We start from the raw sequence: 71174 nt of genomic DNA, 5'->3' as shown, positions 1-71174 counted from the left end.
TAGTCTAGTCTAGTCTATAGTCTAGTCTAGTCTAGTCTATAGTCTAGTCTAGTCTAGTCTAGTCTAGTCTAGTCTAGTCTAGTCTAGTCTATAGTCTAGTCTAGTCTATAGTCTAGTCTAGTCTAGTCTATAGTCTAGTCTAGTCTATAGTCTATAGTCTAGTCTATAGTCTAGTCTATAGTCTAGTCTATAGTCTAGTCTAGTCTATAGTCTAGTCTAGTCTATAGTCTAGTCTAGTCTATAGTCTAGTCTATAGTCTAGTCTAGTCTAGTCTAGTCTAGTCTAGTCTAGTCTAGTCTAGTCTAGTCTAGTCTAGTCTAGTCTAGTCTATAGTCTAGTCTAGTCTATAGTCTAGTCTAGTCTATAGTCTATAGTCTAGTCTATAGTCTAGTCTATAGTCTAGTCTAGTCTAGTCTAGTCTATAGTCTAGTCTAGTCTATAGTCTAGTCTAGTCTAGTCTATAGTCTAGTCTAGTCTAGTCTAGTCTATAGTCTAGTCTAGTCTAGTCTAGTCTAGTCTAGTCTAGTCTAGTCTATAGTCTATAGTCTAGTCTAGTCTAGTCTAGTCTATAGTCTAGTCTATAGTGTAGTCTAGTCTAGTCTAGTCTAGTCTAGTCTAGTCTATAGTCTAGTCTATAGTCTAGTCTATAGTCTAGTCTATAGTCTAGTCTATAGTCTAGTCTATAGTCTAGTCTATAGTCTAGTCTATAGTCTAGTCTATAGTCTAGTCTATAGTCTAGTCTATAGTCTAGTCTATAGTCTAGTCTATAGTCTAGTCTATAGTCTAGTCTATAGTCTAGTCTATAGTCTAGTCTATAGTCTAGTCTATAGTCTAGTCTATAGTCTAGTCTATAGTCTAGTCTATAGTCTAGTCTATAGTCTAGTCTATAGTCTAGTCTATAGTCTAGTCTATAGTCTAGTCTATAGTCTAGTCTATAGTCTAGTCTATAGTCTAGTCTATAGTCTAGTCTATAGTCTAGTCTATAGTCTAGTATAGTCTAGTCTATAGTCTAGTCTATAGTCTAGTCTATAGTCTAGTCTATAGTCTAGTCTATAGTCTAGTCTATAGTCTAGTCTATAGTCTAGTCTATAGTCTAGTCTATAGTCTAGTCTATAGTCTAGTCTATAGTCTAGTCTATAGTCTAGTCTATAGTCTAGTCTATAGTCTAGTCTATAGTCTAGTCTATAGTCTAGTCTATAGTCTAGTCTATAGTCTAGTCTATAGTCTAGGCTATAGTCTAGTCTATAGTCTAGGTCTATAGTCTATCTATCGTCTGTCTATAGTCTAGTCTATAGTCCTAGTCTTATAGTTCTAAGTCTAGAGTCTAGTCTATAGTCTAGGCTATAGTCTAGTCTATAGTCTAGTCTATAGTCTAGTCTATAGTCCTAGTCTATAGTGCTAGTCCTATTAGTCCTAGTCTAGAGTCCTAGTCTAATAGTCGAGTCTATAGTCTATGTCTATAGTCTAGTCTATAGTCTAGTCTATAGTCTAGTCTGAATAGTCTAGTCTATAGTCTGATCTATAGTCTAGTCTATACGTCTCAGTCTATAGTCTAGTCTATAGTCTAGTCTATAGTCTAGTCTATAGTCTAGTCTATAGTCTAGTCGATAGTCTAGTCTATAGTCTAGTCTATAGTCTAGTCCTATAGTCTAGTCTATATCTAGTCTATAGTCTTAGTCTAGTCTATAGTCTAGTCGATAGTCGAGTCTATAGTCTAGTCTATAGTCTAGTCTAATGCTAGTCTAGTCTATAGTCTAGTCTATAGTCTAGTCTATAGTCTAGTCTATAGTATAGTCTATAGTCTAGTCTATAGTCTAGTCTATAGTCTAGTCTATAGTCTAGTCTATAGTCTAGTCTATAGTCTAGTCTATAGTCTAGTCTATAGTCTAGTCTATAGTCTAGTCTATAGTCTAGTCTATAGTCTAGTCTATAGTCTAGTCTATAGTCTAGTCTATAGTCTAGTCTATAGTCTAGTCTATAGTCTAGTCTATAGTCTAGTCTATAGTCTAGTCTATAGTCTAGTCTATAGTCTAGTCTATAGTCTAGTCTATAGTCTAGTCTATAGTCTAGTCTATAGTCTAGTCTATAGTCTAGTCTATAGTCTAGTCTATAGTCTAGTCTATAGTCTAGTCTATAGTCTAGTCTATAGTCTAGTCTATAGTCTAGTCTATAGTCTAGTCTATAGTCTAGTCTATAGTCTAGTCTATAGTCTAGTCTATAGTCTAGTCTATAGTCTAGTCTATAGTCTAGTCTATAGTCTAGTCTATAGTCTAGTCTATAGTCTAGTCTATAGTCTAGTCTATAGTCTAGTCTATAGTCTAGTCTATAGTCTAGTCTATAGTCTAGTCTATAGTCTAGTCTATAGTCTAGTCTATAGTCTAGTCTATAGTCTAGTCTATAGTCTAGTCTAGTCTAGTCTATAGTCTAGTCTATAGTCTAGTCTATAGTCTAGTCTATAGTCTAGTCTATAGTCTAGTCTATAGTCTAGTCTATAGTCTAGTCTATAGTCTAGTCTATAGTCTAGTCTATAGTCTAGTCTATAGTCTAGTCTATAGTCTAGTCTATAGTCTAGTCTATAGTCTAGTCTATAGTCTAGTCTATAGTCTAGTCTATAGTCTAGTCTATAGTCTAGTCTATAGTCTAGTCTATAGTCTAGTCTATAGTCTAGTCTATAGTCTAGTCTATAGTCTAGTCTATAGTCTAGTCTATAGTCTAGTCTATAGTCTAGTCTATAGTCTAGTCTAGTCTAGTCTATAGTCTAGTCTATAGTCTAGTCTATAGTCTAGTCTATAGTCTAGTCTATAGTCTAGTCTATAGTCTAGTCTATAGTCTAGTCTATAGTCTAGTCTATAGTCTAGTCTATAGTCTAGTCTATAGTCTAGTCTATAGTCTAGTCTATAGTCTAGTCTATAGTCTAGTCTATAGTCTAGTCTATAGTCTAGTCTATAGTCTAGTCTATAGTCTAGTCTATAGTCTAGTCTATAGTCTAGTCTATAGTTAGTCTATAGTCTAGTCTATATTCTAGTCTATAGTCTAGTCTATAGTCTAGTCTATAGTCTAGTCTATAGTCTAGTCTATAGTCTAGTCTATAGTCTAGTCTATAGTCTAGTCTATAGTCTAGTCTATAGTCTAGTATATAGTCTAGTCTATGTCTAGTCTATAGTCTAGTCTATAGTCTAGTTTATAGTCTAGTCTATAGTCTAGTCTATAGTCTAGTCTATAGTCTAGTCTATAGTCTAGTCTATAGTCTAGTCTATAGTCTAGTCTATAGTCTAGTCTATAGTCTAGTCTATAGTCTAGTCTATAGTCTAGTCTATAGTCTAGTCTATAGTCTAGTCTATAGTCTAGTCTATAGTCTAGTCTATAGTCTAGCCTATAGTCTAGTCTATAGTCTAGTCTATAGTCTAGTCTATAGTCTAGTCTATAGTCTAGTCTATAGTCTAGTCTATAATCTAGACTTGAAATTAATCCGTTTCAATATCATTTAAGAATAATACCGATTGGATTGTACTAAAAAAAAGATATTTCGGTTGCTCATATGTCGTTCCCATGACAATTGGATCTTCTCTTCAGCGCTACTCGAGTCACAGTCGATTGTGAACTCAGCGACAGCGGTACCAACTGTTATTTTTTTCCCCTTACCTGTTACTAAAGTCTTTACTAAACCATTCGAAATATGTAATCTGTGCTGTGAGAATATTGATTTTAATATGTTTGAATGTTCTAGATCCTTTTCCTTACAATTGCAATGCTCTTATTATCATTCTGCCAATGCTCACTTATCATTGCATTATTTGATTGTTTCTTAACGGTAAATATGTTTTTCAGCTACAAGTATACATGCTGCAGGATATTGCAAACAGAAAAGGAAAACACTCTTCCCATTCACACTACATGTTCATTAACACAAAAAAACGATGCAGCAGACATCTTGGCAAAAAACACACAAAAAAAGTAAATCAAAAATAAACCCCAAAATCCCAATTGCATTTGTTTTCTGCTTGTTTTTATTTTGCTAGATTTTACTTTCTCTCTCAATGCATGTTGTTGTGTTTAATATTCCCTAAAAGTACTTACATGTGTACACTTATCTTAAAAAACAAACGAACATATCCTCCTCTGGGGGTCACACCAGTGAAACACCTAAAATCTACATTCACCGAAACACGTAGCTGGTTTGGAGCATATTGTTCGATTGTATTCTTACAACATTAAATATGCGTTAATGCACTTACAACTTGTTATAGTATTTAGTACCATGAAAGATCAATTTAATACAAGTACACGGTTTATTATTGTCTATAGCTGCTACTCTTAGCTGATGTTTTGTTAAAGCTCTTAGAGAACTTTTTGTTTTTTGAGACAATTACTTTGAGTGAGGAAATTGAACTCTCTTAAGAACTGTTTTTAAGAAAAATAAACTCTATTTGAGTTGATTTTTTTTCACCAAACAAAGCGCAGGCTTAAGAATTATACTCTTTTTTATAGAATATTGCGAGTAATCTCTTATTCTCATTGCCCTATAATTAGAGTGAAAAATAATTTATTGTGTATAATTTCCCTACTCATTTCCTGTTTAATGCGTTTGTGTGTTATTTATTTGTTGCTACTTGCAAATATTGTTGCTGACAATATAATAATGATGATGATGCTACTACTACTGCTGCTGTTGATACTGATGAAGCCTTCCTTCTCCATAAACACTCATATCTTGTATATATATGTGTGTGTGTGTTTGTATTTGGAGAGTTATACATCCATAATTGAAAGCATCATTAATTTTCTTAATCAGTACCCTTATTTGTATTTAATATTATATTATGGAAATAATCTCATTTCAATATGGATGCATATATGCTTTCATGCTCACCTTCAAAAAACGATGAATAAGTATATTTATTTTGTTATTACGTTTGTAACATATGGAAATTTATGTGGCAAATACCAATTTTAAAGTTAATTCTATTGTAATAACTATATTATAGAATAATTTTCAAATTGATAAAATATGAAAAGTTGTTCAGAATCTCAGCAGTTTCTTCATACAAAAATTTTTCATAATCTGAACAGAGTCTGATCAATTTTTATGTAGAAAAATTACTCACAATCTGAACAACTTTTTATGTAGAAAAATTACTCAGAATCTGAACAACTTTTTCATAGAAAAATTGCTCAGAATCTGAACAACAATTTCATAGAAAAATTGCTTAAAATCTGAACAACTTTTTCATAGAAAAATTGCTCAGAATCTGAACAACTTTTTCATAGAAAAATTGCTCAGAGTCTGAACAACTTTTTCATAGAAAAATTGCTCACAGTCTGAACAACTTTTTTATAGAAAAATTGCTCAGAATCTGAACAACTTTTTCATAGAAAAATTGCTCAGAATCTGAACAACTTTTTCATAGAAAAATTGCTCAAAGTCTGAACAACTTTTTCATAGAAAAATTGCTCAAAGTCTGAACAACTTTTTCATAGAAAAATTGCTCAGAGTTTGAACAACTTTTTCTTAGAAAAATTGCTCAGAGTCTGAACAACTTTTTCATAGAAAAATTGCTCAGAGTCAGAACAACTTTTTCATAGAAAAATTGCTCAGAGTCTGAACAACTTTTTCATAGAAAAATTGCTCAGAGTCTGAACAACTTTTTCATAGAAAAATTGCTTAAAATCTGAACAACTTTTTCATAGAAAAATTGCTCAGAATCTGAAAAACTTTTTCATAGAAAAATTGCTCAGAGTCTGAACAACTTTTTCATAGAAAAATTGCTCAGAGTCTGAACAACTTTTTCATAGAAAAATTGCTCAGAGTCTGAACAACTTTTTCATAGAAAAATTGCTCAGAGTCTGAACAACTTTTTCATAGAAAAATTGCTCAGAGTCTGAACAACTTTTTCATAGAAAAATTGCTCAGAGTCTGAACAACTTTTTCATAGAAAAATTGCTCAGAGTCTGAACAACTTTTTCATAGAAAACTTGCTCAGTATCTGAACAACTTTTTCATAGAAAAATTGCTCAGAATCTGAACAACTTTTTCATAGAAAAATTGCTCAGAATCTGAACTACTTTTTCATAGAAAAATTGCTCAGAATCTGAACAACTTTTTCATAGAAAAATTGCTCAGAATCTGAACAACTTTTTCATAGAAAAATTGCTCAGAAACTGAACAACTTTTCATAGAAAAATTGCTCAGAATCTGAACAACTTTTTCATAGAAAAATTGCTCAGAATCTGAACAACTTTTTATAGAAAAATTGCTCAGAATCTGAACAACTTTTTCATAGAAAAATTGCCCGGAATCTGAACAACGTTTTCATAGAAAAATTGCGCAAAATCTAAACAGCTTTTTCATAGAAAAATTGCTCAGAATCTGAACAACTTTTTCATAGAAAAATTGCTCAGAGTCTGAACAACTTTTTCATAGAAAAATTGCTCAGAGTCTGATCAACTTTTTCATAGAAAAATTGCTCAGAGTCTGATCAACTTTTTCATAGAAAAATTGCTCAGAGTCTGATCAACTTTTTCATAGAAAAATTGCTCAGAGTCTGAAATTGCTCAGAGTCTGATCAACTTTTTCATAGAAAAATTGCTCAGAGTCTGAACAACTTTTTCATAGAAAAATTGCTCAGAGTCTGAACAACTTTTTCATAGAAAAATTGCTCAGAGTCTGAACAACTTTTTCATAGAAAAATTGCTCAGAGTCTGAACAACTTTTTCATAGAAAAATTGCTCAGAGTCTGAACAACTTTTTCATAGAAAAATTGCTCAGAGTCTGAACAACTTTTTCATAGAAAAATTGCTCAGAGTCTGAACAACTTTTTCATAGAAAAATTGCTCAGAGTCTGAACAACTTTCTCATAGAAAAATTGCTCAGAGTCTGAACAACTTTTCCATAGAAAAATTGCTCAGAGTCTGAACAACTTTTTCATAGAAAAATTGCTCAGAGTCTGAACAACTTTTTCATAGAAAAATTGCTCAGAGTCTGAACAACTTTTTCATAGAAAAATTGCTCAGAGTCTGAACAACTTTTTCATAGAAAAATTGCTCAGAGTCTGAACAACTTTTTCATAGAAAAATTGCTCAGAGTCTGAACAACTTTTTCATAGAAAAATTGCTCAGAGTCTGAACAACTTTTTCATAGAAAAATTGCTCAGAATCTGAAGAACTTTTTTATAGAAAAATTGCTCAGAATCTGAAGAACTTTTTTATAGAAACATTGCTCAAATTCTGAACAACTTTTTCATAGAAAATTGTTTGGTGATAAGTGTATAAATGTCGGCAAAGCCTTCCTTGTTTTTGTTGTTGTTTTTGTACATCTCTTTATGCTTGTTATTGCTGCTGCTATCATTCTACATGGAATAGTACTATTCTATCTGTTAAATACATGTTCAAACTCAGTGGAGGTGCGCAAAATATGAATATGAATGTTCGTCAAGATGATTTCATATAAATGAATTGCTTTTTAATGTAAAAATACATATCAAGTGGTAGTAGCATTAGATTGTAGTATGCTGAAGTTATGTTATTGCGGTAAGAGGGCAATTAATACAGTATGTATCCTTATAAGGATATTCAACACTTTGTTTTAGTGACTTGACTTTATTTACCATTTCTATTCTTTGTGCTGTTTCTACTTTATTCTGTAGAGATGTGTTTTTTATATAAAGATGTTATTTAGTTTAATATATTTAAAATTAGTAGAGAAATTAAAAGAATATGTCTTGGGAATCCTAATGGTGATGTTCAAATGATACCTGTCTTGATTTCATAATGTTTAATGCTGTTTGTTTTAGGTTATAATATTATTAAAATGTTAGAGGAATTATTTCACACTTTTTTAGGATTACAAATTATGGTAGAAGTTTTTATTTTAAGTAAAATCATACATATTTTTCTATTATAAATATAGTTTTATAGAGTTGTAGTAATAAAAAGTATATAGGAAAAATATTTTAGTTTCTTAGTTGAGCCACCCAATAAGATAATGAAATAGTTTTCAAAAAGGAAACTACATAGTCGCTAGAAACGTTTTGGAACTCACAACATTTTTAATGGACTTAAAGCAAAAAAAAAACAGTTTCAACTAACAGATAGGAAGCAACTTTTACATAAGAAAATGTATCAGAATCCGATCAACATTTTTACCGAAAAACTGATCAGAATCTAAACAACTTTTTCATAGAAAATTTGATCAGAATGTAAGGAACTTTTTCAAAGAAAAACTGTTCAGTTTCTGATCAGCGCATTCATAGAAAAACTGTTCAGAACGTGAACAGCTTTTTCATATATAATATTTTCAGAGTGTGAACAACAGTTCTGATTCTGATAAACTTTTTCAGAGAAAAACTGATCAGATTTTGATCAACGTTTTAATAGAAAAACTGATCAGATTCTGATTAAATTTTATTTAGAAAAAACTGATAAGACTCTGATTAATGTTTTTTTTTTTTAGAAAAACTGATCTGATTCTGATCAACTTTTTCTTAGAAAAACTGATCAGATTCTAAAATCTGAACAGATTCTAAACAACTGATTCTGATACTGATCAGATTCTGACTAACTTTTTCATAGAAAAAATTATCGGATTCTGATCAATTTTTTCATAGAAAAAATAATTAGATTCTGATCAGAATCTGATCAATTTTTTCATAGAAAAACTGATCAGATTCTGATCAACGTTTTGATAGAAAAATTGTTCAGATTCTGACCGACTTCGTCAAAAGTTGTTAAACTCTGAGCAATTTTTCTATGAAAAGTTGTTTAGATTCTGAGCAATTTTTCTATAAAAAAGTTGTTCAGACTCTGAGCAATTTTTCTATAAAAAAGTTGTTTAGATTCCGAGCAATTTTTCTATAAAAAAGTTGTTCAGACTCTGAGCAATTTTTCTAAAAAAAGTTGTTCAGACTCTGAGCAATTTTTCTAAGAAAAAGTTGTTGAAATTCTGAGCAATTTTTCTATGAAAAAGTTGTTGAAATTCTGAGCAATTTTTCTATGAAAAAGTTGTTCAGATTCTGGGGAATTTTTCTATGAAAAAGTTGTTCAGATTCTGAGCAATTTTTCTATGAAAAAGTTGTTTAGATTCTGAGCAATTTTTCTATGAAAAAGTTGTTCAGATTATGAGCAATTTTTCTATGAAAAAGTTGTTCAGATTCTGAGCAATTTTTCTATGACAAAGTTGTTCAGATTCTAAACAATTTTTCTATGAAAAAGTTGTTCAGATTCTGAGCAATTTTTCTATAAAAAGTTGTTCAGATTCTGAGCAATTTTTCTATGAAAAAGTTGTTCAGATTCTGAGCAATTTTTCTATGAAAAAGTTGTTCAGATTCTGAGCAATTTTTCTATTAAAAAGTTGTTTAGATTCTGAGCAATTTTTCTATGACAAAGTTGTTCAGATTCTGAGCAATATTTCTATAAAAAAGTTGTTCAGATTCTGAGCAATTTTTCTTTGAAAAAGTTGTTGCAATTTTTCTATGAAAAAGTTGTTCAGATTCTGAGCAATTTTTCTATGAAAAAGTTGTTCAGATTCTGAGCAATTTTTCTATGAAAAAGTTATTCAGATTCTGAGCTATTCTTCATAGAAAAATTGTTCAGATTCAGATCAACCTTTTCATTGAAAAACTGATCAGATTCACTTTTTCACATAAAAACTGATCAGATTTTTATTAACTTTTTTTATAGAAACTTTATCCGAATCTGAACAACTTTTTCATTGAAAAGTTTATGAGAATCGTATTAGTTTAATATACTATAATATCTTTTTTCAATATTCTTGGGCAATATTTCAAACATTTGACTTTTTTCTTTAATTTTTTTTTTTTATTTCTACTGGTAGGCTAAGAAAACGTCACAAAAAAATCATAAAAATATCTAAATGATTAATGAATGTAAATATAGTAAATGTATGTATGTAAAAACCAGCAAACAAATCGCTAATGTCTATGATACGAGTCTCTTTAAAACTATTAAATTCATATCTAAAAACGTTTATATGAATATGAATAGAGAAAAAATAGAAGATGTTTTCTTTAGACAAAAAGAGTCAAACAAATAAATATATGTATCCCAAAACCATCATCATCATGGGGTTGGATAAATGGTTAAATTTTCGGTTGATTGGTGATACGAGTAGGTATCTGTGTTTGTTTAAATTCTACGCATTTATGGATTTTTAATGATAGTTTGTAGTGTTTTTTTTTTTTTCATTTTTTGATTCAATTTATGAGGTTTGGTTTTTTGGGATTTTGCGTAAGATTGGCATGATTTTTTTCTTACAAAGATGGATTTTTTATATCAGCATATTTATAAGTAAGTTTAATATTATTTACTTATATGCTAAAATAAAAATATTTTTATATATAAAGAAAAATCCAACCCAGCAACCATTACTTTTTCAAGGAAAATGATCTGTGATTTTTTCATCCAAAATTTGCTCAGAGTCTGAACAACTTTTTCATAGAAAAATTGCTCAGATTCTGAACAACTCATTCATAGAAAAAATTGTTCAGAAACTGTCCGGAAAAAATTGCCGGAATCTGAGCAACTTTTTCATAGAAAAATTGCTCAGAGTTTGAACAACCTTTTGATAGCAAAATTTGTTCAGAAACTGAGCAACTCTTCCATGGAAAAATTTCTTCAGACTGTAAGCAATTTTTTAAGCAAAATTGCTCAAAGTCTGAACAACTTTTTCATAGAAAAATTGCTCAAAGTCTGAACAACTTTTTCACAGAAAAATTACTCAGAGTCTGAACAACTTTTTCATAGAAAAATTGCCCAGAGACTGAGCAACTCTTCCATAGAAAAATTTGTTTAGAACCTGAACAACTTTTTTATAGAAAAATTGCTTAGAATCTGAACAACTTTTTCATAGAAAAATTGCTCAGAGTCTGAATAACTTTTTCATAGAAAAATTGCTCAGAATCTGAACAACTTTTCCATAGAAAAATATCTCAGCCTCTGAACAACTTTTCCCTAGAAAAATTGCTCAGAATCTGAACAACTTTCCATAGAAAAATTGCTCATAATTCAAACAACTTTTTCATAGAAAAATTGCTCAGAATCCGAATAACTTTTTCATAGAAAAATCACTCAGAGTCTGAACAACTTTTCCCTAAAAAAATTGCTCAGAATCTAAACAATTTCTTTATAGAAAAATTGCTCAGAGTCTGAACAATTTCTTCATAGAAAAATTGCTCAGAGTCTGAACAACTTTTTCATAGTAAAATTGCTCAGAATCTGAACAAGTTTTTCATAGAAAAATTGTCCAGAGTCTGAACAACTTTTTCATAGAAAAATTGCCCAGAGTCTGAACAACTTTTTCATAGAAATATTGCCCAGAGTCTGAATAACTTTTTCATAGAAAAATTGCCCAGAGTCTGAATAACTTTTTCATAAAAAAATTGCCCAGAGTCTGAACAACTTTTTCATAGAAAAATTGCCCAGAGTCTAAACAACTTTTTCCTAAAGAAATTGCTCATAACCTGAACTACTTTCTTATAGAAAAATTGCTCAGAATATGAAGTATTTTCTTATACAAAAATTTGTTCAGAAACTGAGGAACTCTTTCATAGAAAAATTTGTTCAGAATCTGAGCAACTTTTTTATAGAAAAAGTTATTCAGAAACTCACCAACTCTTTCATGGAAACAACAATTGCTCAGAGTCCGAAAAACTCATCTGGATCTAACAACAACTTTTTCATAGATTTTTTTTTTTGCTGGTCTCTAATTTCAACACACTCGCTTACCACAGAGCCACAGACTAAACATTATATTTAGTACTTGTATGTTTGGTTTTTGTGGTCTTTGCATTATAAATTAAACATATTATGCATACAACCATTCATATATCTATTCATCCATCCATCCATTTATACATACATACATTCATCTTTAATAATACGTTGTTCTATCCAATAGATTAGACCACAATTCATTATGATTTATTTAATGAAAATTAATGATGTGTTGTTTAAATTTTGTATCTACAAAATGCTCTCTTGTCTTAAGGTGGTAGCAACATTTTAAGGTTTATTTGTTTCTTCATCTTCTGTCTTTGTCTCCTCGACTTTTTTTTCCTTCTTAATCATTTTTTGGTTTATGGTATGTCATGGACTACAAAGAAGTAATGGTAGAAGACTATTTTTGCAGAATATTTAATAGATTTAATTTAATTTAGCGAAATATTCGTTTGATAATGAAGAACGATTGTTTTTAGTTCATCGTTATGATGAGTGCATGTGTAATGCGTGGGAAAGAAAGAATATTGTAAGACTTTTTTATAAAAAAAAATTATCGGAATAATTGGTAAAGACACAAATCTGAGAATGTATTATTTTGAAATTTTTGGGGACAGAGCAATTTGGCTTCATTGGAGTTGCTTAAGCGAAAAAATCCAGCAAAAACCTAGTAATTAGTTAGTTAGTTAGTTAGTTAGTTAGTTAGTTAGTTAGTTAGTTAGTTAGTTAGTTAGTTAGTTAGTTAGTTAGTTAGTTAGTTAGTTAGTTAGTTAGTTAGTTAGTTAGTTAGTTAGTTAGTTAGTTAGTTAGTTAGTTAGTTAGTTAGTAGTTAGTTAGTTAGTTAGTTAGTTAGTTAGTTAGTTAGTTAGTTAGTAGTTAGTTAGTTAGTTAGTAGTTAGTTAGTTAGTTAGTTAGTTAGTTAGTTAGTTAGTTAGTTAGTTAGTTAGTTAGTTAGTTAGTTAGTTAGTTAGTTAGTTAGTTAGTAGTTAGTTAGTTAGTTAGTTAGTTAGTTAGTTAGTTAGTTAGTTAGTTAGTTAGTTAGTTAGTTAGTTAGTTAGTAGTTAGTTAGTTAGTTAGTTAGTTAGTTAGTTAGTTAGTTAGTTAGTTAGTTAGTTAGTTAGTTACTTAGTTAGTTAGTTACTTAGTTACTTAGTTAGTTAGTTAGTTAGTTAGTTAGTTAGTTAGTTAGTTAGTAGTTAGTTAGTTAGTTAGTTAGTTAGTTAGTTAGTAGTTAGTTAGTTAGTTAGTTAGTTAGTTAGTTAGTTAGTTAGTTAGTTAGTTAGTTAGTTAGTTAGTTAGTTAGTTAGTTAGTTAGTTAGTTAGTTAGTTAGTAGTTAGTTAGTTAGTAGTTAGTTAGTTAGTTAGTTAGTTAGTAGTTAGTTAGTTAGTTAGTTAGTTAGTTAGTAGTTAGTTAGTTAGTTAGTTAGTTAGTTAGTTAGTTAGTTAGTTAGTTAGTTAGTTAGTTAGTTAGTTAGTTAGTTAGTTAGTTAGTTAGTTAGTTAGTTAGTTAGTTAGTTAGTTAGTTAGTTAGTTAGTTAGTTAGTTAGTTAGTTAGTTAGTTAGTTAGTTAGTTAGTTAGTTAGTTAGTTAGTTAGTTAGTTAGTTAGTTAGTAGTTAGTTAGTTAGTTAGTAGTTAGTTAGTTAGTTAGTTAGTTAGTTAGTTAGTTAGTTAGTTAGTTAGTTAGTTAGTTAGTTAGTTAGTTAGTTAGTTAGTTAGTTAGTTAGTTAGTTAGTTAGTTAGTTAGTTAGTTAGTAGTTAGTTAGTTAGTTAGTTAGTTAGTTAGTTAGTTAGTTAGTTAGTTAGTTAGTTAGTTAGTTAGTTAGTTAGTTAGTTAGTTAGTTAGTTAGTTAGTTAGTTAGTTAGTTAGTTAGTTAGTTAGTTAGTTAGTTAGTTAGTTAGTAGTTAGTTAGTTAGTTAGTTAGTTAGTTAGTTAGTAGTTAGTTCGTTAGTTAGTTAGTTAGTTAGTTAGTTAGTTAGTTAGTTAGTTAGTTAGTTAGTTAGTAGTTAGTTAGTTAGTTAGTTAGTTAGTAGTTAGTTAGTTAGTTAGTTAGTTAGTTAGTTAGTTAGTTAGTTAGTTAGTTAGTTAGTTAGTTAGTTAGTTAGTTAGTTAGTTAGTTAGTTAGTTAGTTAGTTAGTTAGTTAGTTAGTTAGTTAGTTAGTTAGTTAGTTAGTTAGTTAGTTAGTTAGTTAGTTAGTTAGTTAGTTAGTTAGTTAGTTAGTTAGTTAGTTAGTTAGTTAGTTAGTTAGTTAGTTAGTTAGTTAGTTAGTTAGTTAGGTTAGTTAGTTAGTTAGTTAGTTAGTTAGTTAGTTAGTTAGTTAGTTAGTTAGTAGTTAGTTAGTTAGTTAGTTAGTTAGTTAGTTAGTTAGTTAGTTAGTTAGTTAGTTAGTTAGTTAGTTAGTTAGTTAGTTAGTTAGTTAGTTAGTAGTTAGTTAGTAGTTAGTTAGTTAGTAGTTAGTTAGTTAGTTAGTTAGTTAGTTAGTTAGTTAGTTAGTTAGTTAGTTAGTAGTTAGTTAGTTAGTTAGTTAGTTAGTTAGTTAGTTAGTTAGTTAGTTAGTTAGTTAGTTAGTTAGTTAGTTAGTTAGTTAGTTAGTTAGTTAGTTAGTAGTTAGTTAGTTAGTTAGTTAGTTAGTTAGTTAGTTAGTTAGTTAGTTAGTTAGTTAGTTAGTTAGTTAGTTAGTTAGTTAGTTAGTAGTTAGTTAGTTAGTAGTTAGTTAGTTAGTTAGTTAGTTAGTTAGTTAGTTAGTTAGTTAGTTAGTTAGTTAGTTAGTTAGTTAGTTAGTTAGTTAGTTAGTTAGTTAGTTAGTTAGTTAGTTAGTTAGTTAGTTAGTTAGTTAGTTAGTTAGTTAGTTAGTTAGTTAGTTAGTTAGTTAGTTAGTAGTTAGTTAGTTAGTAGTTAGTTAGTTAGTTAGTTAGTTAGTTAGTTAGTTAGTTAGTTAGTTAGTTAGTTAGTTAGTTAGTTAGTTAGTTAGTAGTTAGTTAGTTAGTTAGTTAGTTAGTTAGTTAGTTAGTAGTTAGTTAGTTAGTTAGTTAGTTAGTAGTTAGTTAGTTAGTAGTTAGTTAGTTAGTTAGTTAGTTAGTTAGTTAGTTAGTTAGTTAGTTAGTTAGTTAGTTAGTTAGTTAGTTAGTTAGTTAGTTAGTTAGTTAGTTAGTTAGTTAGTTAGTTAGTTAGTTAGTTAGTTAGTTAGTTAGTTAGTTAGTTAGTAGTAGTTAGTTAGTTAGTTAGTTAGTAGTTAGTTAGTTAGTTAGTTAGTTAGTAGTTAGTAGTTAGTTAGTTAGTTAGTTAGTTAGTTAGTAGTTAGTTAGTTAGTTAGTTAGTTAGTTAGTTAGTTAGTTAGTTAGTTAGTTAGTTAGTTAGTTAGTTAGTTAGTTAGTAGTTAGTTAGTTAGTTAGTTAGTTAGTTAGTTAGTTAGTTAGTAGTTAGTTAGTTAGTTAGTTAGTTAGTTAGTTAGTTAGTTAGTTAGTTAGTTAGTTAGTTAGTTAGTTAGTTAGTTAGTTAGTTAGTTAGTTAGTTAGTTAGTTAGTAGTTAGTTAGTTAGTTAGTAGTTAGTTAGTTAGTTAGTTAGTTAGTTAGTTAGTTAGTTAGTTAGTTAGTTAGTTAGTTAGTTAGTTAGTTAGTTAGTTAGTTAGTTAGTAGTTAGTTAGTTAGTTAGTTAGTTAGTAGTTAGTTAGTTAGTTAGTAGTTAGTTAGTTAGTTAGTTAGTTAGTTAGTAGTTAGTTAGTTAGTTAGTTAGTTAGTTAGTTAGTTAGTTATACTTAAATCGTTTTGACTTGGTAATAAAGCTTTTTCTGAGTTCATCTAGATTCAATTGGCAACTTCAACGCCTTGAAATTGAGCTCATTAAAGCCTGAATCAAATTTGGTCTCAAAATAACACCTCCCTTTTCAACACCCCTCTAAACAAAACATGTGTGTGTTCTTTTATCTAGTTATACATATGAATGTGAAAAATTCAAATAAGGATTAAAAGAAAAAAATCTTTAGATGGTATAATTACTCATGCATTGTGAATACTAACTAAATATATACAACAATGGCAGTATAAATTTGTTTCACTTAACATCACATGTTATTCACAATTAATGAAAACATATTTCAAACTGAAACTGAACACTAAACGGACCATTTATGTACAGTATATGTACGTTTCAAACTGATTTGTCAACTCGAATGCAAGCAACACTTTGGATGTTTGTCTGTCTGTCCGTCTTGGTCTGTATCAGTATTGAATGTAATTCATCATAAAATAGACACTGGTATAGTTTACTGGTTGCTGCTTTTATTGGCAACCATTAAGGTTGAAATAAAGAAAAAAAAAACACATTTCCAAACAAGATAAATTATATGGAATTTAACATTGGAAATGTACCACCAACATTTATACTCTGTCATAGTACTTGTTCATATAAAATTATTTTTTAAAATACAAAATTTACCGGAAATCTGTTAAGAAATGAAGCATAAACTTATAATAAAAAATCAGCAAATCAATCTGACACAAAAAAAAAACAATGAAAAGTGGGCAAGATTGAGTAAGATTAAATATGTTGATATAGAAGATAAATAACAATGATATGGTGTAATGATAATACCAAAATAAGATATAATAAATGTAGAAGATTAGTTAAGGAAATTATTAACACCTTTTTATATATGGACGGATTTAAAATTGTGAATTAAGTTAAGGTCTCTTTAAGGAAAAGAGAATTTAGATGTTAACATTTCGAATTATTGCAACGTAGTAGTTTATTACGTAGTTTGGCTATAAAGCAAACGAGTCTATATGATCATGGTCATTCTCTGCGGAATTTAAGGTTATATAATAACAGATTTAGATGTCGGGTTAATATCAATTTTAGGGTTCTGAATATGGACGATTAGATCATAAACTGTACGATTGCGGTGTGAAATTGGGCACACAAGAGTTTCTTCACATTCTCTTACGATTGTAGTGTCTTGCAAACGGAGATCCTAGCAGTGTGGAAAGCTATGGAACTAATATTTGATCATATCAGTCTGGGGTCTGTAGTGATTATTAATAAAAAGCTATCAGAACTCTGCAGTGTACAGAAAAATTAAGTATTAGTTGAACTTATAAGATAATGCTCGAACCTTGTCCTAAATACTGGGAAAAATCCGGGGCATCACTAACCAGTACTGTGATGGCCAAGACTTGCAGAGATAACCAGGATACTTATTAGTGTGGACCTAATTAAATACAGGTGTTAATAGATATGGCAAAACTAACATCTTTGGGATCATAAGGTATACGAACCCAGGTCCAGAAACCCTCTCCGTCTGAGGGTAACCGTCGAATTTCCTGCTAACTAATCAAGAAACGACCATATTCACTAGTTCGGACAATTTTAATAGAAATTATTGGAATGCAAGACAAGGCTCTAACCTTGACTTAAATAGAAAGGACAAGGGGATTAAGCCACCCATTTGTCTATTTAGGATAATCCGATATAGAATCCTATTGTAAAATATGAAAGGCCAAGACTTGTAAAGGGAACCAGAATTCTCTTTGAAGTTTTACCGTATATGTTCCATTATCTAAAACCATAATTGCATTATTCCTGACCATGAGTTTGGTTTCACAAGGAAGCTTAGTACTATTGAACAGGCACATCGGATTACTACTCATATCAGGAATATTTTTCATGAAGCAAGCAATATTGCTCTGGATTAGTTATTGGTATATCCCAAGCCTTCGATAATGAGATGAATGAATACTTTGGATCTATTCAGATAATCAATTAATAGACAACTTTGTTGGACATTGCAGCGGCAATAACAGAATCGCTTTCGGATTATATAGTCGAGAATTATAGTCGAGTACCTCTTCGTCAGAAGTTGAATTGTATCGATCTAAATCTCTTTTTACACTTAATCTTGACGTAGATGTGATTTATCTTGCTCATCAATCGGAAAATCATGGACAATATTGTTTTACATTAGTTATTGGTATATCCCAAGCCTTCGATAATGAGGTGAATGGAAACTTTGGATCTGTTCAGATAATCAATTTATAGACAACTTTGTGAAATGGCCATGGGTTCTAGACAATTATAGCCGAGTGACTCTTTGTCAGAAATTAGAATTGGATCGATCTAAGGATCTTTTTACACTTTATTCTTGACGTAAATGTGATTTATCTTGCTCATCAATAGGAAAATCATGGACAATATTGTTTTGCATTAGTTATTGGTATATCCCAAGACTTCGATATAGACAACTTTGTTGGACATTGCAGCGGCAATAACAGAATCCCTTTCGGTGAAATGACCATGATAAGACAATTATAGCCGAGTGTCTCTTTGCCAGAATTTAGAATTGGAATGATCTAAGGATCTTTTTACACTATATTCTTAACATGGATGTGATCTATCTTGCTCATCAATCGGAAAATCATGAACAATTATGATCGAAATTCTCTACAACAAAAATACACACTAAACCTGGATTTTTAATCGGCCAAGAGCATTCGGATTCAGACGAATGTACAGCATGTGTAGATATAACATCCCTCACGAACACTGATTGAAAAATTCTTAGGAATTATGTCCCAGGTAACTGAGTTTCTGAACATCGGATGATAATACATTCAGATAAGGTTAAGCCCCGATAGTGGCCTTGGTGTATTTCTCCTATCAACTTAACCAATGTGCAAAATTTAAATTTGTTTAAATAGTTTATGAAAGTGTTATTAATCACAATGGATCTAAAGGTCTCCGAGTAGAGTTCTTTCATTTTTATGGTGCATAACCCTTAATGAAAGTATTTCTGGTAATCCAAATCTTCCGAACTCTAAGTGAATGACTTAAAGTATTGCTGGAAGTCTAGAAGTCAAATGATCTAATGAAAACCAAGCTAAATTAACCCATTTTCCAACATCATAGCAGAAACTTCAGTAAAAAAGCTGTACCGACGGCAAAAGAAGTTTCTTTAATAACATTTCAAAACTTTTCCTTTTAAATTTCTTCATTTAAAGCTAAACACTGAAGCATTTTTTGTTCACTTGTAAAACTTATTTGAACATAAAAAAAATCATTAAACCACTGCTTTATTAAATGATTTGAGCAAAATATTGCAAAAAGCAAGCAGTTTATATATTTCAAGATTAAATTCTAGGAATTTATTTTAAATCTTAACAACAACAAAAAAAATAAAAAAACGAAAAGAACGACGAAATAATAAATAAAACAACTTCATAAAATTAAAGAGCAAATAATGATTCAGTCAGTAGTATGTCCGTCATGTACAAGAGAACACCCTCTGCCCCACTCTAATACAACATTTGGCTTTTACCCAAACTTCGACTCATCTTTCTTCTGTAGGTTAAAATCTAGAACAGTAATATTTAATGTTCAGTTTAGTTGTTGTTGCTGCGAATGATATCAACAACATCTATTCATTCAAACAGTTATTCATCCATCCATCTGTTTAAGCAGACAGCCAACCAACCATCCACACCTCCTCCTACTCCTTCTAAACAATCCCTGTATATTGAAATTGAAATTCTACTTGAGTTAAAACTGAGCATGTCACTCTCCCACATTTTTTCGTTTTATATATAATTTTTATATTTTTTGCAATGTTTTTTTTCCTTATTATTATTGTTTAGTTTTGGTATGTTGTTTTGAGTCTTTTAGCGCCATCTATATCAAAATGTTTTGAACTTTATTATAACGGCACACATAGTTCTTACATTACCAACTACCTCCCCCCCCCCCCCCCCCCCCCTCCAGCAGCAACAGTAAAATAGGCAAAAAAAAAAAACTATGAATGCCAAGCTATATATCTCGCTACTCGTATGTGTTATAGTATGTATCTCAATAGATACATACATACTACATATACGCACAAAAATTCCAAATATTTTAGAAATTTACCGGAAAAATGCGCTGAAGAATGTGCGGCGAATTTCAGTAACTCTTCTTCTTATCGTTGTTATTACCCCAACCTTTGTTAACAAATACAAACAAGACCTGTGAGTATTGGCTTCATTTCCATAAGTTAGTCCAGTCCAACTATATGTTTACTAAATATAAGCTAGAAAGAGTTAGCATGAAAACAATCTACTTGTTTATGTAGCTGAATTCAGCCATTGAAAAAGCAACAACTACAAGAACATTTGTAAAAAAAAAAAACAAACTTTTAAAAACATGTTAGCATCTCACTATCTGTGCGAGAGCGCATGTCGGATACCAGAAAGCGAATTCACTACTACACTGTTAGATATTTCTGGTTATATCGCGCTTGGATGTACATATACTAGTGTGTAGAGGTGGTGAAGTAGATTTTGTTGTCGTCTTGCTTTTCTTAAAGTTTTCCGTAGAGATGTGTTTGCTGATATTGTTATCTATTAAGTCAATGGATATGTTTGCACAGTGGGTTGGAAGTTGCGTTAAAATTAAGATTTTAGAACTAGGGTTTGTGTCAATGGTATATATATATATCTGTGTTTAAAATAGTAGCAGTGTCTAAATATATAAAAAATCGAAAGCGTTCTATATGACTATAGACTGGACTACAGTCCAGACTATAGACTAGACTGTTGTCAAGACTATAGACTATAGTCCTGACTATAGACTACACTATAGTACAGACTATATACTAGACTATAATCCAGACTATAGACTAGACTATAGTCCAGGTTATAAACTAGACTATAGCCCAGACTATAGACTAGACTATAGTTCAGACTATAGACTAGACTATAGTCCAGGTTATAAACTAGACTATAGCCCAGACTATAGACTAGACTATAATTCAGACTATAGACTAGACTATAGTCCAGATTATACACTAGGCTATAGTTCAGACTATAGACTACGCTATATAGACTAGACTATAGACCAGCCTATAGAATAGACTATAGTCCAGACTATAGACTAGACTATAGTACTGACTATTATGGTCAAGACTAGGGTCTAAACTATAGAAAAGACTATAGTCCAGACTATAGACTAGAATATTAACCAGACTATAGACTAGACTATAGTACTGACTATAGACTAGACTATAGTACTGACTATAGACTAGACTATAGTCCAGACTATAGTCCAGACTATAGATTAGACTATAGTCCAGACTATAGATTAGACTATAGTCCCGACTATAGATTAGACTATATATGTATTAGACTATAGTCCAGACCATAGACTAGAGTATAGTCCAGATTATAGACTAGACTGTAGTCCAAACTATAGACTAGACTATAGTATAGACTAGGAAAGACTAGAATAGACTAGACTATAGACTAGACTATAGACTGGACTATAGACTAGACTATAGACTAGACTATAGACTAGACTAGACTATAGACTAGACTATAGACTAGACTAGACTATAGACTAGACTATAGACTAAACTATAGACTAGACTATGGACTAGACTATAGACTAGACTATAGACTAGACTATAGACTAGACTATAGACTAGACTATTGACTAGACTATAGACTAGACCATAGACTAGACTATGGACTACACTATGGACTAGACTATAGACTAGACTATAGACTAGACTATAGACTAGACTATAGACTAGACTATTGACTAGACTATGGACTAGACTATAGACTATAGACTAGACTATAGACTAGACTATAGACTAAACTATAGACTAGACTATAGACTAGACTATAGACTAGACTATAAACTAGACTATAGACTAGACTATAGACTAGACTATAGACTAGACTATAGACTATGGACTAGACTATAGACTAGACTATAGACTAGACTATAGACTAGACTATAGACTAGACTATAGACTAGAATATAAACTAGACTATAGACTAGACTATAGACTAGACTATAGACTAGACTATAGACTAGACTATAAACTAGACGATAGACTAGACTATAGACTAGACTATAGACTAGACTATAGACTAGACTATAGACTAGACTATAGACTAGACTATAGACTAGACTATAGACTAGACTATAGACTAGACTATAAACTAGACGATAGACTAGACTAGACTAGACTATAGACTAAACTATAGACTAGACTATAGACTAGACTATAGACTAGACTATAGACTAGACTATAGACTAGACTATAGACTAGACTAGACTATAGACTAGACTATAGACTAGACTATTGACTAGACTATAAACTAGACTATAGACTAGACTATAGACTAGACTATAGACTAGACTATAGACTAGACTATAACTAGACTAGACTAGACTAGACTAGACTATAGACTAGACTATAGACTAGACTATGGACTAGACTATAGACTAGACTATAGACTAGACTATAGACTAGACTATAGACTAGAATATAAACTAGACTATAGACTAGACTATAGACTAGACTATAGACTAGACTATAGACTAGACTATAGACTAGACTATAGACTAGACTATGGACTAGACTATAGACTAGACTATAGACTAGACTATAGACTAGAATATAAACTAGACTATAGACTAGACTATAGACTAGACTATAGACTAGACTATAGACTAGACTATAAACTAGACTATAGACTAGACTATAGACTAGACTATAGACTAGTCTATAGACTAGACTATAGACTAGACTATAGACTAGACTATAGACTAGACTATAGACTAGACTATAGACTAGACTATAGACTAGACTATAGACTAGACTATAAACTAGACGATAGACTAGACTAGACTATAGACTAAACTATAGACTAGACTATAGACTAGACTAGACTATAGACTAGACTATAGACTAGACTATTGACTAGACTATAAACTAGACTATAGACTAGACTATAGACTAGACTATAGACTAGACTATAGACTAGACTATAGACTAGTTTATAGACTAGACTATAGACTAGACTATAGACTAGACTATAGACTAGACTATAGACTAGACTATAGACTAGACTATAGACTAGACTATAGACTAGACTATAGACTAGACTATAGACTAGACTATAGACTAGACTATAGACTAGACTATAGACTAGACTATAGACTAGACTATAGACTAGACTATAGACTAGACTATAGACTAGACTATAGACTAGACTATAGACTAGACTATAAACTTGACTATAGACTAGACGATAGACTAGACTATAGACTAGACTATAGACTAGACTATAGACTAGACTATAGACTAGACTATAGACTAGACTATAGACTAGACTATAGACTAGACTTTAGACTAGACTATAGACTAGACTATAGACTAGACTATAGACTAGACTATGACTAGACTATAGACTAGACTAGACTAGACTTTAGACTAGACTATAGACTAGACTATAGACTAGACTATAGACTAGACTATAGACTAGACTATAGACTAGACTATAGACTAGACTATAGACTAGACTATAGACTATAGTTTTAATTTAAATAAAAAAAATAAAAAATTATAAAATTCTTCACTTACCTTTAAATATTTAAGAAGTTCAAAATAAACAATTGTGTAAAATTTTTTTCCAAGCTAACTCTCGAACCACTGTAAAATTCACTAACACTAAAACAAAGCACACTGTAGACAAGTTCTGTTTTTCTTTGATTTGCTTTCCTTGTTTCGCATACACAACAAAACAACAAAAAGTCACAGAAAGAGAAGACAATAGTAATTCAAATAAAAAAAACAAGACTTAATAAAATCATATGATTTTCTAAGGCGAATTCAACAACTGTTGCGAATTTTGTTTTTGTTTACCACGAGCAATCAAGCAAATAAACAAAAAAAAACCAAAACAAATGCACTGCTATACAATACTTTTAAATAATTTAGTTTTTTTCCAATGAATTCTCATTAAGAATTAATGTTTTATATCATTAGCAGTTGCACCTTATTTCCTCACTTCACTTTCTTATACAGTTTTTAGCTGCAATAATTAAACACTACAAAACATTCTTACATGCTTGAACATGTTTTTCTAACGTTTCTTAAAACAACAATTTATTTTTGCAGAATAAACAATGCACATAGTATACAACTCATTCGAAAACATTTGGAATTTCTACATTTTCTTTTTCTTAATTTTTTTGCCAATTATTTTTAAGTTGTTTGTTTATTTTCTGCTGCAAATGCTAAAATCCAAACAACAACAAGTCTAAATGTTATGTTGATGATGATGATGATGGTAAAAACAAAAACTAAATTCTTAAGCCGAACACAAAAATTCCAAAACGCAGTAGAAATATGCGCGCGCGTTACTAAATGCAACAGACCGAACTAATAAATAAAGAAAAAACGAGAAACACTAATACACGAACAAAAATATTCCAAAAGAAAAGTAGTAGTAAAGAAATAGCAAAAAAATTTAAAGAAAGCAATAGACAAACAGAAGAGAACTTGTAAATTGGAGATTTCATTGCTGAAATGTTACGTGAGGAAGGGAATGGGGATTTGTAACAGTGATGGCGGGTTTTGTGGGGGGAAAGCATAAAATATAAATGCTACCAGATGTTTGGTTTTAATGTTAGTAACAAGGAGGATATAGGAGAGATGGACCTCTAACAGTTAAAAAATACCCTTTACAATACGGTCTGAAACTAATCTGCAAAACATGACACACACTTGAACCCTCTTAAAGATTAAAAGATCTAATGAAATTTGTCAAAAGTATAGGTTGGTTCACACCTAAATTGGTGAATGAAACTCCTTAGGACATATCCATGGACATCCGCTCCAAATTTCGGAAAAATACATCGACCAATAACGTGATATATAGTGGATATAAGATTACTTATCTTCCTTAAATAGTAGCCATAATAAATCAGCTACTCTTCAATCCACTTTCCGTCGATGTTCCTAAGAATCCATAGATCGAATAAAAATTTCGTACCCTCTGAGATCAGACATTGATTAAGAAACTTTAGAATAATTCTCACGAAAAATAAGTTATCACTATTATAAAATGCGTTCAATTTCCCAATCAATTTACGTCGCCCGAACTAAAATAGTATGATCAGAACATCTGATTTGTTTGAATCGAGTAATACCCGAAAAAGGACAAAAACTATTTAGAAATAAGCAGTTGGGAAGTTTTGTTTCATCGGCCGTGTTGTCTAGATTTTTGTCCGCTTCAATTCAAAACAAGGTATCCGAGTGATCTTAGGATTTAACCATATTTAGATCTATTTCAACCACTGAATGGTCGATCACTCATTGATTCCACTTCCATTGGTAAATGTTGGTTCAAAGACTGATACATCCAAAGCCATATACAACATATCTCTGGATTCTCTCTCTCTGGTGCTGCTCCTATCCCAGATGCCAATGGTTCTTATGTTGGATACTTGTTGGGTATCTCTTACTCGGTATATGTTGGGGGATTATCAGGTTGACGCTTCATAGTTGCCTGTCATTCCGTAAATGATCTTTATGATCTGAGAATGGAACTAATCTAAACAGGTGAAATTTCGAGAAAGACTCCTGTCACGGCGGGAAACTCATACTGATTGAGTATGCCTTTTTAATTTGGGAAAGTTTTCGGTGATGTTGCCATCTCAATGGGATACACATTGTGACGTGCCTTGCGACTAATGGTTGAGGAGTACCAGTCTTCTTGAGTTTGTACATTCCTATATCCCTTGTCATACCACTTTGACATACAGACGGATTCTAATTTGTTGGTATCTACCACAGGTGCTGGTGTCTAATCAGCACTGTGATATGGTTGCGCGGGCTTTAAAAGGTTGAAGAAAGCTTGGAGGATGAGGGAGCTTCGGCATGGCTCTTGACAGCGGTTCAATCTCGGAGTGATGGCCGCGATTAAACAAGTGCGTATGCTGGGATTTGGGGGAACCCCTCTTTATTGATGCAACTGGCAATTGCCTCCTCCTTGGCGGGGTATGCATTGAAGTTGGACTCATGTTGCCTGTCATTTCGCAACTCGCAAGTTGCGAGTCGCAACTCTATAGCTCGAGTATTCCAACAAGGAGCTTGTCATGTACAAAACCTTGCACCTGAGTGTTCTTCATGGCAGTCAGAGAAGGGAAGTGAGAAAGAGAGAGAAGAATAAAGAGAATAGTAATGAGATATGTTATCACTAGTCAATACATAAGGGCAATCTAATTGGTGATGTTTCAGAACCTAAAACTAGATGGGTTTTATGTAACGCCTGATCAAAGTTTCTCAGCTGATAGGGGAATCGGATGTCCGCAGAGCTATGTACTTATTCCCTTTGAGAATCAAGAAAACTAAAGTTGTTCGAGCTTCAATCACACGACTAGTCAGAGTTTCCATCCATTGATGAGGCCTCTTCAAAGATCATCCAAGCTTCGGAAATGTATGTTATGTTGTATGGTAGTGGTAGTGGTAGAGTTTCCATCGATTTATAAAAACTCTCAAACATCACCATAGTTTCGTAAGGAGGATGTTGGTTAAAGGCGTCTTGTCTAGTAGTGGGCAGTTATTATGCTATAAAGCTACTCAAGACTGCTTCTGATCAGTACCAGGTAATGGGCCATTAATTGTCTCTTAAATGTTGCCGATCAGTCGCATATAGCCGATCATAGTGACAGGCAATATCAGCCCTTATGATCTAAGCCTAGACTTCAGATGGTTGTTACCTTCGAGATTCGGTTTGTTTAGCTTATAGAACTTTAAAATAAGATCCATGAACCTCTGACTCGATTTTATTTTCAAAATTTCCCAGCAACTTGACGATCCTCCAAAAAAAAATGGCTTAATCCTAGATATTGAAAGTTAAAGTGAAACGTTCTTTGAACATTAGAATAACCTTAAGGATACTTCCCACAAACAGGAAACACTTAAAAAAACCAACACTTGGCAACTCTACTAATCAAATAAAATAAATGGCGGCAAATGTAGCGAAGCGTTAAAGACTAAACTGTTTGTTCCACAAAATGAATGTTGATTTTATTTAATTTCACATGTCTTTGCAATGCAACTTTTTAATTCACAAGAAAAATAATGTACAAAAAAAAAAACTAAAAAAAATTAAAATAAAAAATACACCAAGGTTCTACAACAACTTTAAATGCCAATCAGCATGTTTTTCTTTCCCCACATGAATGTTGCACGATTGTTGTTGAAGTTGTTTTTATATTTTCTTCAGCAGCAGTAATGAAAAACTAGCAAACTGCAACAAACAGGCAAAACACTTTACTACTGGACAAAACATAAGATTTTAGTGCTACAACGGATGCGACTAAAACAACAACAACAAGAAGAAGAAGAAAAAATGCAACATACATATAGTAGAGTACAACTACAGACATACAACACAACAATTTGAAGAACGTTCACATAGTTGAAACAACAACGTCGGCATACATATGGTCTGCATACCAACATACGATATTTCTCAGATATCGAATGAAGAAAATCCACAACAACTCACAAACAATCAAAAAAAAAAAAAACAACAAACATTTTACCATTCCCCACTCTAAGCAAGTTTAGTATAACTATATCTGTAGCTTTGTGTAATGCCTGCTTAAGATAGTATCTGTTAACTGTGTATGTGAGTATGTGTGTGAGTCTATGTGAAATTGTATCTGTAGCTGTTCGCTTAATGCATTCTTAAAAAGCATATGTTTGACCAGTTTTGTTTTTTGTTTTTATATCGAATTCGCAACATAGAAATTCTTCTCAACAATCTTAAGAATGTTTTTTCTCGTTTCTCTTCTTTCCATGGACGGCATTTTTCTTCATTCTTGAGGCATTAAAGAATTTCTGGAATTACATTAAATTGCTGCCTTTACTACTTTGCTTTTACTGCACTGACGTCTTCTGCATCGGATTTTGCATTGCTTCTCAGTTCGTAGAACGTTTCGAAACGTAACACACAACCGCAGTGTCACAAACATATTGCTTCTTTTAATATTAAAGTAGCTTAATGGTTTTTTTGTTCTTGTTGTTCTTACCGTCGTCGTCTTGCTTTAATTTTCAGTTTTTTTTTTTTTTTTTTTTGGTTTAGGGAGCTTCCAGTTAATATGTAGTCGTTTATCATTTAACATGGATATGATTGATCATATGAATGGTTTCGTGTGAACCAGTTTTGATTTTATCCCAACCAACTGGTTGTCGTCTTGGTTTGGCTGTCGTCCACACAAATTGGATTATTATTATTAAGAACAAGTAGCTAAAACCCAGCTTAATCGTGAGTCGTTTTTCTAAATGTTAAGTTCTTGTAGAAAAAGTATTGAATATTAATGTATTGATGAAACTATAAAGGATTTACTAAGAATTGGCCTATTTTTTTCCTTTAATTAAAAGCAAATCTTTGAGAATCCCACGGAGTTTCGTATGGTTTTATGTCAAACGCCTTGTTGTATTGGATTGTCCCAAAAAGGTGGTATGATGTTGAAACGTGCTACTGATCCTAAAGATCCAATTATACATGAATCTATCGCATAAATCTGACTAAATATGTATGAGCCCTTGAATCAACGTATGTGCGTCAGATCCTTAAGATATAATTATGCTCGACACTATCGTATGACCTTGTGGCCTCCGGTAGGTTAGTGGTTAGTGTTCTAGTCTGGTAGACCGGAGGTGGTGGGTTCGATTATCACCTGAGGCACTGGTTAAGGAGCGCACAACAGGCCCGATAGAGGCCTAGGTGTATTTCTTCGGATTTGGTGTATATACATCCTCCTTTCAAACTAACTAACTAACTAAATCGTATGACCTTAAGATTTTGAATCATTGTCAGATCTCACGAACTTTTGTATGCTTATAAGTCAGAACGCTGTTTGTATTGGATTCCCCCAAAAAAGTAGCTACGATGTTGCACTGATCCTAAAGATCCGTCTCATAAATCCGTCAGAATTGTCAGCGATTGAATCATTGTCAGACCCCATGATTTTTTTACACTTTTAAGCCAATATCCTTTCTGTATTAGGTTCTCTCAAAAGACATTACTCTATCGCATAAATCGGACTGAATATGATCGATTGTATCATTTTCAGATCCACATGAACTTTTGTACGTTTTTAAGGCAGGTGCGATATTGAACTGTGCATCTGTTCCTAAAGATCCAATTATGCACAACTGTATTACATAAATCCGACTGATGTGTAGTAATTGAACTAACGTCAGATACCATGAACTTTTATAAACGTTTAAGTCAGAATCATTTTTGTATTGGGTTCTTCCAATAACCCCGATGTTGAAATTTGCGTTGGAATCATCGCCAGATCCCATGAACTTCTTATGCTTTTAAGTCAGAATCGCAATACGTCCCGATGTTGAAATGCGCTAAAGATCCAACTATCCATAACTCTATCGCACAAAATCGACTGAATTTGAGCAATTAAATCATTGTCACATTCAATAAACTTTTTACGCTTTTAAGTCATAATCGTTTTCCTATTGGGTTCTCCCGATAATCCCGATGTTAAACTGCACTACTAATATAAATATTCATGACTCTGTCAGATAAATTCTGCTGAATTTGAGCGATTGAATCATCATCAATCATATCCTACGAACTTTTAAATGTTTCGATCAGTATACATTGTGTATTCCTAAAAAGACAGGTTCGATATTTATCTGTGCATCTGTTCCTGAATATCCAGTTATCAATGAGTCTGTCCCATAAATCCTAATTAATTTGAGCGATCAAATCATAGTCAGATACCAGTAGCTATCCTGCAGACAATAGCTACTGTGACGATTTCTTGAAACTCTGCCAATGTTGAGAGACGTTGGATTAATCTAGACCAATGGTTATAATGTAATTGATCTGACCATAGATAGTAATTGATCAGAACCTAAAACACACAAATATTTCCTAGAATCTATAAAAGAATACTTCTGCACCAGGAGACGCTCGATACTCCAAGAATTCGCAAAAAAAAGTATTCGTACAATGGAAGACGCAAAAACAACAGCAACAAACCGAGTAAGATGTCGATTCTCCCAAGAGGAGTAGTCATGCGACATCCTTGAGTTCTACACTATGCATGATGTATGCACAGCTATTATCTTTGCTTCCTATTTTAGCCCTTTATAGTTTATTTTCTGCGATCGAAAGATGTTGTTTTGCGGACATTATGATATAAGGCGATCATGCTTCGTCACCCATAATCTGACATTTCAAGTGTAAAAAATAAGTTCATTAAGTGTATGAGGTGATGGAGCTCATAACGTTTCCTTATGATATGCTAAAAGAATGCATACCAACAATTCGACTAATGTATATATATATCGAGAGAAAAATACATAATCTGTACGATTTTTCGATACTTAAGGTCTTTGGAAGAATGCAGAGTCGGTCTGGAAATACGTACAGTTGAACTTTTTCCAAGTTTTGAAGTCAAGAAGAACAAAATTGTTGAATTAAAAGCAAACCATGATGTTGCTTTCATCACTGAGAGTACTAAAAGTAGCATCAAAAGTCTCTGAATGACTTGCTTTGCTTCAGATATGATTATTTTTAATCAATCCTGCCCCAAATCCAATATTGTCAACCATACATTTGATTTCATATAGAAATAAGCCGCAGATCATTCATATCATCAACACTGAACCCACCAGCAGGGTTTTAACGTTTGTATCTGACCGAGGGGACACAACCATGTGGTTGCTTTCATCACTGAGAGGACTAAAAGTACCACCAAAAGTCTCAGAATGACTTGATTTGCTTAAGATAAGAATCTTTTAAAACATTTTTACCAAAAAAGGCACATTCTAGCATAGCACTCCACCAACTGATCAATCCTGCCCCAAATCCAATATTGTAAACCATACATTTGATTTCATATAAAAATAGGCCGCTAACAGGTTTTTCGAATACCGAAACCTAATGAAATCACAACTCTAATTATCAGTTTTGAAGAGACAAGAACCTTGCCCAGAAAGACAATATCAATCCTAACCAAAGCACTGCAATGTCCCAGCAATCGTAAGCAATACCATGTCTCAATCAGTACATTTCTCGAATTCCGAAGTCTGACAACATCTCAAATCAAACACTTAAAAAGTGGCCAGTGTTATAGCGGACGTTCACTGCGCACATATGTATAGTCAAGTGGAGTCGAAAGGACTTTTGGAAATTAAAGAAGTGCAAGCAAGCAGACGAACGATCAATATTGACCACATCCTACAATCGTTAACTTCATCTTAAAGCGAACCACAGTTCAATAATAACACATAAACACTGTCAATCTCAGATATCGCAGTATCACTAGCCTAAATATCAATATTTTAACCGGACATTTAGGAACTCTGAAACTCTTTACCCGAGCTTTGCAAGAACAACATGCTCTGGGAAAAGAGCATCCAACTTGGTACAATTTCCTAAATGGGTTCCTCAAAATCTAGTGATATTATGCTGCATACCTATTCGAAATTAACTCTCTAACCATCTGGGCCCAAATTATGGCATAGGATATCGATCGAAATCTCCATTTAGATTCTATTGAGATTTCGATCGATATCGTATGCCGTATTTTGGGCCCTGAACTCTATTCTCTATATATTATATAGAAAGTAGGAACCTCAAAGATTCTATCGATCGTTTGTATAGAGAAAATTTGCATTGCGTTATGCATTGAATACCCCGAACAGAGGACAATGAAGTGAACACCTGATAAAACGAACCCTTTCACAATAGCCTGCTGGGATCAGCTTTCCAAAACCAATACCTCCAAAATCGCCCATCTCTAAATCATACATATAAACTTCAATGACGAGACTATAGCCTTATATAAATACTCCACCATAATCATCATTAACATCAAATTATGAACAGCTGATACAGCTTAAATCCCACTTATACATATTTAATTGCCTCCATATTCCTTAATATTACACATTTCCTTCTACAGCTGTACTCGCTCTCGCTGTGTGAGCCATACATTATTGTTTCTTACATCATTATTTTTTTTTTTTCCTTACTATAGATTTAATACCGAATAATTTTTCATTTTCCTTATATGAAGATGATTCTTCACGATCATCATTATTATCACCACCAACTTCTAACGATGCGTTGTGCGTCTTGCCCTTCTCTTTTCCAATTAAACTATTTGTGGCATCTATAAAATCTGCCTTCATGTTTGAGTTTGTTGTGGTTGTTTTTTGGTATCACCACGATCTACCAGCACTTATTAACTCTTATGGAGCATTAAACATACAAAAGAAAAAACAAATCTGTAGAGTATAAAAGAAGTTAGTACGTTCCCACTGAATGCTTGGTTGATCGTAGTGACCAAGAAACTACCAACAACTGAGCAACAGCTTGTTTAACTTGGAACCGATGATAACTTTGTTGTCATTTTATATTGCCGCCAGTCTCGTTTTCACATTTGTTTCTTGACTGGGGTTTTATTTGTTTTATTTTTATTCTTTTTTCTTAATTTGTTGTCGCTTGTTGTTATTGTTATTGGTCTGGTCATTGTCGCCTTGTCGCCTTTAATGTTGCAATGTTTTTTTTACGTTGTTGCTGTTGCTGTTGCTGTTTGTCGTTATTTAATTTAATCTTTTTTTGTTCCATTATTATCAACATCTTTTGCTTTGAAATTCTACTTGAGGTTTTTTTTTCTTCATTCATTTTTCGCAATTTTTGCTTTTTACAAAAAAATTCTTGAAGTTTTTTGGTTTCAGTATGTTACTTGTACGCTTTGCACAGAGCGACGTTTTGTTTCCAAAGCATAAATTCCAATCTGCTTTTATTTATAATTTGTTTAACTTGATACATATAGTTTTAAGGATGTTTTGGGTAATTATAAAATAATGTGTTCACATAATGCCGGGGAAAAAGTGTTGTGACAGAAGCTAACTAGCCACTCTGAGCAACTTTTTGTACAACCCCAAATGACATGGACATGGACCATAGTTCATAATTTAAATTTCTTAAAAAATCTTAAAAACAAAAAGTTTAGCTGCTTCGAATACCGAGTCCAAAAAGTAACTTAGTTAAATCATCTTTTGGAGCAATAAAGCGTTAAAAAAGTTTCCAAATTTAAAATTTTTAATACAAAATCGAAAATTTTCGTTATAAACCAGTGTCATTGTTTGACCCACGACATTTATGCAGAGAAAAATCAATGACAGAGGCTGTGCTTTATCCATTTTCTAAATTAAGTACTTGTACTTGTTTGTGAATGGTTTTAGGAAATCGATTTTTACCAGAATGTTTTTGCACCAAAATTCGCCGAGTATAGCTTTTCGTTATTAGAATACTAGTAAAAGGGCCTTATTTTTGTTGTAACACTATTGTACTCGCCATAACAATAAAATCTTCAAGAAATTCAAGGATCTTGAGTATGAAGGATGAACAATGTCCATAAAATTTTAAATTTCATGCGGCAACATAATTCCATTGACGGTTAGTTAGTTAGAGTTAGTTAGTTAGTTAGTTAGTTCGTTAGTTAGTTGTAGTTAGTTAGTTCGTAGTTAGTTAGTTAGTTAGTTAGTTAGTTAGTTCGTTAGTTAGTCTAGTTAGTTAGTTAGTTAGTTAGTTATTAGTTAGTTAGTTAGTTAGTTAGTTAGTTTAGTTAGTTAGTTAGTTAGTTAGTTAGTTAGTTAGTTAGTAGTTAGTTAGTTAGTAGTTAGTTAGTTCGTAGTTAGTTAGTTAGTTAGTAGTTAGTTAGTTAGTTAGTTAGTTAGTTAGTTAGTTTAGTTAGTTAGTTAGTTAGTTAGTTAGTTAGTAGTTAGTTAGTTAGTAGTTGTTAGTTAGTTAGTAGTTAGTTAGTTAGTAGTTAGTTAGTTAGTTAGTTCGTTAGTTAGTTAGTTAGTTAGTTGTTAGTTAGTTAGTTAGGTAGTTAGTTAGTTAGTAGTTAGTTAGTAGTTAGTAGTTAGTTAGTTAGTTAGTAGTTAGTTAGTTAGTTAGTTAGTTAGTTAGTTAGTTAGTTAGTTAGTTAGTTAGTTAGTAGTTAGTTAGTTAGTTAGTTAGTTAGTTAGTTAGTTAGTTAGTTAGTTAGTGTTAGTTAGTTAGTTAGTTAGTTAGTTAGTTAGTTAGTTAGTAGTTAGTTAGTTAGTGTTAGTTAGTTAGTTTAGTTAGTTAGTAGTTAGTTAGTTAGTAGTTAGTTAGTTAGTTAGTAGTTAGTTAGTTAGTTAGTTAGTAGTAGTTAGTTAGTTAGTTAGTTAGTAGTTAGTTAGTTAGTTAGTAGTTAGTTAGTTAGTTAGTTAGTTAGTTAGTTAGTAGTTAGTTAGTTAGTTAGTTAGTTAGTCGTTAGTTAGTTAGTTAGTAGTAGTTAGTTAGTTAGTTAGTGTAGTAGTTAGTTAGTTAGTTAGTTAGTTAGTTAGTTAGTTAGTTAGTTAGTTAGTTAGTTAGTTAGTTAGTTAGTTAGTTAGTTAGTAGTTAGTTAGTTAGTTAAGTTAGTTAGTTAGTTAGTTAGTTAGTTAGTTAGTTAGTTAGTTAGTAGAGTAGTTAGTTAGTTAGTTAGTTAGTTAGTTAGTTAGTAGTTAGTTAGTTAGTTAGTTAGTAGTTAGTAGTTAGTTAGTTAGTTAGTAGTTAGTTAGTTAGTTAGTTAGTTAGTTAGTTAGTTAGTTAGTTAGTTAGTTAGTTAGTTAGTTAGTTAGTTAGTAGTTAGTTAGTTAGTTAGTTAGTTAGTTAGTTAGTTAGTTAGTTAGTTAGTTGTTAGTTAGTTAGTTAGTAGTTAGTTAGTTAGTTAGTTAGTTGTTAGTTAGTTAGTTAGTTAGTTAGTAGTTAGTTAGTTAGTTAGTAGTAGTTAGTAGTTAGTTAGTTAGTTAGTTAGTTAGTTAGTTAGTAGTTAGTTAGTTAGTTAGTTAGTTAGTTAGTTAGTTAGTTAGTTAGTTAGTTAGTTAGTAGTTAGTTTTAGTTAGTTAGTTAGTTAGTTAGTTAGTTAGTTAGTTAGTTAGTAGTTAGTTAGTAGTTAGTTAGTTAGTTAGTTAGTTAGTAGTTAGTTAGTTAGTAGTTAGTTAGTTAGTTAGTTAGTTAGTTAGTAGTTAGTTAGTTAGTTAGTTAGTTAGTTAGTTAGTTAGTTAGTTAGTTAGTTAGTTAGTTAGTTAGTTAGTTAGTTAGTTAGTAGTTAGTTAGTTAGTTAGTTAGTTAGTTAGTTAGTTAGTTAGTTAGTTAGTAGTTAGTTAGTTAGTTAGTTAGTTAGTTAGTTAGTAGTTAGTTAGTAGTTAGGTAGAGTTAGTAGTTAGTTAGTTAGTTAGTTAGTTAGTTAGTAGTAGTTAGTTAGTTAGTTAGTTAGTTAGTAGTTAGTTAGTTAGTAGTTAGTTAGTTAGTTAGTTAGTTAGTTAGTAGTAGTTAGTTAGTTAGTTAGTTAGTAGTTAGTTAGTTAGTTATTTTTTTTTAGTTAGTTTTAGTTAGTTAGTTAGTTAGTTAGTTAGTTAGTTAGTTAGTTAGTAGTTAGTTAGTTAGTTAGTTAGTTAGTTAGTTAGTAGTTAGTTAGTTAGTTAGTTAGTTAGTTAGTAGTTAGTTAGTTAGTTAGTTAGTTAGTTAGTAGTTAGTTAGTTAGTTAGTTAGTTAGTTAGTTAGTTAGTTAGTTAGTTAGTTAGTTAGTTAGTTAGTTAGTTAGTTAGTTAGTTAGTAGTTAGTTAGTTAGTTAGTTAGTTAGTTAGTTAGTTAGTTAGTTAGTTAGTAGTTAGTTAGTTAGTTAGTTAGTAGTTAGTTAGTTAGTTAGTAGTTAGTTAGTTAGTTAGTTAGTTAGTTAGTTAGTTAGTTAGTTAGTTAGTAGTTAGTTAGTTAGTTAGTTAGTAGTTAGTTAGTTAGTTAGTTAGTTAGTTAGTTAGTTAGTTAGTTAGTTAGTTAGTTAGTTAGTTAGTTAGTTAGTTAGTTAGTTAGTTAGTTAGTTAGTTAGTTAGTTAGTTAGTTAGTTAGTTAGTTAGTTAGTAGTTAGTTAGTTAGTTAGTTAGTTAGTTAGTTAGTTAGTTAGTTAGTTAGTTAGTTAGTTAGTTAGTTAGTTAGTTAGTTAGTTAGTTAGTTAGTTAGTTAGTTAGTTAGTTAGTTAGTTAGTTAGTTAGTTAGTTAGTTAGTTAGTTAGTTAGTTAGTTAGTTAGTTAGTTAGTTAGTTAGTTAGTTAGTTAGTTAGTTAGTTAGTTAGTTAGTTAGTTAGTTAGTTAGTTAGTTAGTAGTTAGTTAGTTAGTTAGTTAGTTAGTTAGTTAGTTAGTTAGTTAGTTAGTTAGTTAGTTAGTTAGTTAGTTAGTTAGTAGTTGTAGTTAGTTAGTTAGTTAGTAGTTAGTTAGTTAGTTAGTTAGTTAGTTAGTAGTTAGTTAGTTAGTTAGTTAGTTAGTTAGTTAGTTAGTTAGTTAGTTAGTAGTAGTTAGTTAGTAGTTAGTTAGTTAGTTAGTTATATAAAAATGAAACAGTTTGTTTACATTTTGCTTTGTTATATATAATTTTTATTTAAAATCAAAGTTTTTCATCTTCATCTTCTTTTACAAACTTTTTTCGATTATCTTTGGTTGTGTTTTTTGTTTTCAATTCTTAAATGGAATTAAAAAAAAGTACTAAACAAAAACATTTAATTTAAACAACTACACAATTATAATAAAATAAACATTTTCAAATTGATCTCTTAAAAATTAAATTAAAAACTGGAACAGTGCGTTTCAACTATTGCAAAAAAATATTTTGTTTTAATAAAAATCATTTTCATAATTTTTTTAATTTCATTTAACTTAAACATTATAACAAATTTTGTGTTTTTTTGTTATTTTAATATTTCTGCTCATTTATTTTCATATTTATTATGTCTTTTTAACAAGTTTTCCTTTTCAAAATTATCAAGGATTTTCATATTTTGGAAAACAGAAACCTACTAAAAAACTAAATTTTCAAAAGTTTTTTTTTTAGTTTTGATGAATGAAATCTACGAATTTTTGGACTAAATTAAAAATACTTAAAGACTATTGTCGTTCTTTAGTTATTACATCTTTTTGACTGAAGTTTAAATGTCCGTTTTTATTAAACTTTTTTTTTTTTAATTAGATTTCGATATGTTAAGTCTAAATTTAAAAGAAAAATTTTTTAATACTAAGAGATTTTCAAAAAAAAAAATCATAAATTTGAGATCAAAATCATCTTTTTAGAGTGTAAATAATAGAAAAAAGCAAAGGCATTTTAAGTTGTATTGACATAGTTTTAGATTAGTTAACAAATTTATTAATTTTAAAGATTTTAAATAGAATTTTAAAGAAAATATCTTTAAATTTTATCAAAAACTTTTTAAAATGTTTAGTTTGTTAAGCTAGTTTTTTTATTTAAATTAAAAGTATTAATTTTTTCTTTAAATTCCCAATTATGTTTCAGCAATTTAAGTTTAAATCAGTACCCGTATACTTAGACTGGTCCAATTAGTCGAATCATTTTTAATAATTTTATTGTAATTAATTTAATTTAGAATATCTAAATAAAACCAATATTGCTTAATTACAAAAACAAAAGAAAATTTCAAAATATTATGTGGCTGGTTAAAAATTTTGTACTTGTTTTTGAATTGAGGGCCAAATGCTAAAACAAATGCAACTCTGCTTTATAGAATAAACAGCGGTGGTAAAAGTAGAGAGTAAGTTAGATATTTAATAAAAATCAATGTTAGATATTGTTAATAAAAATTATAAAAATTTACTATGATTTTCAATAGTTTTTATAAAAACTTATCTAAAAACTTATGTTTGCAAAATTTTTTTTAATATGAAATAAATAATTTGGAAAAAAGGCATATCTTTAAGCAGAATCAATATTATAAGAGCAAGTAAAGTAGATTTAAATATAGACTTAGGGCAGTGCTCAATTGTCCCGAACGAAAAAGAGAAATACAAACCCCAACTATTCTTTGATTTGGAATATTTCGTATTGATCCCATCTGGATCAAATGGAGTGAACAAAACCTTTGTGAAAGTGTTATTAAGGGCACGCGAAATATAGTTTAATGCGAACTTATGACTTTGATCGATAATTTGAGAGATACAACAGACAATAAGTTTATTAGACAATAAATCGTCTAATAACTATCTCTTTCTAATGAACAAGAGAACTAACAGTGTATGTAACTGAACCCATAAAACTACCAGGTACTAAGGTAAGATCTCTACAGATGACTTCGGTCATTTCAGAAAACCAAATTGATATTCAAAACCGATATCTAAGCCTATTGCATGGCTTCAGCTCTAAACGAGTAAGACAATATCCACACAACATCCATTCTGGTTCATATTAGATGTTAAAATATTTCAAATTGCGACTCTTCTGAAGGCCAGGGTTTAAGCTCTTCAACCGGATGTTCTAGTCGAGTTCTTTTAAAGAGGTTTTAAGGCTGATTTCTCGTGATCAAGTGGTATGAAAATTTATATTCAAGTCTACTCCCATAGTCAATCTTAACGCTATCAAGTGTCTTTATTAGACATCTTTATAAAACATTCCCGATATCTAAGCCTATTGTATGGCTTCAGCTCTAAACGAGTAAGACAATATCCACACAACATCCATTCTGGTTCATATTAGATGTTAAAATATTTCAGATTGCGACTCGTCGGAAGGCCAGGGTTTAAGCTCTTCAAGCGGATGTTCTAGTCGAGTTCTTTTAAAGAGGTTTTAAGGCTGATTTCTCGTGATCAAGTGGTATGAACATTTATATTCAAGTCTACTCCCATAGTCAATCTTAACGCTATCAAGTGTCTTTATTAGACATCTTTATAAAACATTCCAAAAGCCAAACAGATCTTTAGTCCATCAATGATGTTTGTACAACATTCAATCTGGAACTTGAATGTCGAATATTTCAAATGACAATACATTCCAAATCACAACTCTGATTGAAATCAAATCATAAACACATATCTAATCTATAGGATATGAAGGATCTTAAGTCTGGAATGTAGTATGGATACCTAAACTGAAGGCTATACAGTACTTAATTGTTGAGCAGCTCTAAACGATTTAGAAACTCTATTGGATAGAAGGTCATCAATACATAACCATGAACCTCTAAAAGATATCGAGACTAATTATACAACATCCAACGAGTTGGTGAAACGATGACACCAAAAAGAGTCAGTTAAAAGTGTTATAATGTTCATGGACACCATTTTAGTAAAGAAATGTATTGGAATACTTGATTACTCTTTTTCAAGATAAAATTGTTCCTAACTTTAGTGTGTGTTGAATTTTGGATTCCCTTAAAAATGACACTATGGTTTTAAATGGACTATTAGTAATACAAGGACTATGCTCATGAACTCTATTATGGACACGAAAAAAGGCCCCAAATTTGTTATTATTATCTTACCAAAGTACACTTCGCAGTCGAGAGCGAACAAAGTCGTCACTTTACTGCACCTTTGGCAAACGAAAGCGGGTACAGTCCTAGGTAAACGAAGGCGGTACTTTTGAATTCCGTCGTAGTCTAGAGCAAACAAAGTTGTCCCTTTACCGTAGCTTTGGTAAACGAAAGCGGAGACAGTCGTCTCCTAACTGTAGCCTAGGTAAACCAATTGGGTATTTTTGAATTCAGCCGGGGCATGTATTGCAATCCGAGAAAAGAGGTACTACCAGCACCTTTAGTCTGCTGGGACTTAAAAATCTTTCTTGAAATGATTTGACCTGACATCGAACCAGAGTGCCATATAATCTGGTACCACGGGATCAAGTTTCGAACTTTGTCTTGTGGCTTAAACCCAAACTAGTTTGAAGAGAATGTTGTTTAAAAGTCTGATATGTACACTGTAAAGTATAAGTATATATAATCGGTACTGTTGCCGAGACAACAGATACTCCGTAGAGGAGTGACTGTGAGACTAAGCGTGAAATGAGTTGGTGTCAAATGTATATCATAAGGAATTAATTAATGGGTTCTGAATTGAATGATGATGGATGAATACAAGTGATACCACTGAATTTTCCTGTTCAGATTTAATCCGTTCATACCAGACTTTTCACAGTGAGTTCTCTATGAGTAAGAACATGTCTTTGGCTTATTTGATGAATTCGTATTTCGGACTACCGATTACGTATCTAGATATTGTTGCCGAATCAACAGAGGCCATCCCATCTGCATATTTGTAAACAGATGGGAACTAAATCTCGGATGTTGCGCAACGGGCAGCAATGCTCAAGAGATTAGATAGCTCGAGTACTTGTGCATGAACCGACAGAACCATGTATTGCCAGAAGTGCAAAGGGGCAGCGGTGAGTCGTCTAACAAGTACATCCAGGGCTTGTAAAAGTATTATAGTGAAATAAGGCCAACACGGTAGGTTTGTAAAGCACTTCGACTTATGTCCATTTGTAGTCGACATATCATATGTTTAACGTTTCCAAAATATGTCAAGACTTTCTTCTAGAACATGTCCATGTTAAAATAACTAAAGATTCTAGTTATTACTAGTGAACGAGTGGCTAGTAGTGACCTTAACTGGTAGGTTTCTCCCGGAACTGCTGGGAAACAATATATTTTTATTAATATTGATTTACTAGTAGACTTACAGTATATTTTGATCAATTTAGTCTCTGCCATAGTTTTATTTTTTGATTCAATATAGTTTTAACCTATTTTGACAATATGATTCTGATAATTAATAAAAATCGTTAATTGCTTAAATATAAATTTGCATAAAAATAAATCTATTCGAAAAAAATAATAAACTTACAGGCAGCAAAACATAGATAGTTGGCCCACAACTTGCTTCAAATGCTATTTATCATTATTTTCTTTTAATTTAAAACTATGGATATTAAATATTTTTCGATTTTTCGGTAGTTAAGAATGTGCGTTATATATAAATAAAACTTAATTTTAAATAATTTAAACTTAAATTAAGCTTTAAAATTAGTAAATAAGTTGAGTATTAAGAGAATTTTGGAAGTTTAAGAAAGAAAGGGTGTTCACACACTCAGTTTAAATGTTAGTGAAGTTTAACTAAATGAGTTTTGAGATTTGGACCAGAGGGCGAAGTCGACCGGCTTCGAGTCGGCGCTTAGTCGCCGCCGAACAATCTTCAGTTGCTTGAGTCGCCGCCGAAACAGGCGGCTTAAGTCGACTAACATTTTTTAAAGTTTTTATATGGTTATGTGAGACCAATTACTTTCGGAATCATTACGAAATCGATATTCGTTCTCTGTAACAAAATTAATATTATTGGCCCAATTATATTTTGAAAACGTACACGATTTTTCACAAAGGATATATGTAACAAGCGATATTTTATAATTTTCAATACATTAGGGTGGCCCCGTTTGTATGGAGGAAAAATAAGGTGTCGATGTTCCCGACTAAAATTAAATTTTAATTGATTCTAAGATTCCGTTTCTCAAAATTTTTGTCCTGAGGTCAATATTTGGTGAGCTGAAAGGTCCTTGAGAGACGCTTACAATGGCATATCAGAAATTTTTGGGTAACAGTAAAAGTAATCGGAATTTTTAAATTTTTCGTAAAATTTTCAGATTTTTTGCATTTTAACACAGATGAGTTTAATATAATTCGTTGAAATTAATACATAATAATCCTCAATAAAATTTACCGAAACGGTTTTTTCCGTTTTTCCAAATTCAATCTAAATCGTACGCCACCAAAGACTATATTTGGATACCTTTTTTATAAATCAATTATTATTAATATTTTAAGCAAAGAGACTAGATTCTCTCAATCTTTTATTTTTGATATTTTTAGTTCTTTTTGAGCATACATTTAAGAATTTAAATTTTCTTAAAAACGTTCGGCTCTGAGCCGACTGCTAGCCGCCGCCGAATTTTTTTAGCTCAGCCGCCGCCGCCGACAATTTTAAGTCGACTTCGCCCTCTGATTTGGACTAGTAGTTCTTTATTCTTTCAACTCAATTACTAAGTTTAAAGTTTTAAATCTATTTATAAATAGTATTTAAAAAACTAAAATAATAAATAACAAAATAAATAAAATTTTCTCAATAAATAATTGTCTACATTTAACTATTAATACTGTAATTAAAATTATTTAATTTCTTAAGTGTTTGTTTATTTCTTGTTGTTTTTTTTTTTAAGTTTAAAAGGAACTTTTTACTTCATTAGGAGGACAATTTCAGGAAAAATTCAATTAGAAGAAATCAAAATATAGAAAAGCTAAAGTTAATTTCAAAAAATTTAAGTCGAAATCGAAAGCAAAACGCGTAAAAATTGGAAGCGCTTTTTTACTACAAAGAAGAGAGAGAGAAAAAAAAACAATTACAAAGTTCTAAAAGATTTTTACAAAATAATTTAGTAAAAAATATACATAATAGTTGTAAAAAGTGCGTATTTTTTCTCAAAAAGTTTTTTGTAGTTGCTATTTTTTTTTATGCGTAATAAACTTGTAACGTTTTTTTGTTTTTGGTATTTTTGCTGTTTTTATGATTTTTGTTTTTGTGTTTAATTTTTTTTTTTTTTTATATATAAATTTTCGAAGACTTTTCTTTTGTTTGTTAAATTAAATTGTTAAAATTGTTGCTAAAGCCCTTATTTTGATGTCAGCATTTTATTTAACAGAGTTTAGTCCAATTTCGCTAACGATTTGCGGAAAATTTCTTCTAGTTTTGCACGTGGTCCTTGCACGACCAGCATATATTGAAAGGGAAAATCCCAAATTATAGTGAAATGGAACAACATGTTGGCAATAGCAATTAAATACTCAAAGAATGCAAACCAACTGAAGGCTAAAATGGAAAATATTATAATTTTTATAAAGAATCTGACAATCTCATTTAACCTACTTACCTAAATCATGACAATAGAAACGATGTTTGGCAAAGAAAATCAACAGACCAATTGTGCTCAGAATTGACATGGCAAATAAGATTTTCTTCCATTTAATTGAATCTCTTTGCAATTGTGTTAGTTCAGTATGATCCTCATGTATGATATCATTCAATTTGATCGTAGCCAACATATGACACAATGAGCAGATCATAAAAGTAATAAAAATCTTTTCATGTATGGCTAAAAAGAAGAAACAGTAAGTAAAAAGAAGAAACAGTAAGTATATAGGATACTTACGATAATTTTCTCGATTTGAAATATAGGTAACACCACCCAACGAAGCAATTTCTATACAATTTAAGACCAATATCAAATACACCACATACATTGTATTGCCAACTTTTTCCGGACGTTCCTTTTGCAATTTGGCCAACATAATGCGATAGTAGTTTTTATATATGAATGCTATGGGTAAACGTGGACCCAAATGTAAGGCAATACTAAAACGCCAAAAATAACGTTGTGGACTAACGCCGGTAATTGCACTTATTGAGGGTACAATGTTATAAACCTTAAAGAGAAAAGAAATATTAAAGTGTTTTTTTTAACAAAAACAACAAACAGTGAAACTATATAAAACTGGACCTGATTATAGACTAGACTATAGTATCGACTAGACTATATTCTTGAATAAAGACTGGATTGTAGTATTGACTATAGACTGGACTACAGTCTTGACTCTAAAGTGGACTATAGACTGTACTATAGTCGATTTTTTCCGACTTTTCGATTTTTTTCGACTTTTTGGCTATTTTCGACTTTTTACGACTATTTTAGGGTTTTTGACTTTTTTCCACTTTTTTAAAATTTTCGACTATTTTTGACTTTTTCTACTATTTTCGAGTTTTCGACTTTTTCCGACTTTTTTCAGCATTTTCCGACTTTTTCCAACTTTTCGAATTTTTACGACTTTTCGATTATAGTCCAGTCTATGGACTATAATCTTGACTATAGAAAGGACTATAGTCTTGACTATAGAAGGAACTATATATAGTCTTGACTATAGACTGGACTATAATCTTGACTATAGACTGGACTATTGTCTTGACTATAGACTGTAATACAATCTGCACTATAGTCTTGACTGTAAACTGGAATATGCTCTGGACTTTAGTCTTGATTATAGACTGGACTATAGTCTTGACTATAGACTGGACTATAGTCTTGACTGTAGACTGGACTATAGTCTTGACTGTAGACTGGACTATAGTCTTGACTATAGACTGGACTACAGTCTTGACTATAGACTGAACTACAGCCTTGACTACAGACTCGACTATATTCTTGATTATAGACTGGACTATAGTATGTACTATAGGCTGGACTATAGTCTTGACTATAGGCTGGACTATAGATGACTATATACTCGAATATAGATGACTATAGACTGGACTATAGTCTTGACTATAGACGGGACTATAGTCTTGTCTATAGACTGGACTATAGTCTTGACTATAGACTGGACTATAGTCTTGACTATAGATTGGACTACAGTCTTGACTATAGACTGGACTATAGTCTTGACTATAGACTGGACTATAGTCTTGACTATAGACTGGACTATAGTCTTGACTATAGACTGGACTATAGTCTTGTCTATAGACTGGACTATAGTCTTGACTATAGACTGGACTATAGTCTTGACCATAGACTGGACTATAGTCTTGACCATAGACTGAACTAAAGTCTTGACTATAGACTGGACTATAGTCTTGACTGTAGACTGGACTGTAGTCTTGACTATAGACTGGACTATAGTCTTGACTATAGACTGGACTATAGTCTTGACTATAGACTGGACTATAGACTGGACTATAGTCTTGACTATAGACTGGACTATAGTCTTGACTATAGACTGGACTATAGTCTTGACTATACACTGGACTATAGTCTTGACTATAGACTGGAATATAGTCTTGACTATACACTGGACTATAGTCTTTACTATAGGCTGAACTATAGTCTTGACTATAGACTGAACTAAAGTCTTGACTATAGACTGACTATAATCTTGACTATAGACTGGACAATAGTCTTAACTATAGACTGGACTAAAGTCTTCACTATAGACTGACTATAGTCTTGACTATAGACTGGACAATAGTCTTAACTATAGACTGTACAATAGTCTTGATTATAGACTGGACTATAGTCTTGAATATAGGCTGGACTATAGATGACTATATACTCGAATATAGATGACTATAGACTGGACTATAGTCTTGACTATTGACTGTACTACAATTTGACTATAGACTGGACTATAGTCTTGACTAAAGACTGGACTACAGTTTTGACTAAAGACTGTAATACAATCTGGACTATAGTCTTGGCTATTGACTGGAATATAGTCTGGGCTATAGTCTTGACTATAGACTTGACTATAGACTGGATATAGTCTTGACTATAGACTGGACTATAGTCTTGACTATAGACTGGTCTATAGTCTTTACTATAGGCTGAACTATAGTCTTGACTATAGACTGAACTAAAGTCTTGACTATAGACTGACTATAATCTTGACTATAGACTGGACAATAGTCTTAACTATAGACTGGACTTAAGTCTTGACCATAGACTGACTATAGTCTTGACTATAGACTGGACAATAGTCTTAACTATAGACTGTACAATAGTCTTGATTATAGACTGGACTATAGTCTTGACTATAGGCTGGACTATAGATGACTATATACTCGAATATAGATGACTATATACTCGAATATAGATGACTATAGACTGGACTATAGTCTTGACTATAGACTATACTACAATCTGGACTATAGTCTTTACTGTAAACTGGAATACAGTCCTGACTATAAACAGTACTATATTCTTGACTATAGACTGGACTATAGTCTTGACTATAGACTGGACTATAGTCTTGACTAAAGACTGGACTACAGTTTTGACTAAAGACTGTAATACAATCTGGACTATAGTCTTGGCTATTGACTGAAATATAGTCTGGGCTATAGTCTTGACTATAGACTGGATATAGTCTTGACTATAGACTGGACTATAGTCTTGACTATAGACTGAACTGTAGACTGGACTATAGTCTTGACCATAGACTGGACTATAGTCTTGACTATAGACCTGACTATAGTCTTGACTATAGACTGAACTTCACTCTTGACTCGTATTATAGTCTGGTCTACATTGGATTAAAGACTGATCTATATTGTTATTAAATCTGTTCATCTTTTAAACTTACCCTACAATGTGTTTCATGTACTTCATCATATTGGAAGACATAAGCGGTTACAAAACATGTAAATAATGTTACCAGCGGCAATAGTGCGGTAAATACACAAATATGATGGAAATTGGCTAAAAAATGTAGAGCAAATGGAAAATCATTTGAAGTTTCCGTATACGTCTGAGGAGTGTGTTGCTAAAAAAGAAAGATATAAAATTTTATTTAAAATTATTTTTTAATAAATGTTTATACTGTAGGGAAACAGTTGTTAAGGGCGTATGAGTTATAAGTTCCAAAAAAAAAAATAACACTAATACGTAAAATGAATGAAAATGTAGCTTAAGAAAAGGTTGATTAATGGAATAACGTACATCAGTGTCGTCCAAAATCTCTATTCCCTAGCACGTGTAATAGGTTAAGAACATTCTGACACACCTACACTATAGGTGTTGGTGTGTAATTTCCTATAATGTCAACTTGAAAAACAAAATCAATTCAGTCGCTGACCATGATTTGTCAAAGCAAGATCTGCAGTTGTACGATCTTTTTAACAAGATAGTAGATCTTTTTCGACAAAAATGCGATCCTCTTCTAAACCTAAAATCAAGCTCAAGATTACATTCTTTCTAATAACTGCATGAAAAACAAACAAAAATTGTCTTAATAAACAGGTGTAATTAAAAATTGCATGGTTAATTATAAGAATTCTCTAAACATTTAATACTCGCACTTGCACTTAACCCTGACCCACTTTATAGCCAACCACATACAGACGATGACTCTAACATGCTAAAACACACACAAAAACTCCTTTTTACAAAAAATGGCCTACAATATAGACAAACACTGCGAAAAAAAAACACAAGATAGCAAAGCAAATAGACAAGACAGAAAAGGTAAATAAATAAATCTCCAAAGACTTAACAAGAATTTAACATGAAAAAAGACAAAAAAATCAATAAAATATGAATTTTAAATTAGCGTTTAAAAAAACGCAACACATGTCTTGAAAAGTGTAAGGAAAAACAACAGCAAAAAAATGGCGGTAAGCTGAAGTAGTAAGCAAAACAAAGAAGTTAAAGAAAAGATAAACAAACGGAAGTGGAACACAAGACAACAAAAAAAACAAAGTGAAAAAAAAATAAACAAACGGAAGTGGGACAAGAGAAAAAACAAAAAAGCAAACTTGAAAAAAAGTAATAAAACAATGGCAACAATGCCAAAGTAAAGTAAATAGAAAAAGAAATTAGAGAAAATGAGAAAAAGAAGAAGATTTTGCTGATGTTTATTTGTTGTGGAACAACTAAATACAAAAAATAAAAATAGACAAGAGAAGAGAAAAACATGAACAAAGGGTGGAAATGACAAAGAATATTTATTAATTGAATGAAAATGAAAAGAATGAATGAAACAAACAACGATACGATATAAAAATTGTATTTATTACAAAATTTATCACAGTAGGGGGGGGTTAGAAAATACGACACCACACACACACACACACACACAGCACAGGAAAAACTCATCAAAATAACAATTGAAAATAGCAGAAAAAACGCACGATTTCTTTGATTGAAAAAAAAAATGGGGTGGTAAATGAAAATAAACAGCCATATAAAATATTATTACCCAATATTATATAATGCCAGTAATCTTTTCCTTCCAACCTACCTGATTGACTGTTTTAGTGGTATCTAGAGTTTGTAGATTTTTTGTTTCTGGTGGTAAATCCAATAGATTCAAGTCCTTCGTTGTCCCTACTGTTGTATTACTACTACATCCTGTGGATGATGATGATGATGATTTAGCGTCACTTTTACTGCTGGCTGAGGAGGCACGTTTACCACTAACCCTAGTAGTAGAATCACTCATACTTGTACTTGGGTATTACTTTGATTTTCGTAAAATATTTAATAAATTATTTGTGTTTATTTTATAGGTATTTAGAGAATTTAGTTTTTAGCTAATTTTTGCTTTTTATTTATATTATTTTTAGATTTTATAAACACACCCACGTTTAGGACATTATTTTCTATATTTTTTCTAATTTTTTTTTTTTTTTTTTTTTTTTTTGGTTTTCTGCTTTAGCTTATAGATTATGTAAAATTTTAAATTTCTTTTTGTTTTTAAATGGAAAACATATCTTTTCTAAACTTTAAATTTTGTTTATTTTAATTTTTTTGTTTATTTATTGCAAAATATTTGTTTTATTTTTAGTTATTTCATTGATTTAAAATTTTATGTATATTTTTTTTTTTCTTGAGAAAATTTTCCCCGATTTATTATACACAACAAAAAGGTTCACCACTGTGTGCTGTTTTACACACTAAAAAAATTCAGCAAAAAAGTAATGAAACAGGACGAAAAAAAGTGACGTTTTCTAACGTATGATGTTTTTCCTTTCCTCTTTTGCTGTTTTTCTCTTGTTTTTGCTGTATTTTGCCACAAGGAATAACGGTAATACTAAAAAGCTGAAGATGAAAGTCAATTGTAGTGACAGTATTTTAAGAGTGATGCCAATAGTTTCAAACACAAAGGGGGGAGATTTTAATAGGGTGTCTGTTAAAGAAATTAAAATAAATGTGTAGAAAATGTTTTAACAATTTTGTTTTTAAAATGTTTTGTATGCGAAAATTATTTACAAGTTTTTTTTTTAAAGTGTTTGCTTGAAAATGTTTTCGACGAGATTTTTATATAATTTTTCGACAAGATTCTTAAATGTGTAGAAAATTTAATAATATTATTTAATAATATTATTTAGAGTGTATTTTAGATGAGTTTTTTATGCAAAATTTTTTTACAAGTTTTTTAAAAAAAAAAGTGTTTGCTTAAAAATTTTTTCGACGAGATTTTAATATAATTTTTCGACAAGATTTTTAAATGTGTAGAAAATGTAATAATATTCGACAAGATGTTTTTAGAGTGTATTTTAGATGAGTTTTTTATGCGAAATTTTTTTACAAGTTTTTTTAAAAAAAAGTGTTTGCTTGAAAATGTTTTCGACGAGATTTTAATATCATTTTTCGACAACATTTTTTCGGAAAAGTAAGAATTCATCAATCTTAGGAAAAGTAAGAAAGGCATTGATGAATATTGAATAGACAAATTTTCGAATCTTCATAGAAAAGTTTTAAAATGATTTTCAACGAATTTGAAAAGTTTTCGACGAATTCAGTGTTAGGAGAAATAACAAAGTTTGTTATTTCAACAAAAAAATGTTCGACGAGTTTTCATTGAAAAAATTTTCGACGAATTCCTAACTCATCGGAGAAGTAAGAAAGGTTTAAACTCTTTTTTATAGAAAAATAATATTTTTTCAATAAAAAATTTTCGACGAGTTTTTAATACTTTTGATGAGTTTTTATAGAAAGAGTTTTCAGTGAGCTTTTAGTTGAAAAGGCATGTGTTATACACATATATTGTTTTAATAAAAAAGTTTTTTAGATATTTTATAGACAGTTTTCTCATAAAATTAAAGTATTTCCAAAAGAAATTGCTTAGTAAGATTTTAAAAAAGTTTTCGATGAGTTGTTTTCGACAGTTTTTACTGAAAATTAAAGAAGGACGAATATAATTACAAAAAGTAAAATTTTCGACGAATTTTTAATAGAAACGTTTTCAGATTTTGACAGGCGCATTATAAAACAAGTTTTTGTCGAGTTTTTATAGGAAATTGTTAAGAAAATTTAAAAAAAATAAATTTCCACCAGCTTTTTTTAGTTTATAACTTTTCCTCTATTTTTAAAAGAACGCTTCTACCAATTTTTATAGATTAATTTTTAAAAATTTTGTATGAAAATTTTAAAAGACACTTTTAAAGAGTTTTTATGGAAAAGCTAAGTTTCTCGTGATTTATTACTGAAAATGAACTCAATAGAAAAACTATAGATCAACTTTATAGTTTTTTCTAGTATCACAAGTTTTTTATAAATAAGCATAACCTTCGCATTAAAATTATTGTTCTTTAGAAGAATTTTCATAATATTTCCAATAATTTACCTCAAATATCTAATTTGTTAAAAATCCCCCTACAATTTCTCTTCTTATTGGTAACCCTTGCTACGACTTACTTTAAAGTGCTGCCAAGTTTAGTACTTCGCTCACTGGCCCCCCACTGACATTTGACAATCAGCTGTTAAGTAATAATTCTTGTTCTTCCTTCGTTCACTGCTTTTTTTGGTTACGCAGTGCAAATTTTTAAATGAAATATTTAATTCAATAATTTTAACTTAAAGTGGTATTAAAAAACGTTAAACATGAATAATTTAACTAAACAGTTAACGCGTCTATCGGTGACTCAATTGAATTTGTTAAATGGCAACAAGTTAGTAAAGTTAGCAGCTCCACTAGTGGTGGCCGGTTTGCACACGACTTCTAGTGTGTCTGCTCGTTATAATAAACACAATACAGGACCACAGAAATGGTTGCAATACAATAAAATTGTTCACCCACCACAAAAACCAGAAGAGGAACCCCGTAAAGCGGTAAGTTGTTTGAAAGTTCTAAGTTCCAAAACATTGTTTTAAAGGAAATGCAAAATGCTGGGTTCAGCTCATACATATATTGGTCATAAGCCAGAGTAATTTTCATTGTTATACCCCACCACAATCACTTTTCCATTATTTGTCTTAAAATGATCACAAAACCTTTGTCAGAATTCATACATTCATTCCTCGGCTTAAGTTTCATCGAAAATCTCGTTTGACCCTATGTTACTACTCTTACAGTACGTTTGTCATATGCGCACCAACATCAAATACAGTCCCGATAAAATGTGGTACATTGCGTCCTTTGTCAGAGGCATGTCTGTCGATGAGGCCTTAAAACAGCTTAGTTTTGTTTTAAAAAAGGGAGCCGTAGATGTTAAGGAAGTCATACAAGAAGCTATTGAAATGGCCCAAAAAAGCCATAATGTTGAGTACAAAAGTAACTTATGGATTGGTGAGTTTCTGTAAAAATATTAACTGTAAAAGTACATATTAATATATACTTCTTTATATTTCTTTTCCAGCTGAATCTTTTGTAGGTAAAGGTCGCGTTTTTAAGGGCTTCAGACGTCATGGCCGTGGTCGTGTCGGTGTTGTTGAATATAAATATTGTCATTACTTTGTACGTCTAGAGGAGGGTAAACCACCAAAGAATTACTATTTGCCTAATCCTCAAACACCTTCGGAACAATTTGAGAATTGGTTGGAACAAATGCGCAAACGCAAGGTTATCAATTCCCTGTAAATTGTTCTTATTCGAAATTTTGTTAAAAAATAAAAAGTTTAATTTGATAAATTATGAAAAAATATATTTGGTATTGTAATATACGAGATGTAAATGGGATTTAATGATATCTTGTCTAAATCTCTTAGGTTTTCATTGACCCTGAAAGCCAAAAGTGTCCATTTTTCATGACCACCACATTTTCGATTGTATTTGATGTTTGTTAGCAATTCTTTTTCAATTTGAATAATTTTTTATAAAAAATATCAAACTGTTTGACCAATTCTCAATAGAATTCTTTTCCACTAGTTTTCTATAGAAAATCTTGATTAGTACGTATAGAAAGAATGTAAAATTAATTGACTGTTTATTATCGTTAAATATATTATAAGTTTTATTTTCAATCCAAAAAATATTCGACGAGTTTTTATAGAAAATTAATACCTTTTGGTTTTTAAACTTTTAAGTTAATGCGCAGAGTTGATTTCCCAAAAATGTTAATGTTTGCATTTTCTGTTGAATAAATTTATTGAGAACGAAAAGACATTGCTGGAGCTTTATATATATATTTTTATTGTATATTTAAGACAAACCAATATAGCTTTTCAATCACTTATTAAATTTTCTATATATCAATTTGATATAATATTTCACACTGCTTTACATAAAATGCTGGGAGTTATAGTGCAATTAGATTAGAATGGAAACATTTGTGAATGCCATTGTAATCGGAAAATTATTTTTCAAACAATTTACAAAATAACCCCCAACAAATTTGTTCAAATTTCTTCACAATTGAATTGATCCTAATTCTATCTGCGCATTTTTGTATAATATCCAAATCTAAAGATCTATTGTTGGTGCAATTTTATGCATTATTTGGTCTCCACTTTCACATGTCAAGTTTTCGCCCAGATTCTCATCTTCTTCAGTTAACGTTTCTGCCTTTTTATTTGCTGGTTTAAAAGCTGACTTCTTTAAAATCCCATTTTTAGTAACATCCTTAACACTATTCTGGTTTTCCATAACAATTTCCTTTACTATTTCTCCCTCCTCCTCCGATGTTGTATCCACATCCATTTCTTGTGACAATTGTTTGGTCACCTCTTCTAAAGCCTCTACATCCCTAGACTTTAATCTCTTATTCAAATCTTTGTCCACCGTTATGCCCGACAGTTGAGCTAAATGAGAAACTTTTGGCATGCCCGCATCTTTACGTTGTTTACGTTTGAGTGAGGTTTTGTTAGATGTGGTAGCTTGTTCCTTTTGCTTAGCCGCCGTTTCCGGGCAATGATCTCTTTTCAAATGCTTCTGTAAATTTTGCGAAGAACTAAATTCTTTATCACAATCCTCCTTGGAGCATTTAAATTTTTTTCCTTCATGTGTCGTGGCAATATGTTGGCGTAAATTTCTTTCATAAGCATAGGATTTGTGACAACCTTCATAGGAACATTTATAGGCTCCCGCAGAGTTGTTTTCATCCTCCAAATGTTTGGCTGCCACATGCTTTTGTAACTCTCCCGGCTTTACATAGGCTCGTTCACAGTACTCACATTTATAGTATTTACGTGAATGTTGAGTTTCTTTGCAATGTTTAAGGAACAACGTCCACTTATCAAACGTTTCGTCACAATTAGAGCAGGGATATACTTTACAGGTTTCCTCGTGTTTTTCCCATTGCCATTTTTGATAGAAGCCCCTCGAGCACTTGTCGCAATTGTAAGGATATACTCCCGTATGTTTACTTATTTCATGTCGGCGCATTTTTAATTTTTGTGTAAACTTCTCTTCACAAAATTGACATTGATAAACTTTGGGATTCTCATGCACCTCACGTATGTGGCGTTGCATATTACTGATACTGGCGAAGAGTTTATCACAAGTATCCACCTCGCAGGGTACATTTTTAATCACTTCCTCCGGTTGCCTTTCATGTGCGGAGCGTATGTGACGCTTTAAGTGGGTAACTATGGAGTAGGTTTTCGTACAGTTTTCATAATGGCAGGCATGTTTTTTCTGCAAAAATTATTAAAGAATTTAACAAATTATTTAATTGGTTAATAAATGCAACAACTTACTATTCCCGTATGTTTATATTCATGTCTGTCCAAATGATCCAAACGTTTAAAACTTTGACCGCAACCCTCTACACTACAATAGTATTTGGGTCCCACACTGTTTCTCCGAACTCTAGGAATTTCTATTTGTAGTGATAAAACACTTTCCATATCACTATCAGAGGTAACTGGACCACCAGGAGGCATTTCGTAGCAATTTTTCTTTATTTTTAAATTTACTAGATTTGTCAATTGTTTGCAAACCTCACGTTTTTATTTTTTTAGTTTAGAAAGAGTAGCAAAAAGAGAATGCAAAAAACAGTGCTGTCAATTGATGAAATGAAAAAAGCTGTTTGAAGATAAAACGGTTATTTATAATCTGGGCAATAGTCTAGTCTGTCATCTCGCCTATAGTTGTCCGACCTATTGCTTCTTCTATAGTATTGGTCATATTCTATATTAATATATAATAGCCTATGATAAAGCATTAGTCTACACAATGTTTGGATCATAGTTATCTAGACTATAGTCTAGTCTACAGTACAGTCTATAATCTATTCTATAGTCTAGTCTATAGTCTACTCTATAGTCTAGTCTAGTCTAGTCTATAGTCTAGTCTAGTCCATAGTCTAGTCTAGTCTATAGTCTAGTCTAGTCTATAGTCTAGTCTATAGTCTAGTCTATAGTCTAGTCTAGTCTATAGTCTAGTCTAGTCTATAGTCTAGTCTAGTCTAGTCTAGTCTATAGTCTAGTCTATAGTCTAGTCTATAGTCTAGTCTATAGTCTAGTCTATAGTCTAGTCTATAGTCTAGTCTATAGTCTAGTCTATAGTCTAGTCTATAGTCTAGTCTATAGTCTAGTCTAGTCTAGTCTATAGTCTAGTCTATAGTCTAGTCTATAGTCTAGTCTATAGTCTAGTCTATAGTCTAGTCTATAGTCTAGTCTATAGTCTAGTCTATAGTCTAGTCTATAGTCTAGTCTATAGTCTAGTCTATAGTCTAGTCTATAGTCTAGTCTATAGTCTAGTCTATAGTCTAGTCTATAGTCTAGTCTATAGTCTAGTCTATAGTCTAGTCTATAGTCTAGTCTATAGTCTAGTCTATAGTCTATAGTCTATTCTATAGTCTAGTCTATAGTCTAGTCTATAGTCTAGTCTAGTCTATAGTCTAGTCTATAGTCTAGTCTATAGTCTAGTCTATAGTCTAGTCTATAGTCTAGTCTATAGTCTAGTCTATAGTCTAGTCTATAGTCTAGTCTATAGTCTAGTCTATAGTCTAGTCTATAGTCTAGTCTATAGTCTAGTCTATAGTCTAGTCTATAGTCTAGTGTATAGTCTAGTTTATAGTCTAGTCTATAGTCTAGTCTATAGTCTAGTCTATAGTCTAGTCTATAGTCTAGTCTATAGTCTAGTCTATAGTCTAGTCTATAGTCTAGTCTATAGTCGAGTCTATAGTTTAGTCTATAGTCTAGTCTATAGTCTAGTCTATAGTCTAGTCTATAGTCTAGTCTATAGTCTAGTCTATAGTCTAGACTATAGTCTAGTCTATAGTCTAGTCTATAGTCTAGTCTATAGTCTAGTCTATAGTCTAGTCTATAGTCTAGTCTATAGTCTAGTCTATAGTCTAGTCTATAGTCTAGTCTATAGTCTAGTCTATAGTCTAGTCTATAGTCTAGTCTATAGTCTAGTCTATAGTCTAGTCTATAGTCTAGTCTATAGTCTAGTCTATAGTCTAGTCTATAGTCTAGTCAATAGTCTAGTCTATAGTCTAGTCTATAGTCTAGTCTATAGTTTAGTCTATAGTCTAGTCTATAGTCTAGTCTATAGTTTAGTCTATAGTCTAGTCTATAATCTAGTCTATGGTCTAGTCTATAGTCTAGTCTACAGTTTAGTCTATAATCATGTCTATAGTCTAGTATATAGTTCAGTATATAGTCCAGTATATAGTTCAGTCTATAGTCCAGTTTATAGTCCAGTCTATAGTCCAGTCTATAGTCCAGTCTATAGTCCAGTCTATAGTCTAGTCTATAGATTAGTCTACAGTTTAGTCTACAGTTTAGTATACAGTCTAGTCTACAGTCTGGTAGACAGTCTAGTCTATAGTCTAGTATATTGTCTAGTTTATAGTATAGTCTATAGTCCAGTCTATATAATATTTTATATTCAAGTCCATAGTCTAGTCTATAATCTAGTCTATAGTCTAGTCTATAGTTTAGTCTATAGTCTAGTCTATAGTCTGGACCCTAGTACAGTCTTTAATCTAATCTGTTGTCTAGTCTTAAGACAGGACTATAATTTGGTTTGAGACCTTGAGTGTATTATATATTATATAGTCCCCTCTATAGTGTAATTTATAGTTTGGACTATGTTGAACTATATATAGTGGAATTATAGTCTGGATGTTAGTCTAAGTAGTTATATATTGTGAAATTTTACACCATCTAAAATGTAATTGTTTAATTCATTTATTTTAATTAATACAAAAAAAATATATTTTATCCTTAAATATTCTGAAATCAAATAAATATAACATAATTTAATTATTTTTTGTTATATTTCAGCTCCTTATTATGCATAAACTATAATAGATGACAATCTAAGAAAATAACAGCAAAACTATTGAAAAGTTCTTCTATAATGATGTGGGGGAAGTCCAAGTGAAGCGAATCAAAAGGCATTGAAATTACTTTTAAACCTATAAATAAGTTAAAAACACATTTAATTTATATTAATTTATTGTAAAATTATGTTATTTATCATTTAATTATAAAAAAATACATAATAAACGAAAATTTTATTAAAAACCTTGAAAAAACACTTGTTTTTTATTTACAAATTATTTAAATTTAACGGATTTTTCATATTTACATCTGGCAATGCCGTACAAAGAAATGGGTATTTTTTGATGTTGGCAATGCTGTCTTTAGGGCTTACGATAGCGCCATCTATTGGTCGACCGAATTTTTTTCTGCACAAAGAAAATCATGTCGCTCAATAGATGGCGCTGATCGTTGCCCTGTCCAGGGCTGCCAACTTTCAGAAAACGTGAAAAACCCGGGATTGTTTAAAAACGCTATATCTCGACAACCACTGGTCCGAGTCGAATCATTTCTTTACCATCTTGTTAAGGAATAACAGTAGATTCGAAAAAATTATTTTACCAGGGTTGCCAGGCAACCATTTTTGGAAAAAATAGCGGGGAACTCTGTACTCTTTAGTTAACTATATAACGCGTTATATCTCGGTAATCAATGGACCTACGGAGAATTATTTTTTACTAACTTGTTAAGTAAGAGTCGTAGAATTAAATAAAACTTATTTCACCAGGGTTGCCAGGCTTACAAGGCGGAATTTACTCATTTTTAAGCGAGAGGTATAACACGTTATATCTTGGTATCTACAGGACCAAGTCGAAAAATTCTTTTACCTACTTGTGAAAGAATAATTGGAGAACCTAAAAAAATATTTTACCAGGGTTGCCAGGGTATCACTTTTTGAAAAATAGCAGGATAGTATAAACTCTTAAGTGAGTGATATAACACGTTATATTTTGGTAAGCACTGGACCTAGAGGAATTATTCTTTTACAAGTTTGTTAAGGAAGAGTTGTATAATTTAAAAAATTATTTCACCAGGGTTGCCAGGCTTAATTTAATTGGAAAATTGTATAAAACTTGTTGTTTTTTCAATATTTTATATATAGGTAGCATCTCAACCGATTGTAATCATTCTTTAACCAATTTATTAAAAAATAATTTTAGAAGTCTAAAAAAATATTTTACCAGGGTTGCCAAGTTTATAGGAATACTTACAAATTCTAAAAAAACATATCTTGATAAATGCTCAACTCACAAGAATAATTCGAGTATTAAGAAGTTAGGGGAATGTTATAAAATAAAAAAACTTATTCCACCAGGGTTGCCAGGCTATCTTTTTTTGGTGAAAACTCCGAGGAACTTACTATTTAATTTCAAACAACTTGAATTGTGATTCACCAATTTGTTAAGAATTTACAAAAATTAAACCATAATTTCTGTAACGGTTGAACCTGTTGGATGTGCAGATTATAGTCTAGCCTGTAACCAATCCTATACTCTGCTCTATGTTCTAGTCTAAGAATTAGAAGTTTATTAGTTTCGTTATTTTTTATTAAAATAAAAGCAAAGAAATATGTATATATAAAAAATTTATCCATTTTAAGATTCTAATAATGAACGTATACTAGGATCATTAGATACATCCACACACGTTTGACCTTCTGCATCTTGAGCCATTTTATTGGCACCAAAACGCAGCAACAATTGCACACACTCCAAATGATCACAGGAAGCAGCATAGTGTAAAGCTGACTGTTGTTCAGCATCACGAAAATCTACCGGACAGCCGGAACTCAAAAGAAATTCTAAAATTTCTAAATCATTAGCATCGGTGGCCCAGTGTATAAGTCCCATGCCATGTTCATCCAACAGCTCAAAATCAGAGGTTTTTACCGTTTGCTTTAAACGTTGCAGATTGTGATCTTTAACAAAATCAAAAACGTCCTTTTCATGTTCCTCTTTTGCATTAAGATCGTCTGGTGGCAGTTCTATAGAATGTACTACCCAACCTGTGCCTCCTGCCATGGATTTAACACCATTTTGTACATTTTCAAACCATTTGGGATCTAATTGTTTCATTTTTTCTATATACAACTCTTTGGCCTTATCACTGGGCATATCGGCCAAATCATGCCAGGCGCACCATTTGGCACGAGCCTGCATGCTAAACATACCCGGTTTAGAGGTATTACAGGGCCCCACTGTAGCTTGTTTATACAGACCATAGAGTTCCAGTAAATCATTAGGTAATAATTTGTCGTGTGTTCTTTGTACCTGCTGAGTAGCTTTAGTAAATAGTTCATCATTTTCATCGCCATCCTCAAACTCCCAATCGCTATCGTTATGATTGTCCTGATAATCCATGTTGTCCATGTTATTCTCTTGTATTCTCTGCTTTTATTTTATTTATATTATATTTTCTTTTAATTATTTTCACTTATCAAACTAAATGCTGGCAATGTTAAATATTGCTCTTTGTGTTTATGTTTTCTGTATATTCAAATAATTGCCTTCCAAGACGTGCTTTTGTTCGTTTTCAATTTTTTCTACGGCTTTCAAACTATTCACAGTAACAAATCCATAACCTCTTGACATACCGGTCTTTTTGTCAAAAATAACATTGGCGTTGATCACACGTCCAAAATCTTTGAAATACACTTTTAATTGTTGATGACTAACTGTCCAAGGTAAATTACCCACAAATAGTCTGTAGAAATTTTTACTCGCCTTGGTTGCTGTGGCCATTTGGTATGAACAGAGTTTTCTAAAGGTTAAAATATATTTATTTAACAATTTGTATTCAATTTTATTTCAAGTTTCGAAAATTTTACCTATTGCGTAAATTTGTCTGGATTTAGTAACCAGCAGAAGAGTTTTTCTTGTTTTATTCTAACAACAATGCATGTAGAAAATCTATTTTGTTGAAGAAAAAAAAAACTGAGGTTAGATTTTTTTCTCAGCTGTGTTTTTGACAGTTTTTAACCGTTTCAAAGGGACAGTGTTGGATAATGTTTTGTTTTAGTGTAGTGGTGAAAAACGGTGAAAAAAGCATCAAGACCTGCGATGTAATTTTGTAAAATAAGCGGATGCTGCAATTATTTGTTAAAGACATTTTTATATAGAAAATATGTTTCTAATTAAGACAACTTATTAGAGAAAAGTTGCCTCAAATTGAAATATATTTAATATAAAATATCCGCTTAAATTTAAAGTCAACTTTTTATATGAAACTGTAATCAAAATATTTTTGTTTCTTTTTCAAAACTTCAAATTCAGTTTTAATTCAAACATTTCAGAAATATATTTTTTTAAAACCAAACATTATTTAATTTCCTCCCTCAAACAAATCATTAAAATGGTTAGAAGAGGTTTCTGTTTACTTCTCAAAAAGAATCTAATAGTGGAACTAAGATCATATAAAAACACTTTAATAGAAATTCTGTTAATAATGGCCATATTTATAGCCGTAATACTTTTGCAAAGGACAGACAATAAAACTTTAAAGAAAAGTTTCTTCCGTAGAGATGTAATACCATATGATTTAATTGAATTTAAGTAAGTTTGTAAGGAATTATACTTAATTATTTAATCATGATAAATATTATATTAATATTTACAGAAAACTAATGGGCATAAGTAGTGCTAAAATACCCTACAACTTATATTACACTCCTGTCAATAATTACAACCAAAATATTTTCAAACTAACTGCCCAACAATTAAATTTAAGTGCTGCCATAGGATTTGACACGGAAAATGAAATGCTAGAACAGTTTACGGCCGCCAATACATTAGCTGCTGTTGTTTTGCAAGGTCATAATATAACCATAAGATTTCCAAATTATTTTCGCACTAGACCCTCTAAGAACTATTATAAACCCCACGATTTTTGGTTAACGAGATGTTCAGGTCTCTTGGATTCGGCTAATAAAAAACATTTAGATTATTATGATCGTGAAGGTTTTCTTCAGCTGTTATATACTACAGTAGCCACTCAACTTAATGTAGAAAATCTGGATGTAACTAAAGACTATGAAATGCCTAAATTGATTTATATGCATTACAATTCGGAACCTAAAATACCTTGTGTTAATGATATGCATAGAAGAACTATAACTCGAGAAAGTTTTTTAATTTGGTCTTTATATTATTTTCTATATTTGATGCCATTTTTGAATCTGTTATGGGTAAGTTTAAAAATATATTCTGGTTTAAAAATATATTTTGATTTTTTTTTGGTATATATTTTTTAGAAATTTTCCCGGGAACATGAAGAAAATATATTTGCACATCATTGGCTTTATGGACTTTCTTATAACACCCAAAGATTTGCTCATTGTGTTGTATCTTTATTACATTTTATACTATTGGACTTGGTGATATTCGGATTTATAATTGTAAGAATTGCTTTTATAGAAAAATTTTTCACTTTATAAGGAATAGTTCCACCAAACTAAAAACTACTTTATATAGAAAAGTTTTTTCAAATTGAAGACAACTCTATATAGAAAGATATCTTTATATAAAAAAGTTGGTTTAAGTTGAAGACAATTTTTATATAGATAAGTTGGTTTTAATTGAATCCAACTTTATATAGAAAAGTTTCTTTAACTTGAGGAAGTTGTGGCTAATATAAGTAAACTTTATATAAAAATACTGCTTTGAATAGAAGACACCTTATTATAGAACTCTATATAGACAAGATTCTTTAAATTGAAAACTTTTTATAGAAAAGTTCCTTTAACATGAATCCAACTTCATGTTGAAAAGTGTCTCTAACTTGAAGTCAACTTTATGTAGAAAAGTTTTCTTATATAGAATTTTTACTTCAAATTGAGGACAACTTTATATAGAAAAGTTTATTTCTAGGAAAATATCAACTAATTTCTTTCTTTGTTCTCATTTTAGTCCATTTCTTCCCCACTTCCAACTGGTAAACCTTTACTATTATTCGGATTTTTAATCGTGTACAATATGTTATTAATCGTTTATGCCATGATTTTTTCATCATTGATTGCAAATGGAAAGACAGCCCTATGGTTGGGCTTCACCTTATGGATCATTTCATATGCTGTATTCTCGGAAATATTGAATACTATACATTTTACTATAATTAAACCAAAGATTATATTCATATCTTTAGTATTCTTCAACAATATCCTGCCAAATGGATTAATAGATTATTTTCAAGGAGAAGAAATCGAGACCTTAGATTTGTTTATTTTACAATTTGTAATATTAATCATATATAACTTGATATTGAAATGTGGAGATTATTATTGGCCCGGTCGTTATATTAGAAGAAGAATTAGCAGAGTAAAAAATAAACAGTTATGTAAGAAGAATTACCAGGAGATTAAACCAAATTTATATGAAAATAATATGGAATATGGTCCCTTAAATACAGAAATTTTGGAGTTAAAAAATGTTTCTAGTTCCTGTGATTATTTTAACAATAGATCTCAATTGAAAAATATTTCCATGAGATTTTTTAAGAATGAAATTTCTGTTATATTGGGTCCTCATGGTAGCGGTAAAACGTCGTTATTAAGTATATTGGCGGGATGGCAAACTTATGAAGGTCAGATTTTCTATCTGGGACAAGATATCACCATTAAAACATGCAACTATAGATCATGTACGGATGTTTCTATGCCCAATAATAGTGTATTTGATATCCTTACAATTCGAGAAACACTGAAATATTTTATTTTACTTAAAAAAACGAAAGAAGATACACGGCAGCTAGAATTGGAACTAAATAAATGGCTTAATATAGTTAAATATACTATAAAAGATTGTTGTAAACTTGTTAAAACTTTAAGTTTTGGAGAGAAACGTCTTTTAAGTTTATGCTGTACTTTAGTGTGTAATACCTCGGTAATATTATTGGATGAACCCACTTTACATATGAAATCGGAGGATCAGTTTCGTTATTGGGATATTTTAAGACAAGAAAAAGAAAATCGTTGCATTATTATTAGCACATTTTCAGTGGATGAAGCTGCTGAAATCGGAGATCGTATAGGAATTCTAAATGAGGGTAGTTTGATAGCCTGGGGTTCCCCCTACTTTTTGAGAACAACATTTGGTGTGGGATTTTATTTGGTAAATTGTAAATAATATAAAAAGGAAACTTTAATTAATATTAAAACCCCTTATTTCAGATATGTTTCATACAACCTATGAAACCCATTAAACCTATAACTCAACTATTAAACAAATATATAGCAAATATCAAAATTCATCAACATTTTATCGATCGCGTTATATACCTTATGCCAGCCGATAGAAAACCGATTTTTCAACGTTTACTAATCGAATTGGAAAAAGATTTTAACAAACTAGGCATCACTAATATCTATATAAGCGGCAGCAGCCTCAATGATGTCTATATGTCCTTGACCCTTAAACCAGATATAAAACAACCTCTACCCAATGTTAAAAATTCTTTAAAATTTTTACATGAAAAGAAAACAAAATTCCACAAGCTTTTAGCTCAAGCTGTATTTTTTAAAAAATTATGCCTTCAAGCTAAAAATTCTCTACCAATTTTTATCATCTTTATGGCCTGTTTTCTAATAATGATTTTCGATCAAATGTCTTTGGCCAATTTAAAAGTCCATAGCATAATATTTTCCAGTCAAGGTGTAAAGAGAGATAATGTCAATTTTTATGTAGAAATTTTAAATTTAGACGACATTTCAAATGGTGTATTTTCCTATAGAAATTTGAAATATTCTAACAAGTTAGATGAACAGAGATTGGAGAGCAATTCTAATAGTTTAGCGGCATTAAAGGATTCAAAACCTCGTCTGTCTGTATGGATGAATGAGGAAATTTTTCATTCAACTCCACTGGCTCTTAATTTGGCATTTAATTATCTTGTAAAGTAAGTTGAAATCTTTAATACAGAAAGAGTTGCTTCAAATTTTGAACTTTTTATAGAAAAGTTGCTTCAAATTGTTCTAAAATGTTGCGACCTTTTATAGAAATATTTTCTAGAAAAGTTACTTCAAGTTGAAGCGAAGTTTTTCTAAAAAAGTTGCTTCATATTGAAGCGAACTTTCCCTAGAAAAGCTGCTTCATATTATAGCGAACTTTTTCTAGAAAAGTTGCTTCATATTGAAGCGAACTTTCTCTAGAAAAGTTGCTTTAAATTGAAGCGAACTTTTTCTAGAAAAGTTGCTTTAAGTTAAAGCGAACTTTTTCTAGAAAAGTTGCTTCATATTGAAGCGAACTTTTTCTAGAAAAGTTGCTTCAAGTTAAAGCGAACTTCTTCTAGAAAAGTTGCTTTAAGTTAAAGCGAACTTTCTCTAGAAAAGTTGCTTTAAATTGAAGCGAACTTTTTCTATAAAAGTTGCTTCAAGTTAAAGCGATCTTTTTCTAGAAAAGTTGCTTTAAGTTAAAACGAACTTTTTCTAAAAAATTTGCTTTAAGTTAAAGCGAACTTTTTCTAGAAAAGTTGCTTTAAGTTAAAGCAACGAACTTTTTCTAGAAAAGTTGCTTCAAGTTAAAGCGAACTTTTTCTAGAAAAGTTGCTTTAAGTTAAAGCGAACTTTTTCTAAAAAATTTGCTTTAAGTTAAAGCGAACTTTTTCTAGAAAAGTTGCTTCAAGTTAAAGCGAACATTTTCTAGAAAAGTTGCTTCAAGTTAAAGCGAACCTTTTCTAGAAAAGTTGCTTTAAGTTAAAGCGAACTTTTTCTAGAAAAGTTTCTTCAAGTTAAAGCGAACTTTTTCTACAAAAGTTGCTTCAAGTTAAAGCGAACTTTTTCTAGAAAAGTTGCTTCAAAAAAGATGAAAACTTTTTATACTAAAGCTGCTTCGTATTGAAGCGAACTTTTCTAGAAAAATAATTTTGCTTTAATTCGAAGTTTACACTTTTAAAAAGAGTTCATTTTAATTGCAAATTCTTTTCCAGTAACTTCACCTTCATAAATAAACCAATAGATCTGCAAACAGATCATGATCTCCACATTTTATAGAAAAGTTTTCTAGACAAGTTACTGCAAGTTGAAGCGAAGTTTTTCTAGAAAAGTTGCTTCAAGTTGAAGCGAACATTTTCTAGAAAAATTGCTCCAAATTGAAACGAAATTTTTCTAGAAAATTTGGTCTAAATTGAAGCGAACTTTTTCTAGAAAAGTTGCTTCATATCGAAGTGAACTTTCCCTAGAAAAGTTGCTACATATTCAAAAGACATGTTTCTATAAATGTTGCTTCATATTGAAGCGAACTTTCTTTAGAAAAGTCGCTTTATATTGAAGCGAACTTTCTCTAGGAAGGTTGCTTTAAATTGAAGCGAAGTTTTTCTAGAAAATTTGCTTCAAATTGAGGCGAATAGTTGCTTTAAATTGAAGCGAACTTTTTCTAGAAAAGTTGCTTTAAGTTAAAGCGAACTTTTTCTAGAAAAGTTGCTTTAAGTTGAAGCGAACTTTTTTTAGAAAAGTTGCTTTAAGTTAAAGCGAACTTCTTCTAGAAAAGTTGCTTCAAGTTAAAACGAACTTTTTCTACAAAAGTTGCTTTAAGTTAAAGCGAACTTTTTCTAGAAAAGTTGCTTCAAGTCAAAGCGAACTTTTTCTAGAAAAGTTGCTTCAAGTCAAAGCGAACTTTTTCTAGAAAAGTTGCTTCAAAGAAGAAGAAAACTTTTTGTACAAAAGCTGCTTCGTATTGAAGCGAACTTTTTTGTAGAAAAATAATTTTGCTTTAATTCAAAGTTCACACTTTTAAGAAGAGTTCATTTTAATTGCAAATTCTTTTCCAGTAACTTCACCTTCATAAATAAACCAATAGATCTGCAAACAGATCATGATCTCCACATTATATTGGGTACAATTATGCCTCTAACTGCTTCAGTTGTATTTGTGATTCTTCAAGAAGAACGTTTCAGTAATATGTTAACATTGCAGAGAATTGCCGGACTTAATGATAGAATGAAATGGTTAATGACATTTTTATGGGATTATCTAGTATATTTACTTATATCTGTATTATATATTATCATCATAATGACATTTGTAATAGATAATTCAAGATGGCAAGTTGTTGCAGGTGAGATTTTTCAGAATTGTTTGTATTATTATTGTCTTTTAAATATTCTTAATTTTCAGCTGCCTTTTTATTATTTATTCTGTCAGGTATGGCCTCCATATTATTTGTTTATTTAATGTCCTTATTTATAATAGAGGATTGCAAGTTTAGGGGATTTATTAAAATCTTTTTGATACAAGTATTTCTGGGTAAGTTATGGGGGTTTAGTTATTCTATATTAAAAGAAAAATTTCTATCCAGTTCGAAGCAATTTTCGTAATATAAAGCATCTTTTCTGATATTATTATTTCAGGACTTTTTCCTTATATTTTATACAATAATATATTACAAGAATATTTTGAAACTTTATTTTATATATTCATGATATCGCCGGGATTCAGTGTCTTGCATGGCACAACTAAAATTTTTAATAACAATGAAAAACTAAATTTCTGTAAGTTGAGAAAAAATTTGGTTTAAAAAGTTTTCAAAAAGAAAATTTGTAATTGATTTCTTTAGCTGCATATTTCCAATGGCACAATCCAGGGATTTTAGATTCTATATGTTTCATTTCCTTTATAACACTTATATATTTAACGATCTTTATAACAGTTATCGTTTACCGTAAAAAATATCTACAATCAACTCCTAAAAGGTAGATGTTCAATTAAAGTTTACAAAATATAAAAGTTTCTAAATCAAAACTCAATCTAAATTTTATTTTAGAGTAAAACAAATGGCCTCCGTTTGTTATCCATACGATGATGAACGTGTGGTTAAAGAAAAAGTTCGTATATCGAATATGAATATAAAAGCTTGCCGGGCCCAGGCTATTTTAGTCGATCAATTGGAAAACATATTACCTAAAAAAGGGCAACGTGTCACTGCTATATCATTTGCCTTAAATAAGTTCGTTAACTGATAAAAAAAAATTCATGACAAATATAATTTATTAACTTTATCTTTTCTAGATATTCCTGTTTGGGTATTTATGGTTCCAGTCATTCGGGAAAATCCCATTTGATTAAACAACTTGTGGGCGAAAAAGGCTATTGGTTTGGTGAAGTTTATATAGCCGGCTTTAACTGTAAAAAACAATTTTCAAAAGCTCTGCAACATATCGGTTATTGTCCTCAAAATAAAGGTTTTAATTCTTTACTAACACCTCGAGAACTTTTAACCTATTTTCTAATGCTAAATGGTGTTAAAGAAACCAAACGTTTAGATCATATACGTGATCTTAGTATAACACTACAATTACGTTATTATATGAATACTAGAATAGAATATTTACCTGTTAATATCCAACGTAGACTAAATCTGGCTGTAGCTTTGATTAACCATAAAAACATCTTAATATTGGATGAACCCACTAAAGGATTGCCGGCTTATGATCGTTACTTGATATGGAATATTTTGAGATATTATCGCAGTTTGGGTAATACAATTATTTTCACCACCAGTGAGTCCTTGGAACTGAAGGAATTATCAGATATGATGATAGCTGTAAATGAGGGAGAAATGTTGCTATTCGATAATGCTCATAATATGGAGTTTCAATATAATGCAGGTTTTTATCTAGAGATAAAATTGTTAGCGGAGGGTTTGACATTGGAGGAAGTGGAGGAAAAGTAAGGGGTTTTTTTGTTTAATTTGTTAATAGAAGCCCTTTTTGTGATTTTTTTTCTTTTTCTAGTTTAAACAATGATGTGGAAAATTTGAATCGTTTTGTAACGTTCTTTCATGAGCAATCGGAATTGTTGTAAGTTTAATATTTAAAACACTTTTTTTAGATATATTTGTTCCATATTGGGAGCAACTTTTCTAGAAAACGTTGTTCCAAATTTGAAGCAACTTTTCTAGAAAAGGTTGTTCCAAATTTGAAGTAACTTTTCTGGAAAAAGTTTGTTCCGAATTTGAAGCAACTTTTCTATAAAAAGGTTGTTCCAAATTTGAAGCAACTTTTCTGAAAAAAGTTGTTACAAATTGTTCCAAATTTGAAGAAATTTTTCAAGAAAATCGTTGTTCCAAATTTGAAGCAACTATTCTAGTAAAGGTTGTTCCACATTTGAAGCAACTTTTCTAGAAAAAGGTTGTTCCAAATTTGAAGCAACTTTTCTAGAAAAAGTTGTCGCAAATTTGAAAAGGTTGTTCCAAATTTGAAGCAACATTTCTGGAAAAAGGTTGTTCCAAATTAGAAGCAACTTTTCTATAAAAAGGTTGTTCCAAATTTGAAGCAACTTTTCTAGAAAAAATTGTCGCAAATTTGAAGCAACTTTTCTAGAAAAAATTGTCGCAAATTTGAAGCAACTTTACTAGAAAAAGTTGTCGTAAATTTGAAGCAACTTTTGTAGAAAAAGTTGTCGCAAATTTGAAGCAACTTTTCTAGAAAAAATTGTCGCAAATTTGAAGCAACTTTTCTAGAAAAAGTTGTCGCAAATTTGAAGCAACTTTTCTAGAAAAAGTTGTCGCAAATTTAAAGCAACTTTTCTGAAAAAAGTTGTACCAAATTTGAAGTTGTCGCAAATTTGAAGTATTTTTTCCAGTAGAAAGTTGTTTCAATTTGAAAAAACTTTACTGGGAAAATAATAACAAATTTGAAGCAACTTGTTTACAACAAGTTGACTTCTATTTGAAGCAACTTTTCTTGAAAAAGTTGGATAGAAATTTACGTCTTTACTTAACTCCAGATCTCGCAGTGGCAGTGTACTCAAATACTATATACCTGTTGAAAATGTCATATATTCGTATATTTTTGGAATTATAGAAAAAAATCGTCAACGTCTAAATATTGCCGACTATACATTAACGCCATTTTCTTTGCATAATGTATTAAGATTATTGCAAAAATCACGCAAAGAAAAGAAACGACATGAAAGATCACGAAAAAGCGTTTTAAAAGATGCAAAAATTTTACCAAGAAGGGATTAAGAAGGAAGGACCATTAGGGAATGTTTATACATTTTTATATAAAATAAATTTTTGTAAATTTTTAAATAAAATTTTTAATAAAATCTTTACTTTTTTCATATATTATTGAGAAAGAAAACTGATTACTTTGTGGGATTTTTTTTTAACTTTGAATTAAAATTTAAGTTCTTTACAAAATTTTAGTTATATGGCACCATGACACTAACTAGTATTCACATATTTCATAAGTATTTTTTGCTAAAAGAATTATCGGCTTAAAAATTTTATTAAAACAAAACTTTTTTATATCTTTTTTTATTCGCCTGATGTATAATACGATATTTAATATATATATTTTTCTTATTTGTTGTCTTCAATTTCTTTATATATATATAACTACAAATTTATGTTTCATTTTATTCTGTTGTTTTTTTTTTTTTTTTTTTTTAATTTTATTATATGTATATATAGACTTTTTATGTAACTTATATTATCTAAAATTTTGTTTTTACCACATTAATTTTTATTAAAAAAAAATTGAAAACAAACTTTTTAAGGTTATATTTTTTTGTTTTAACGAAAACATAAGTAATAAGTACAAGCAAAAATAAATAATTTATAATTATTTTAAAAGATTAATAAAAAGTTTCAATTTTAGAATAAATAAAAGAAAATTATAAAACCGCAATGTAATGTCTTTTTTTGAAAACGTGCTAAAATATAATAAAACGCCAAGCGTAAAATGGGAATGGTAAAAAGAGGAAAGGCATCAAGAAAGGAATACAAAAACAATAGTTAAATAATATTTAAAAAAAATGTCGGTTGAAAAATAAATTTAAAAGTTTTAACGAATGTTTTAATGAATTGGACGTTTAAAGGAGAAGAAATTAAAATTAATACTTTTGATTTGCAAGTCGGTTGCAATTTGAAGTGACTTTTCTAAAGTTGAACTTTTCCGAAGACGTTTGCTGTAGCTTTCCTAAAAATGATAATTTTTTAAAAAACTTTTCTTTAAAAGGTTTACTTCGTTTTAAGCAAATCTTCACTTCAATTAGAAGCAACTTTTCTAGAAAAAGTTCGTTTCAATTTGAAGCAACTTTTTTAAAAAAATGTTCAGTACAATTTGAAGCAACATTTTTATAGAATGTTCGCTTTAATTTGAAGCAACTTTTCTAGAAAAAGTTCCCTTTAGTTTGAAGCAACTTTTCTAGAAGTTCGCTTCTATTTGAAAAAAACTTCTAGAAACATCTTTTCTACAGAAAGATCGTTTCAATTTGAAGCAACGTTTGTAGAAAAGTTCACTTCAACCTAAAGCAACTTTTCTAAAGAAAGTTCCCTTCAATTTGAAGCAACTTTTCTAAAAAAAGTTCACTTCAATTTAAAGCAACTTTTCTTTAAAAAATTTAGTCTAATATGAAGCAACTTTTCTAAAAAAAAGTTCAGTCTAATTTGAAGCAACTTTTTGAAGAAAGTTTGTTTCAATTTGAAGCAAATTTCCAGAAAAATTTTAGTCCAGTTGAAGCAACTTTTCTAAAGAAAGTTCGCTTCAATTTGAAGCAACTTTTCTACAGATTTAGTCCGATTTGAAGCACGTTTTCTAGAAAAAGTTAATTTCAATTTGAAGCAACTTTTCTAAAGAAAGTTCGCTTCAATTTGAAGCAACTTTTCTAAAGAAAGTTCGCTTCAATTTGAAGCAACTTTTCTAAAGAAAGTTCGCTTCAATTTGAAGTAACTTTTCTAAAGAAAGTTCGCTTCAATTTGAAGCAAATTTTCTAAAGAAAGTTCGCTTCAATTTGAAGCAAATTTTCTAAAGAAAGTTCGCTTCAATTTGAAGCAACTTTTCTAAAGAAAGTTCGCTTCAATTTGAAGCAACTTTTCTAAAGAAAGTTCGCTTCAATTTGAAGCAACTTTTCTAAAGAATGTTCGCTTCAATTTGAAGCAACTTTTCTAAAGAAAGTTCGCTTCAATTTGAAGCAACTTTTCTAAAGAAAGTTCGATTCAATTTGAAGCAACTTTTCTAAAGAAAGTTCGCTTCAATTTGAAGCAACTTTTCTAAAGAAAGTTCGCTTCAATTTGAAGCAACTTTCTAAGGTCTAAAGAAAGTTCGCTTCAATTTGAAGCAACTTTTCTAAAGAAAGTTCGCTTCAATTTGAAGCAACTTTTCTAAAGAAAGTTCGCTTCAATTTGAAGCAACTTTTCTAAAGAAAGTTCGCTTCAATTTGAAGCTTCAATTTGAAGCAAATTTTCTAAAGAAAGTTCGCTTCAATTTGAAGCAACTTTTCTAAAGAAAGTTCGCTTCAATTTGAAGCAACTTTTCTAAAGAAAGTTCGCTTCAATTTGAAGCAACTTTTCTAAAGAAAGTTCGCTTCAATTTGAAGCAACTTTTCTAAAGAAAGTTCGCTTCAATTTGAAGCAACTTTTCTAAAGAAAGTTCGCTTCAATTTGAAGCAACTTTTCTAAAGAAAGTTCGCTTCAATTTGAAGCAACTTTTCTAAAGAAAGTTCGCTTCAATTTGAAGCAACTTTTCTAAAGAAAGTTCGCTTCAATTTGAAGCAACTTTTCTAAAGAAAGTTCACTTCAATTTGAAGCAACTTTTCTAAAGAAAGTTCGCTTCAATTTGAAGCAACTTTTCTAAAGAAAGTTCGCTTCAATTTGAAGCAACTTTTCTAAAGAAAGTTCGCTTCAATTTGAAGCAACTTTTCTAAAGAAAGTTCGCTTCAATTTGAAGCTTCAATTTGAAGCAAATTTTCTAAAGAAAGTTCGCTTCAATTTGAAGCAACTTTTCTAAAGAAAGTTCGCTTCAATTTGAAGCAACTTTTCTAAAGAAAGTTCGCTTCAATTTGAAGCAACTTTTCTAAAGAAAGTTCGCTTCAATTTGAAGCAACTTTTCTAAAGAAAGTTCGCTTCAATTTGAAGCAACTTTTCTAAAGAAAGTTCGCTTCAATTTGAAGCAACTTTTCTAAAGAAAGTTCGCTTCAATTTGAAGCAACTTTTCTAAAGAAAGTTCGCTTCAATTTGAAGCTTCAATTTGAAGCAAATTTTCTAAAGAAAGTTCGCTTCAATTTGAAGCAAATTTTCTAAAGAAAGTTCGCTTCAATTTGAAGCAAATTTTCTAAAAAAAGTTCGCTTCAATTTGAAGCAACTTTTCTAAAGAAAGTTCGCTTCAATTTGAAGCAACTTTTCTAAAGAAAGTTCGCTTCAATTTGAAGCAACTTTTCATAAGAAATTTTCAAAGAAAGAAGCTGGTTTTTACTAGAACAATTGTTTCAAAGTTCGCTTCAAATTGAATGAACTATTCTATAGAAAGTTCGCTGCAATTTGAAGGAACTTTTCTTTGAAAGTTTCTTGATAAAGTTGACTCCAATTTGAAGCTATATTTCTACAGAAAGTTGAAACATCTTTTCCGTGGAATAAGGAATGCAATTAAAAAAAAATCTTAAAAAAGTCAGTATCATTCAGCCTTAAAGTTGGATTAAATTAGAGGCAACTTTTGGGTAAAAGTTGGACCAAATTTTAAACAACTTTTGCTTAAGTCTGCTTTATTCAACACCTAAGCAAATCACATTTAAATTTTTTCTTTTAATTTAATTTTATTTCCCTAAAATTTTGTATGAATATATGTACGTATATGAAAAGAAAATCTATATAAATGTTTATATTTCAACCGATTTAAAGCGTTTTATATTCTTTGATTACTATTTATAGTTTATTTTAATATATATGTTATGTTTTTATTCTGTTATAATTATTATTTATTAATATATTTTGTTTATTATTATTTATTATTGTGTTTTTTATTTTAGTTTTTAGTATATTACAAA

The 71174-nt window shown here is 30.7% G+C and overlaps 6 protein-coding genes across 6 annotated transcripts; 2 read left to right on the top strand and 4 right to left on the bottom strand.

Annotated features, from left to right (window-relative positions):
• Positions 1-41999: 41999 nt before the first annotated feature.
• LOC119600719 (post-GPI attachment to proteins factor 2-like) lies at positions 42000-48024 on the bottom strand. Its single transcript, XM_037951182.1, has 5 exons — positions 47226-48024; positions 45570-45749; positions 42590-42863; positions 42311-42532; positions 42000-42249 (listed from the first exon to the last, which is right to left on the bottom strand). The coding sequence occupies exons 1-5, from the start codon at positions 47424-47426 to the stop codon at positions 42086-42088; spliced, it is 1041 nt and encodes a 346-aa protein (XP_037807110.1). The 5' UTR covers positions 47427-48024; the 3' UTR covers positions 42000-42085.
• A 1626-nt stretch (positions 48025-49650) lies between these two features.
• Positions 49651-50848, top strand: LOC119600715 (39S ribosomal protein L22, mitochondrial). Its single transcript, XM_037951171.1, has 3 exons — positions 49651-50038; positions 50282-50495; positions 50566-50848. The coding sequence occupies exons 1-3, from the start codon at positions 49811-49813 to the stop codon at positions 50784-50786; spliced, it is 663 nt and encodes a 220-aa protein (XP_037807099.1). The 5' UTR covers positions 49651-49810; the 3' UTR covers positions 50787-50848.
• Positions 50849-51363: 515 nt separating this feature from the next.
• On the bottom strand, positions 51364-53136 carry LOC119600713 (transcription factor IIIA). The gene is made up of 2 exons (XM_037951167.1): positions 52844-53136; positions 51364-52781 (listed from the first exon to the last, which is right to left on the bottom strand). Exons 1-2 carry the CDS (start codon positions 53027-53029, stop codon positions 51609-51611), a joined length of 1359 nt encoding a protein of 452 aa, XP_037807095.1. The 5' UTR covers positions 53030-53136; the 3' UTR covers positions 51364-51608.
• Positions 53137-56956: 3820 nt separating this feature from the next.
• On the bottom strand, positions 56957-58409 carry LOC119600714 (acyl-CoA-binding domain-containing protein 6). The gene is made up of 2 exons (XM_037951170.1): positions 58248-58409; positions 56957-58180 (listed from the first exon to the last, which is right to left on the bottom strand). Exon 2 carries the CDS (start codon positions 57787-57789, stop codon positions 57016-57018), a length of 774 nt encoding a protein of 257 aa, XP_037807098.1. The 5' UTR covers positions 57790-58180; positions 58248-58409; the 3' UTR covers positions 56957-57015.
• On the bottom strand, positions 57802-58180 carry LOC119600716 (28 kDa ribonucleoprotein, chloroplastic). The gene has a single exon (XM_037951172.1). It carries the CDS (start codon positions 58159-58161, stop codon positions 57898-57900), a length of 264 nt encoding a protein of 87 aa, XP_037807100.1. The 5' UTR covers positions 58162-58180; the 3' UTR covers positions 57802-57897.
• Positions 58410-58724: 315 nt separating the features above from the next.
• Positions 58725-67387, top strand: LOC119600712 (ATP-binding cassette sub-family A member 7). The gene is made up of 13 exons (XM_037951166.1): positions 58725-58971; positions 59036-59603; positions 59670-59813; positions 60325-61524; positions 61584-62308; positions 64178-64464; positions 64524-64652; positions 64757-64897; positions 64963-65098; positions 65170-65352; positions 65415-66074; positions 66140-66205; positions 67134-67387. The coding sequence occupies exons 1-13, from the start codon at positions 58772-58774 to the stop codon at positions 67372-67374; spliced, it is 4680 nt and encodes a 1559-aa protein (XP_037807094.1). The 5' UTR covers positions 58725-58771; the 3' UTR covers positions 67375-67387.
• The last annotated feature ends 3787 nt before the right edge of the window (positions 67388-71174 follow it).

The sequence above is a fragment of the Lucilia sericata genome, unplaced genomic scaffold (genome assembly GCF_015586225.1).
Source record: "Lucilia sericata isolate MDLA Ls3-8-SP2 unplaced genomic scaffold, ASM1558622v1 Contig000119F_arrow, whole genome shotgun sequence".
Lineage (NCBI taxonomy): Eukaryota > Metazoa > Arthropoda > Insecta > Diptera > Calliphoridae > Lucilia > Lucilia sericata.
This window is presented reverse-complemented; position numbering and strand designations above follow the sequence as displayed.

Coding starts and splice junctions, on each gene's coding strand:
- LOC119600719 (XM_037951182.1), bottom strand. CDS start 47,426: ATGAGTGATTCTACTACTAGGGTTAGTGGTAAACGTGCCTCCTCAGCC. Junction 42,864..45,569: donor TACATGAAACACATTGTAGG/GTAAGTTTAAAA, acceptor TTTCTCTTTAAG/GTTTATAACATTGTACCCTC. Junction 42,533..42,589: donor TTCAAATCGAGAAAATTATC/GTAAGTATCCTA, acceptor TCTTCTTTTTAG/CCATACATGAAAAGATTTTT.
- LOC119600712 (XM_037951166.1), top strand. CDS start 58,772: ATGGTTAGAAGAGGTTTCTGTTTACTTCTCAAAAAGAATCTAATAGTG. Junction 61,525..61,583: donor TTGGTGTGGGATTTTATTTG/GTAAATTGTAAA, acceptor CCCTTATTTCAG/ATATGTTTCATACAACCTAT. Junction 65,353..65,414: donor ATATCATTTGCCTTAAATAA/GTTCGTTAACTG, acceptor TATCTTTTCTAG/ATATTCCTGTTTGGGTATTT.
- LOC119600714 (XM_037951170.1), bottom strand. CDS start 57,789: ATGGACAACATGGATTATCAGGACAATCATAACGATAGCGATTGGGAG.
- LOC119600715 (XM_037951171.1), top strand. CDS start 49,811: ATGAATAATTTAACTAAACAGTTAACGCGTCTATCGGTGACTCAATTG. Junction 50,039..50,281: donor AAGAGGAACCCCGTAAAGCG/GTAAGTTGTTTG, acceptor CTACTCTTACAG/TACGTTTGTCATATGCGCAC. Junction 50,496..50,565: donor CAAAAGTAACTTATGGATTG/GTGAGTTTCTGT, acceptor TTTCTTTTCCAG/CTGAATCTTTTGTAGGTAAA.
- LOC119600713 (XM_037951167.1), bottom strand. CDS start 53,029: ATGCCTCCTGGTGGTCCAGTTACCTCTGATAGTGATATGGAAAGTGTT. Junction 52,782..52,843: donor AATATAAACATACGGGAATA/GTAAGTTGTTGC, acceptor TAATTTTTGCAG/AAAAAACATGCCTGCCATTA.
- LOC119600716 (XM_037951172.1), bottom strand. CDS start 58,161: ATGGCCACAGCAACCAAGGCGAGTAAAAATTTCTACAGACTATTTGTG.